Source organism: Nicotiana tabacum, chromosome 1, assembly GCF_000715075.1.
Source record: "Nicotiana tabacum cultivar K326 chromosome 1, ASM71507v2, whole genome shotgun sequence".
NCBI lineage: Eukaryota > Viridiplantae > Streptophyta > Magnoliopsida > Solanales > Solanaceae > Nicotiana > Nicotiana tabacum.
The window spans coordinates 42,057,668-42,129,756 of NC_134080.1; the positions used below are offsets into that span (position 1 = coordinate 42,057,668).

The window sequence follows — 72,089 nt, forward strand, 5'->3', positions numbered from 1 at the left end:
TTTTGTTAAAACAAAACGCCCAATTTAACGGTACACTATTAGAAATTGCTCAATTTTAATTTACATTATATTACACTTTTTATAAATTCATAACTTAACAATTATATTTAGCAAATCGTCTGTAATTGTCCTCGTCAGTAACAGATCCTCTAGTGTGAAATGGCTCCATGTGTCCAAGTTTTTCAAGAAAAAATATTCAAATTTACCCCTCTACTTCTGACTAGGTTACTCGATCTTCAAGTTAGAGCTGCGTTAGGATCACACACAAAAAAGGAGTTTTTTTTTTGTTCTAAATATAGGAGTAATATTACACTATAAGTTCGATACGATCCATTTAGGATAGCATAGGTCAATTTTTATCCTTTTCCCTTTTTGCCAAGATACTTGCTTCAAATGAGTAATTTTACTAATATTGTTTTCTCTCCCCCCCCCCCCTTTTTTTTTTTGAATATAAATTGTAATAATACAGTGATTCTGAGGAAGAAAATCAAGTAGTTGGGTGGCCACCAATAAACATTTGGAGAAAAAAGCAATTTCACGGGAATTATAATCATGGTTGGTGGATTACAAATGAAAGAAAACCCATGTACGTGAAGGTGAAGATGGAAGGAGTGGCCATTGGAAGGAAGGTTAATCTAATGCTCTATGATTCTTATCAAGTTCTTAACCACAATTTAATTCAAATGTTTGCAAAATGTAAGTTCACTCCCATAATTAATTATATTAAAATAAAAATCATGTAACTAATGAAAGTTGAATTGATAATAAGTTTCATATTGTTATTATTATTCTTTACAGACCTAAATCTTGACAATCATACTACATGCTTTACGATCTTGTACCAAGATAAGGATGGAGACTGGATGCTTGCTGGAGATGTACCTTGGCAGTATGAACTTTCACTCTATGCTATGTTATCAATACATTGACACTATTGCTAATATGTATTAATTTTTGCACTACCAATGGTTTTTGCAGAACATTCATGGAGAGTGTTCAAAGAATAGAGATACAAAGGAATGAGAAATGAGGGAAGATGCTCAAGAATATCGTATGTCTTCTGTAGTAGCAAAAATCTCTTCAATTTAGCCTTGATTAATTAGCCTGCAATTTTTTTATGAGAAAAATGAAAAAGAAAAATATTTGTATTTTACAGTCATATTGTAATTTGTTACTTAATTTTAATAGTATGGGACTTTCAAGAATATTGTATTTGTTATAAAACAATAAAAATAGAAGAGTATTGCAGAAAAAAGTAGGGAGAGAGAATTCTTATTGATTTTGGATCAACTACAATGAAATAGAGCTCATCTATTTTTAAGGGAAAGTGACTTAGCCACCAAATAACAAACCCTAAAACCTCTCTAAAATATAGACATTCACCTTAAATAGAATTCTATTTATAACACTCCCCCTTGAATGTCTATTCAACCGATAATGTGTCTCATTAAAACCTTAACTAAAATAAAACTGTAACGACCCGACCGATTATTTTGAACTCTAGCATGCCGTTCAGCGGTTTGAGGCCATGAGTAGCTTCACTTCAGGTATTATGTCTTGCACGCATAGTCGGAATTGAAATTCGGGGAGTTCGAAGTTGATTTGGAAAGAGAATTCTCATTTTAGAAGCTTAAAGTTGGAAGAAACTGAGTAAGGGTTGATTTTTAGTGAACGACCTCGGAATCCAGATTTGAGCTTCCAACAGGTTCGTATGATGATTTTGGACCTGGGTGTATGTCCGGATCGGATTTTGGATGACCCGGGAGCATTCGACGCCTATTGTGGAAGTTAGTATTTTGGAAGAATTTCATAAATTTGGGTTGAAGTGCATTTCAATGTTTTCGATGTCCGTTTGAGATTTCGAGTCTGGAAATAACTCTGTATGGTGATTTTGGTATTGGGAGCGCAACCGGAAGTGGATTCGGAGGTCTGTAGGTCATTTTGGAGTCATTTGGCTATAGTTAGTAATTTGAAAGTTTTTGAGAAGTTCGACCGGAAGTGAACTTTTTGATATCGGGGTCGGATTCCGATTCCGATTCCGGAGGTTGGAGTAGGTCTGTAATGTCGAATATGACTTGTGTGCAATATTTGAGGTCAATTGGACGAGATTTGATAGGTTTCGACATCGAATGTTGAAGTTTGAAGTTCTAAAGTTCATTAAGCTTGAATTAGGTTGTGATTCGAGATTTCGATGTTGTTTGATGGGATTTGGAGGCTCAACTAAGTTCATAATGTGTTTTAGGACGTGTTGGTATAATTCGATGAGGTCCCGGGGTGCCTCAGGTGGATTCTAGATAATTAACTGATAGAATTTGGAGTTAGAAGAAGAATTGAGCAGCTGCCTTCTTGTGTAACTGCACCTGCGAGACTTGGGCCGCAGGTGCGGGGCCGCAGAAGTGATCCTATGGGTCGCAAAAGCTATTTTGGCTGGGAGTGCTGGGAAAACAGATGCAGTCATCTCGTCGCAGAAGCGAAACTGCAGATACGGAAGGGAAGGCACAGAAGCGGAAATGGGTTGGAAGCCCTAGACTGCAGAAGCAGTATTTTGTCCGCACTTGTGAAACCGCAGAAGCGGTCAGGTGACCGCATGTGCGAAGAATCGCCGGGCAATGTGTTTATTTAAAAGACGGGTTTGGCTCATTTCATCTCAAATCTTTCGTGGGAGCCGATTTTTGGAGCAACTTGGGAGTGCCATTTTCATCACCAAGCATGAGGTAAGTGGTTTATACTAGTTTTGAGTTAAATACATAATTATATAGGGATTTGAATATGAAAATTAGTGAAAATTGTGGGATTTTTGATAGAAAACCTAAAATTTGATATTTTTGGATTTGACCACGAATTTGGGAATGGAATTGGAAACAAATTATATATTTAAGTTCGTGAGGTTATGGGTAAAGTTTATCTTCGAGAAATTTCGAAATCGGGGCACGTTGGGCCCGAGGGTGATTTTATCGATTTTCCGAGTTGAGTTAGGAATTTATTGTACATTGAATTATTATGAGTGTTCGAGCGTACATTAATGGGTTTGCATAATTATTGGCTAGTTTCAGAGCGTTGTGTATTGATTTGAGTTGATTGAAGGGCCTGAAAGCCGGTTATGGAACTTCGGAGTGAGTAAGTCTCCTTTCTAACCTTGTAAGAGGAAATTATCCCCATAGGTAAAATAATTGAATATGGGCTTCTATTTGTGGGAGCTACATAAGCACGAGGTGACGAGAGTCCATGTGTAGCTACTATTATGCTTAAGTCCGGGTAGTCTAGGACCTAAAAGCATGCTTTACTTGTCGTACTTGTAAATTTATTGACAATTTAAAAGGGCTTAAATCGTATCAAACTCGGTAAATAAATTTCTAAAGGGTTAAACATCACTTTCTTGACTGTTAAAAGAGAAGTTGTCATTTCCTTGGGTAATTGTTTCGCTGATGAAGTGTTGATTGACTGTTTGAATATGTGTATCTATGTGTACCTGCGTCGCATGTATGATTCGCGAGGGGGTAATTCTTTTATTTATATTTGACCGTGTCGCATATATGATTTGTGAGCTGGATAATAGATGCATCTATGATTCGCGCCATTCGACCCTCTAGCAGTGCACAATTTAAATATTATGTTGGATCGGGTCATACGATCTCGGCATGAGCATGCTTGCATTGCTTGCCAGGAAATTTACAAATAATGATATTCCCGCCTTGGCCTGAGATAAATTGGTAAATGATGAAATATAAATTTGGAAATCTCTTATTATTAAAAGAATTGTTTACCCGCTCCAAGATTTATGAGTTTGCAATCGCCTTATAAAATCCATGATTTTTTACACTACTGATATTTTATTATTGGACCACTAGTACATGTCGAAGTCGATCTCTCGTCACTACTTCTTCGAGGTTAGACTTGATACTTACTAGGTACGCGTTGTTTTCGTACTCATACTACACTTGTTGTGCATTTTTGTTGCATAGGCACATGTATGTCTAATGGCCTCATTGGGCGCAGTAGCCTGGTTGATACGGAGACTTAGGTGAGCTGCATCTCTCGAGGTGATCCGCAGCCAGCAGAGTCTCCTTTAGAGTATTGTATTTTCTTTGCTGTCCAATTTGTATTTCGGATAGTTGAGGTATTATATTTTATTTCCTAAAAATTGCTCATGCACTTGTGACACCAAGTTCTGGGAGGACTATGTGATTATTCAATATGTAAACCTATTAAAGACATCATTATTTATTCAGTGAAGTTCATTATTTATTGTTTAATGTAAGGAAAAGAAGTGGTTTCAAAAAAAATATAAAAGATGAGAATTTAATTAACTTTTTGGTGTTGGCTTGTCTGACAGTGGTGTCTGGCGCCATCACGACCTTTATTAGATTTTGGGTCGTGACAACATGGTATCTGAGCCAGGTTCCCTTAAGTCTCACGAGTCATGAGCAAGTCTAATAGAGTCTTGCGGATCGGTACAGAGACGTCTGTACTTATCGTCGAGAGGCTACAGGGCTGTTAAGAGCACTTCCCTTCTTGATTCCTCATCGGTAAGGAATTGTAATGGCACTACAGATGTGGTGTAGGATGTTTCTCCTTGCGCGGTTGATTGGACTATTATCATCGCTTATGAAAAGATATTCTGTCATTTCAACTCAGTAGCTGTACTTCTGAGAGCTTTGAGGCTTTACACAGGTTTCTATGATTCTCATGAATGGTTATCACATAGTATTGACGTGATGGTCGAATGAATGCCCATGTATCGAGACAGTAAATGACTTGAAATGAGGTCTATCAGAGCATGATTCAGAGAATCGGTATTTTATTTCTAGCAGAGGAAAGTCAATCAGACTATAAATATTCAAGTTTGGGTTGATGGAGTAACGAGACTTGATATTTTCAAACATGATGGAATTTCATCTGTAATGTGGGGTCGTCGCCCTTGATTGAATGCATTAATTTTGCCGGTGTTATGATCTTCTTCAATTCGCCTTTGGGCGGGTATTGTGAAATGGTGTCGAGGAAGCGTTTGTTAGAGATCGCGGTGTGCGGTGGTTCAGGATCGAATCAGTGCTTCTAATGTTGACGGCTCGAGAAAGATGATCTTCAGAAAGGTTTAAAGTAGCAGCGATCTGTTGGTTCAAGTGCTACAGAGATAGATATTGATTTTAGACAACAACTGAGCAGCAAAGGATGAGGAAGGGCATATGAAAAGTGTCAAGCAGTGGTTAAATTTCTAGAATGCCAGGTGTAAGAAGCTAAAGTCGAGTAGTGCTTAAAGGAGTGAGTTTGACCAAAGTGGGAGAGTGACAAAGTAGCATATGGGTTCAGTGGCAGGGTACCTACACACATTGAGGAAAGTTTAGAGTGATTTGGGAATTTAGCGGATGGTGATTGGGTCTACAGGCTTAATTTGAATTATTGGCTATTATATAGCGGGAGATTGGATGCAACCGAAATAAGTTGCTTGATATGAAGAAGGATGCAACATAACTTTGAGCTTATACATATTGTCGTACATTTAGTTGATATCCATAAGGAGTGAACGAACTGTTATAGCTGGTGAATGAGAACGAGCTCAGGATGGGTTATTGATGTCGTAGTGATTGTACCTCGTGCAGCGACGTTGGAAGATATCTGCATGCAATATCCACAGGTGGATTATCTCCTGTGAGCAGGTCAGCGATCGCGTAATTGGCAAAGCTTCTACGAACAATTATACTGACTATCCAGTATAAGGTCGAATATGTGAATGTTGCTAGAGATATAGAGTGTTCATGAAATGCTAACTGAAGGATTTTGAGGAATTTAGCAGTTTGATTGCGCAAGGTTATGTCAATAAGAGATAAAGAATCTTGGTGGGTTCCAGAGTATGCAATAGGCGGCTCCAAGCTAAGTGGGATAGTCCCACCACCTACGATTGGGTTGCATGGTTATCTACTTGTGAGGTTTCCGGTTATCGGCATATTGGTGAGTTATTTCAGCTAAGGAAAAAGAATATACGTGGTGATTTGAGCAAATGATTGAGAAATGTGTGCCATAAATGGCCTTATCGATTCTTGTCTGGGCTTTGGGAAGACTCAGAATTTGTGTTTCGTACAGAGGTGATTTACAAGGGAAGTGATTCATTCGGGTGCTTCATAGAGATCAGTGTTCATGTGCCAACGGAGCCTTGGAGTTGATTATATTCGGGACCAAGCCAGAGTGGGTGACTCTCAACAGCGGACCTAGTGAATTCAAAGGTTAAAAATGCAGTGCCTAAGGATTTCAAGCCTACGGTATGGTTAAGAATCGAGCTTTTGCAGTGGATTATGATAAGAGTCTCGAATATTCTATGATATCTTCGGCTTGCATCGTAGCATTTGGAGGAATAAGAGAAAGAGACTTCGGATTCATAGAGTAATTATCGGAACGGGCATATCAGTTGAGGATGTGAGCATGCGCACAAGGAGGGTATGAGATGATTTGTAGGATTTGAGACAGCATGGCCTCGTGATACAAGGCCACTCAAGATGATTGTGGATTGAGTTTGTTATGTGTTTAATGGAGTTATTATTATTTCTAAGACAATCAAGGATAAATTGGAAGAAGTTAGATTGGTTAGCCATGGTTGAATTGGCATATTGGTGGCAGTGATCGGTTCCTTCTGCGTGATTAAGTTATGCATGTGATTTGTGACGGCACATGGGAGGTTTAATGGCCGTCGTAATTGATTTTATTTGGGATTATTCAAGTATTATGGCCTGTTATGTGTAGGCTGATCCCAGAAGGGTTATGGTGGTTTAGACCACTATTTGAGGATTTGCATGTTCTACGATTATGAGAATGCACTCGTGTGTTGCTATGGTTCTCTTGGAATGAGCTAAGTAAAATGTTCTGTATGAGTAAGTGTATACCCTATAAGTGGTTCAGGGAGTATGGTATGATTCTTATGCTACCGCATATTAGCATGTTAGGTGCAGTGAGTGGTATGAAACTTGCAAGTAAGGATCAAGGTTGCGGTTCGGTATTGACAAGGATGTCACGAGCTCAGATGAGCAGGAACAAAATTTGGATGTCTAGAGTAAGCTGGTATTGTCTTCAACACCTGAGATCAGCGTCTTGTGCAAGAGTCTTTGTGTATTGATCTGCAGATTCTTGATTTGCTTTACAACATTAATGCAGCCGGTGGTAAGGATGTGCAGACTTGTTACCTGGTACGGAAGGCAGTGGGAGCATATCTCACAAGAAGATTGTATAAGTGTGACATGTAGTTACTTGATAGATCGAAGATTTAAACCAAGTATGAAGATTGTGGTAATATCGCTAATTTAAGAATTTATTCTTAGAGGGCATTCGGTTCATCGGGTTCTAGACTGTGGAGGTTTACTCCGGTTATGATGGTTGTTCTTGCGAGTTATAGGAAAAAAGGGTTATTATGGGCCCTTGAAAGGTTATTAGCCTAGTATAGTGCAATCAGAATCGGCTTGTGCTCTGTGGATAGATTTAAATATGAATATGAGCTCTATGTTGGACCATATGTGTTCATTTCAGCATAGCGCTCCTCATGGAGGAGTATTCAGACGTTGGATGTTATTTCGTCGTCTATTTCATGTAATACTATATTGTGTCGTGTGAGTTGTGAAATGGCTTGATAATTTTCTTATGTATTGAGGTTCTGGGTAACGATGGTATTACATGAGCAAGATAGCTCTTGAGATTTAGATCATACATCGCATCTAAGTTGTGCTGGAGTTTTGTAGCGTATGACGATATCTGTCTCCCCAGGGATGGTATTATGAACTTAGCGTGCTTGTGGCTGATATTCGGTATTTTGTAGTAATGAGCACTCTAGCTCAGTATGTATCTCCTTATATAAATTTTATGTGTGGATCGGGTGGCACGCCGCCACGGGTATGTTGTTTGGACCAGGTTGCACGCCGCAATAGTGTGATGTTGAGTACAGTCCCCTATATTCTATTTTGTGTGCTTTGTTTTCCATTTTTCTGAGAAAGGTTTGTGACACCTTTTTGGTGGTCTAATTAGTTGCGTGAGTTGAGTAGTCCATTCCAGAGTTCGATTTCCTTATGTATCACTTTCAAGTTTGTATCCTATCGACATATTTTGGCATCATATGAGACTTTTGGTCATGTCTGGGGTGGCTTATTACCTAAGCATCTTGTACTGGGTGAGACGAGATTATTGGATCTAGGATCAGTGCGAACAGATTATATGAAGCATATTGAAGGGCAAACGCCATTATTTGGTTTAGAATGAGATACTGATTCTAGTCAGGAGTATAGACTCAATGATTTGTTGACTCGACAATTGGTTATGAATTTCTACATATCCCTTCCATCGTGGCGGTATTGTAAAAGTTGGAAAAATACTTATATATTGGGAGCATCAGATTCATGGAATTTCGGCTATTGTTATCAGAGGATGTTATTATGGTCACATGAGATATGCAGTGCAAAGTGTGAATTCAGCAAAGGTATGCAATCATGTATTGGTGCATCGTGTAGTGATTGATACGGTGTTCGTAGGTTGAAAACATGCCTGGTAGAGAATTTCAGGTGTTGGAATTGAGTTCTAGGTTTATTTGCTTGAATAAAAGAGGATATCTTCAGATTTGCTCGAGCTAATGTGCTCAACTGAGTTGTGGTAGCACGGGTAGGTGCCCGAGGTGTTTAACAGTGATTTTAGACAACTCCAACGAAGTTCTTAGCACGTTCAAGGATGAACATATGTTTAAGTGGGAGAGAATGTAATGACCCGATCGGTTGTTTTGAGTTCTATCATGTCGTTCAGCGGTTTGAGGCCGTGAGCAGCTTCACTTCAAGTATTATGACTTGTGCGCATAGTCGGAATTGAAATTCGGGGAGTTCAAAGTTGATTTGGAAAGAGAATTCTCATTTTAGAAGCTTAAAAATGGAAGAAACTGACTAAGGGTTGATTTTGAGTGAACGACTTCGGAATTGGGATTTGAAGGTTCCAATAGGTTCGTATGATAATTTTGGACTTGGGCGTATGTCCGGATTGTATTTGGATGATCTGGGAGCGTTTTGGCGCATATTGTGGAAATTAGCATTTTGGAAGAATTTCATAAATTTGGTTGAAAAGCATTTCAATGTTATCGGTGTCCGTTTGGGATTCTGAGTTTGGGAATAGCTCCGTATGGTGATTCTGGTATTGGAAGCTCTTTCGGAAGTGGATTCGGAGGTCCGTAGGTCATTTTGGAGTCATTTAACTAAGGTTAGTAATTTGAAGGTTTTTGAGAAGTTTGACCAGAAGTGGACTTTTTAATATCGGGGTCGGATTCCAATTCCGAAGGTTGGAGTAGGTCTGTAATGCCGACTATGACTTGTGTGCAAAATTTGAGGTCAATCGGACGAGATATGATAGGTTTCGGAATCGAATGCTGAAGTTTGAAGTTCTAAAGTTCATTAAGCTTGAATTGGGTTGTGATTCGTGATTTTGATGTTGTGTGATGTGATTTGGAGGCTCGACTAAGTTTATAATGTGTTTTGGGATGTATTGGTACAATTGGATGAGGTCCTGGGGGGCCTCGGGTGGATTTTGGGTGATTAACGGATCGAATTTGGAGTTAGAAGAAGAATTGAGCAGCTGCCTTCTAGTGTAACCGCACCTGCGAGACTTGGGCCGCAGGTGCGGGGCCGCAAAAGCAACTCTATAGGTCGCAAAGCTGTTTTGGCTGGGAGTGATGGGACCGCAGATGCATTCATCTCGCTGCAGAAGCATGACCGCACCTGCGGAAGGGAAGGCGCAGAAGTGGAAATGGGCTGGAAGCCCTGGACCACAGAAGCGGTAATTTGTTCGCACCTGCGGAACCGCAGAAGCGATCAAGTGACCACAGGTGCGAAGAATCGCTGGGTAGTGTGTTTATTTAAATGACGGGTTTTGGCTCATTTCATCTCAAATCTTTCGTGAGAGCCGATTTTTGGAGCAACTTGGGAGTGTCATTTTCATCACCAAGTATGAGGTAAGTAGTTTCTAGTAGTTTTGAGTTATATACATTATTATATAGGGATTTGAACATGGAAGTTAGTGGAAATTGTGGGGTTTTTGGTAGAAAATCTAAATTTGATATTTTTTTTGATTTTGACCATGAATTTGGGCATGAAATTGGAAATAAATTATATATTTAAGTTCACGGGGTTATAGGTAAAGTTTATCTTCGAGAAATTTCGAAATCCGGGCACGTGGGCTCGAGGGTGATTTTATCGATTTTTCGAGCGGAGTTAGGAATTTGTTGTAAATTGAATTATTATGAGTGTTCGAGCGTATATTAATGGGTTTGCATAATTATTGGCTAGTTTCGGAGTGTTGTGCATTGATTTGAGTTGATTGAAGGGCCTGGAAGCCGGTTATGGAACTGCAGAATAAGATAAGTCTCCTTTCTAACCTTATAAGAGGGAATTATTCTCATAGGTAAAATAATTGAATATGTGGGGGCTACGTACGCACGAGGTGACGAGAGTCCGTGCGTAACTACTATTATGCTTAAGTCCAGGTAGTCTAGGACCTAAAAGCATGCTTTACTTGTCGTACTTGTAACTTTATTGATAATTTAAAAGGGATTAAATCGTATCGAACTCGGTAAACAAATTTCTAAAGGGCTAAATATCACTTTCTGGACTGTTAAAAGAGAAGTTGTCATTTCCTTTGGTAATTGTTTCCCTGATGAAGTCTTGATTGACTGTTTGAATGTGTGTATCTATGTGTACCTGTGTCGCAGGTATAATTCGCAAGCGGGGTAATTTTTTATTTATATTTGACCGCATCGCATGTATCATTCGCGAGCGGGGTAATTGATGCATATATGGTTCGCGCCATTCGACCCTCTGGCAGTGCACAATTTAAATATTATGTTGGATCGGATCGTACGACCTCAGCATTATTTGCATATGCTTGCATTGCTTGCCTGGAAATTTACAAATAATGATATTGCCGCCTTGGCCTGAGATTAATTGGTAAATGATGAAATATAAATTTGAAAATCTCTTATTATTAAAAGAATTGTTTACCCGCTCCAGATTTATGAGTTTGGAGTCGCCTTATAAAATCCATGATTTTTCACACTACTGATATTTTATTATTGGACCACTAGTAAGTGTCGAAGTCGACTTCTCGTCACTGCTTCTTCGAGGTTAGCCTGGATACTTTTTGAGTACGAGTTGTTTTCGTACTCATACTACACTTGCTGTGCATTTTTGTTGCACAGGCACATGTATGTCTAGTGGATTCATTGCGCGCAGTAGCATGGTTGATACAGAGACTTAGGTGAGCTGCATCTCTCGAGGCGACCCGCATCAACCAGAGTCTCCTTCAGAGTATTGTATTTTCTTTTCTGTCAATTTGTATTTCGGACTGTTGTGGTATTGCATTTTATTTCCTAAAAATTACTCATGCACTTGTGACATCGGGTTCTGGGAGGACTATGTGATTATTCAGTATGTAAACCTGTTAAACACATCATTATTTTTTCAGTGAAATTTATTATTTATTGTTTAATGTAAGGAAAATAAATGGTTTTAAAAAATACTAAAAGATGAGAATTTAGTTAACTTCTTGGTGTTGGCTTGTCTGACAGTGGTGTCCTGCGCCATCACGATCTTTATTGGATTTTGGGTCGTGACAAAAATCCAGTGGGAAAAAACTCTAGTGAAGGAAAAAGAGTACACATATTTAGAAATACGCCTTTTGGTTGCCTCATTAAAAACCTTGCAAGAAAAACCTAGTGGGACAAAACCTTATAAGGGAAAAAGAGTACAACGCGTATTAACTCCCCCTGGTGAGAGAATCAATTCACATCCTTGAGCCTTCACATTCCAATATTGTGCACCATCTTCAAGAGATCATTGGTAGAGATTTGATAAATAAATCAACCATATTAACTTAAATGAATATGTTGCACCTTGAAATCATCATTCTTGAGAGATATGTAATGTCTTCATAAAATGCTGTAGAATGGCCTTTTCAATATCTCTATAGAGATTCTTGCTATCATATTATCATGCTTATAGTTATAGCAAGATACATATGTGCATAAATTGCACTTAGGATTAATACTTCATGACCATGAATTCTATATGCTTTAAGCAATTTAAATCCTTCAGGGATTGTTAAGTCATATAAGCCAAATAAATAGATTTTAGATGCATATCAAGTTTTCATGTCAAGCTAGACATATAAGATAGATAAAGGTGATAACACACACCATTGACTTTATACTTTCAAGTGTTTGAACTGCAGGTCCAAAACTACATGTCTTTCATATGGAATCAATTCTACTTGAATTGTTTCTCCAAGCTTAAGATCCTCATATATATTTAGCGCTATCATAGATGTTGTCGACGAACATTTTATATCAGTTTCAACATTTTTAATACAAACATAACATAAAGATCTCTTCATTCATTTCAGGTACCTGAATCTCTCTTGAGATTTTATGAAGTGTTATGTCATGTGATCTTCTAGATCACTTGCATCCTTTATTATTGTCATTTGCTCATCTTCTTTTTCAAGAAGTTTATTTGAAACCGATTTGTCTATACGCTTTATGCGTACCATAGACTTTGTCCTTCTAGGACTTATTCTAATAAGAATATTTTCAGTAAGAATATAGTTACTTTCTTTAGGTCAGCAAATACGTCTGGCATACTTTGCAATATATTATAAATGAATTATCCTTTTATAAACTTCATGTTCATATTATCTTATTCGAGGATCTATATATAGAAATGATAATTCATTCCACGTAACTTTTTCTCAACCATTTATCTTGTCTCCCCCTCATGTTATAAAAACTAACTTTCTTCCTCAATTTTGGGAACCCATCTTTGTGCATTATGGTGTTAATAAAAATATACACCGCACATCAATAATATAAGATGGAATTATTTGGTTCCTGACCCTGAACCATTTTTGAGGAGAGAATGCAATATACTTTCGTATATAACGTATATCAAACTGATATAGATAATTTTGTTCTCATTAAAAATAATTTAGCTATTAAGTGGAGGTACTCAATAAATTATTTTGCTAAAGCAACTGTGATGTAAACAAACTAATCAAGATGAATTGCCTTGAATAGAAATCTGGAAATTATGCTCTAAATTAAATTATTGAGCAAGTTACCTAGCAAATACCAGGTTGGGGGTTAATAATAATCGTACATATAATCATCTTATAGATGCAACTTATGTGGTATACATGGTAAGTGAATGTGCCCATATTCACCTTTGATATTTTCAGTATTTATGGGATTCAATCCCAATTTTAATTGGTCTATTAATTTATAAGAACAAGCAACATAAGAGAATTCGTAAAGAACTTTCTAGTTCTTTAATAATTACCCATGTGAATTCTCTTTTATCTTTGCACATCATACTTAAATTAACATGGCTAAACTAGTCATGCCAACTGGATAAATTATCAATAATGATAAACTTTAGATTTACACCATGACGTGTGTAATTATCAATAAACTTCAAGTTTATTATGATAATGAGTTTTTATATCAATAAACTTCTACTTTATTGTGGCATTCTTTTATTTGTATAGTACAAATCAGAGAATAAAGCTAGTAACTTTTTACATACATATTACCCTGCTACAAGTTGTAGTAACGGAAGATATTAAATCTTTTCTTTATTTATAGTCTCAATATAACCAACCGCTTTCGCGAATATTTTAGAAACTCAATAAGTTTCTTTGAGACTTACTACGCCACAATAAATTGACATGATAATCAATTCCTCCAAAATAGTAATAATTGGCTCTTCTAAAGCTCACAATTAATTTTGTACTACTAAATACTCATCAACATCCATATGGTGAATATCTCTTTTAAAGAGAAAGTAATACCATTATGGTTACGGTCAAAATTATATGCAAGATCTGTTTCTCGCATTACCGCTGTCTTTAAATAATCACATCCAAAATATTTTGGCGTACAATAAGTATGTGACCAATGACCATTTATGCCGTAATAATGATATTATTTTCTTATTTCCTCTCAAACCTTCTTCTAGAGGTGAGTGTGGTATATACCACTAGCACACTCATATTCTTCCAAGAATGAATATGTATTCATAAAGCACATGTTGTCACATTCACATCATAAATGGACCATAATTATCTATATGTGCTTTACAAAATCTCATGTCAAATCGATGACAAATATTATTTTCACAAAGTGAAGGATTATTTTGAGAATTCTTATTGTTCTCATTACCACATTGATGACGATTATAATTTCGTCTATTGCCACATCCACATCCATTGATATATTCATGGTAATAATTTTGTCTTCTTTCAGACGTATCACATATTGCTATCACATTCTCTTAAGGAAACGAAAATGAAGCAAATTCAATGGGACGGGTTTCCACTTTTTTTGCTCACAATCATACATGAATTTGATCATGGCAAGACAGAAATTTTACCACTTCGGGTGGTTATAATTTCTTACAAACTACATTAGAGTTATAATCAAGCATTGTTGTCTTTGCTTGTATATAAAATTAAATTATAGAATTTCAAAAATTTAAAAGAGAAAAATAAAGTAAAATACTTACCTTAAATCTAGAATTTAATCATGAAGGAAGTTCATGGAACAATTGACAATCATTATGCTCAACCCCAAAGCTTCTATTCAATTGGTTAGAGTCTCGTGCTGATAACGTGTTATAAAACAACGGGAAAGGGCTAAAAATATCCCTGTAGTATCACAAATGGTTTAGTATCGAACTTCGTCCACCTATTTATCCGAAAATACACTCAACGTTATCTTCGGGCTTGATATTACCCTCGCGACTAACGGAACCATATGTGGTCCCCCATTTAATGCGTTGTCAAGATTTTATTGCGCCATGTGGCTATATGGCTCCAATCACTTACAACCCGTCCAAATATCCACCCGCCCCATTTTTCGGACCAACCCATGGTAAAACAAATATATTTCACCTATTAAATTCATTTTAACCCCATTTATTCAATTACCATGTCTTTTTTACCAAATTAGCCCTAATATATTTCACCTGCATTTTCAATATGTAAGCTGCAGGCTTCTCTCTCTTGAGCTTAATCATATGACTTAAAACTTTGGTATAAAGACTCACCATTTACTTGAATTTCAATCCATTCATCAAACTTCCTTCTGGCTATTTCACCACCAACTGAAGTTGCTTTTCTTCTTTTGTAAAATGGTGTCTCAAAGAAGTTCCTCTACCTTCAATCAGCTGCTTCAAACTCTTCTTCTGATCTTCTTCTTCCTCTTCATTACTAATTACCCTTTTTGTTCTACATTCACATCTTCTCTGTTTTCACTGAATTGATCAATTGTTGAGGATGCTGGGGACTTTTGATAGCTTCTTCTTTGATATTCACCGGTGATTTTCTTGTTCTTTTTGACATACTAATATCATAACGAGTTTTCTTGGAAAACATTCACTTTCCATATTTTTTTTCTTCTTGGTTGTTTTACTATTTGTTTGAGGTGCTTTTTCACAATCGGGTAATTAAATAATTCCAAAAGCTTACTATTGAAATGGTTGCTTAAGGGTAAGTTTTGGAGTAATTTTTAAAGATAATTAATTTGGTGAAGAATATGGGGTAATTGAAGAAATGGGGTTAAAATGAATTGGGTAGGTGAAATATATTTGTTTTACCATGAGTTGGTGCAAAAAATGGGGTGGGTTGTAAGTGATTGGGGTCATACAGCCACGTGACGCAATGAAATCATGACAACGCATTAATGGGGGGACCACAGATGGCTCCGTTAGTCGCGGGGATAATATCAGGCACGAAGATAACGTTGAGTGTATTTTCGGACAAATAGGTGGACGGAACTCGATACTAAACCATTTGTGATACTACAAGGTTATTTTTAGCCCTTTTCCGATAAAACAATAAAAGAAAAAGAACGGTATTGCAAAGAAAAGTAAGGAGAGAGAATTCTTATTGATTTTGGATCAACTACAATGGAATATAACCCCTCTATTTATAAGGGAAAAGTGACTTAGCCACCAACTAACAAACCCTAAAATCTCTCTAAAACCTTAAATAGAATTCTATTTATAACAGTATTAGTATTTTCAGTATTTTTCTTTTCATTTTCTCCAATATTAACCTCCGACTATTTTTTATATTTAAGCAGTTGGATAAATGGGAAAAAAGCACAAATATCTAGATTTACAACTGGTAATTAAAAAATAACTACAGTTTGAAAAGTAATCAAAATTTAGCCACTTTTTCATGTAGAGATAAAAATCTAAACAAAAGAACTCTTAAGAATTCAAAATATTCCAGCATAATAGGCTGGAATTCGATTTGTTTACATATGAGCTTCCATCATAATGTGTGTCACGGCCCGAATTCCCCACCGACAGGACCGTGATGGCGCCTAACATTGTATCCGCTAGGCAAGCCAACGTTACAGAATATTTCACCTTTCTCCTTTATCTTTTAATAATTAAAACTTAACAAAAGTAATTCAGCGGAAATAAATACGGAAGAACACAGTTTAAAAGATTATCTTTATGCTAATGATGAAAATTGAAATGAATTCCACCCTGAACTGGTGTCACAACTCACGAACTTTCTACGAATACTACAAATAATGGTCTGAACAAAAAGTTTACATCTGTCTTCAAAGTAGATAAAACAGAAATGAAATAGGATAGAAGGGGACGCCAAGGCCTGCGGATGCCTGCAAGAATACCTTGGGTCTCCATAATGCAGCAACAACAACCAACCTCTCGATCAGCCACTAGCTCCGAAATCTGCACAAGAAGTGCAGAGTGATGTATCAGTACAATCGACCCCGTGTACTGGTAAGTGTCGAGTATAACCTCGACGAAGTAGTAACGAGGCTACGGCGGGGCATCATAACATATACAACCTGCAACAGTTTATACTAAAACAGAAAAGAAATACGAAAAGAAATATAACAGAAACTTGCATAAATGAATAGAACACAAATCGTTCTACCAGTACTCAGCTGTAATCAATCCTTAGGGAGTTTCATCATCTTGGTAATGAACTTCAACAAAAATGAATACTAAAACAATAACTGATGCAGCGCGCATTTTGATCCCACCATATAAACAATAACAGTATCAATATTCACCCTTATTACTCCTTGTTGCGGCGTGCAACCCAATCCCGTCCACCCTTATTACTCCTCATCATATATCACCCTTGTTCCTCCTGGTTGCGGCGTGCAACCCGATCCCACCTGTCCACCCTTATTACTCCTTGTTGCGGCGTGCAACCCGATCCCACCAGACAATCACATTCACTCTTATTCCTCTTGTTGTGGCGTGCAACCTGATCCCTATATATATATATATATATATATACCAAATCACAAAATTAAAGACAAGTGTTTCACAAGTTAATCTAAATCCTCCACAACACTTATACCTCAATCCACACAATGGAATACCACTATGATTATGAAACTTCACCAGTGTAAACTACTCAACGAGACCAACCAAGGTGTACCATAAGGCACTAATAAACCAATATAAGCCAACAGAGTAGTAAAAATGAAACTATGAAACAATTAAATACTTCAATAAGGAGAACAACAGTTAATATGAAGCACTTAGTCATGGAAGCATTTATGATCAAGAAGCTATTAAGACATGGAAACAATTATGAGCAAGTAACAATTAAGACAAGAAATAGTATAATAGGGAACGGGGAAGGGAACAAGCTAAAAATGGTAATTTGGTGGCGCATAGGTACTCGTCACCGCACCTATACGCCACACACATGGAATTTCACATACCAAATAAGTCGGAGATTCCTATTCCCTCATGTCAAAGTTAGACCAAACATTTACCTCAAGCCAACGGGTATTTCAAAGCTCAATCACCGCTTTACCTCTCGATTCCACCACCAATTCACTCGTATCTAGTCATAATTAACTCAATAAAATCAATAAATGCTAAATAACTCAACTCCTATGCATAATTATAGATTTTCTAACATTTTCCCCAAAAAGTCAAAAACCCGACCCCGGGCCCGCTTGGTTCAAACTCGAAATTTGGACCAAAACCCGATTACCCATTTACCCCGAGCGCGGATATATAATTGGTTTTGGAATCCGACCCCAAATCGAGGTCTAAATCCCCAATTTATAAAAATCCCTAATTCTACCCAAACCCCAATTTTTACCATAAGAATCTTAGAGTTTTGGTTGGAAAATCATGAAATGTGATGGGAAAGTGAAAGAAAGTGGGTTAGGATCACTTACCAAAGTTTTGAGGAAGATTTGTTCTTGGGAGAATCGTCTCTAAGGTTTTAGGATTTGAGAGATGTGAAAAATAGGTGAAAATCCCGTCTAAGTCCCAACTTAACAATTGCAGATGTCGCAATTGCGAAGCTCACAATTGCGAGATGGACATCGCAAATGCGAACCTTCGCAATTTTTTTGTTGCCTTCGCATTTGCGACCATTATGTCACATTTGCGACCAATCCCCTCCCAACTTTACTTCGCAAATGCGAAGGGTTCTTCGCAATTGTGAAGACTGTTGGCCCAGCTACTCTTCACATTTGCGATGAGTGACTCGCAATTGCAACACTGTCAGGCCTCGCAATTACGAACTCTGGTCTCGCAATTGCGAGATTAGAGGCCAACACCAGAACTGTAGCACCTGCAATTTTTTTTCAAGTCCAAAACACCTCGTAGCCTATCCAAAACTCACCCGAGCCCTCGGGGCTCTACACCAAACATGCACGCAAGTCTTAAAACATCATATGAACTTGCTCGCGCGATCAAATCGCCAAAATAAAATCTAGAACTATGAATTCAACACCAAAACTCATGAAATTTTCAAGATAGTTTAAAATTTCTAACTTTTCAACCAAAGATCCGAATTACATCAAATCACCTCCGTTTTTTTACCAAATTCCACGGATACAACTTAAATACTATATCAAACTTGTACCGGACTCCGGAACTAAAATACGAGCCCGATACCAACGAGATCACACACTATTCCATTTCTAAAATTTCTTATATTTTCCAGCAATAATTTTTTCAAAAATTCATTTATCGAGCTAGGGACCTCGGAATTCAATTTCGGGCATACGCCCAAGTCCCATATTTTACTACGGACCTTGGAACCTTTAAATGACAGGTCCGAGTCCGTTTACCCAAAATGTTGACCAAAGTCAACTAAAATCATCTTTTTAAGCCAAAAAATCGTTATATCTTAAAATTTTCACACAAAATCTTTCTAGTATCGCCCCCGGACTGCGCACGCAAATCGAGGATGTATAAAGGGAGATTTTTAAGGCTTCGGGACACAAAAATAGATTCTAAAACAAAAGATGACCTTTTGGGTCATCACATTCTCTACCTCTAAAACAACCGTTTGTCCTCTAATAGGCATAGAAAAGTACCTGAGTTGGTGAAAAGATGAGGATATCGGCTTCGCATATTGGAATCGGACTCCTAGGTAGCTGCCTCAACCGACTAACCTCTCTACTGCACACGAACGGATGGATAACTCTACGATCTCAACTATCGAACCTACCGGTCTAGGATAGCCACCGACTCCTCCTCAAAGGTCAAATCCTTGTCCAATTGGACAGTGCTGAAGTCTAACATGTAGAATGGATCACCGTGATACTTTTAAAGCATGGACACATGAAACACGGGATGCACAGTTGATAAACCTGGAGGCAACGCAAATCTGTAAGCCACCTCTCCCACTCGATCAAGGATCTCAAAAGACCCGATGAACCTAGGGCTTAGCTTGCACTTCTTCCCAAATCTCATCACGCCCTTCATGGGCGACACCCGAAGTAACACTCGCTCCCCGTCCATGAATGCCACATCACGAACCTTACGGTCGGCATAACTCTTTTGCCTAGACTGATCTGTACGAAGTCTATCCTGAATGATCTTAACCTTATACTATACCCAACAACCGAGCCTTCCCCGACTCAAACCATCCAACTGGAAATCGACATCTTCTATCATATAATGCCTCATAGGGAGCCATTTGGATGCTCAACTGATAACTCTTATTGTAGGCAAACTCCGCTAATGGAAAGAACTGATCCCAAGAACCTCCAAAGTTAATAACGCATGATTGGAGCATATCCTCCAAAATCTAAATAATACACTCAGACTGCCCGTCCGTCTCAGAATGAAATGCGGTGCTCAACTCAACCCGCATACCCAACTCACGCTGTATTGCCCTGCAAAAATGCGAGGTAAACTGCATACCTCGGTCAGAATGGATAGACACGGGCACACCATGAAGACGAACGATCTCACGGATATAGATCTCTGCCAACCGCTCTGAAGAAAAGAAAACTGCCACAAGAATGAAATACGCTGACTTAGTCTGCCTATCCACAATAACCCATATTGTGTCAAACTTCCTCTGAGTCCGTGGGAGTCAAACAACGAAGTCCATAGTGATACGCTCCCATTTTCACTCAGGAATCTCAATCTTCTGAAGCAAACCACCAGGTCTCTGATGCTTACTTTACCTGCTGACAATTCAAACACCAAGCTACATATGCAACAATATCCTTCTTCATCCTCCACCAATAATGTTGCCGCAAATCCTGATAAATCATAGCGGTGCCCGAATGGATAGAATACCGGGAACTATGGACCTCCTCTAGAATCAACTCACGATGTACATCCATATTAGGCACACAAACACGACCATGCATCCTTAAAACTCCATCATCTCCAACTGTAAAATTCTTGGCATCTCCGTGCCGCACTGTGTCTCTAAGGACAAACAAATAAGGATCATCATACTGCCGATCTCTGATGCGCTCAAATAATGAAGACCGAGCGACGGTGCAAGCTAGAACATGGCTGGGCTCAGAAACATCCAACCTCACGAACTGATTGGCTAAGGCCTGAACATCCAAAGCAAGCGGTCTCTCACCGACTGGAATAAACGCAAAGCTGCCCATACTGGCTGACTTCCTACTCAAAGTATCGGCCACTACATTGGCCTTCCCAAAATGATACAAGATAGTGATATCATAGTCTTTCAATAGCGTCAACCACCTCCTCTACCTCAAATTTAGCTCCTTCTGCTTGACCAAGTATTGCAAACTCTTGTGATCCGTAACACCTCACATAAGACGCCATATAAATAATGTCTCCAAATCTTCAGCGCCTGAACAATGGCTGCTAGCTCCAAATCATGAACTGGATAATTCTTCTCGTGAATCTTCAACTATTGTGAAGCATATACAATAACCTTGGCATTCTGCATCAACACCGCACCAGGTCCAATACGAGATGCGTTACAATAAATTGTATATGGCCCTGAACCTGTGGGCAACATCAATACCGCCACCGTAGTCAGAGCTGTCTTGAGCTTCTGAAAGCTTGCCTCACACTTGTCCGACCACCTGAATTGGGCACCCTTCTGGGTCAACCTGGTCATTGGGGCTGCTATAGATGGAAACCCCTCCACAAATCGATGGTAATAACCCACAAAACCCAAGAAACTCCGGATCTCTGTAGCTGATGTGGGTCTAGGCCAGTCCTTGACTGCCTCAATCTTCTTAGGATCCATCTGAATACCCTCTGCTGATACAATATGACCCAAGAAGGCAACTGAACTAAACCAAAACTCATATTTCAAAAACTTAGCATACAACTGCTTGTCTTTTAGAGTCTGAAGAACGACTCGAAGATGCTACTCATGCTCATCTCGACTGCGGGAGTAGATCAAGATTTCATCAATGAAGACAATCAGAAAGGAATCCAGATAAGGCTTGAACACCCGGTTCATCAAATCCATAAACGCTACTGGGGCATTGTTCAACCCAAATGACATCACTAAGAACTCATAATGCCTATATCGAGTCCGATTAGGGATATCGGATGCCCTAATCCACAATTTATGGTAGCCAAATCTCAAATTGAACTTCGAAAACACTTTGGCACCCTGAAGTTGATCAAACAAATCATCAATCCTCGGCAATGGATACTTGTTCTTGATGGTGACTTTCTTCAACTACTGATAATCTATACACATCCTCATCGATCCGTCCTTTTTCTTAACAAACAACACCGACGCACCCAGGGCGAGACACTAGGTCTAATAAAGCCATTATCAAGCAAATCCTGCAACTGCTCCTTCAATTCCTTCAACTCTGGCAGGGCCATGCGATACGACGGGATAGAAATGGGTTGAGTGCCTGGAGCCAAATCAATGCAAAAGTCAATATCCCTATCAGGTGGCATCCCTGGCAGGTCTGCAGGAAACACCTCTGGAAACTCCCGAACAACTGGTACAAAATCTATAGAAGGAATCCCAGCACTAGAATCACAAACATAATCCAAATAAGCCAAACACCCCTTCTCGACCATACGTCGAGCCTTCATATAAGAGATAACCCTGCTGGTAGAATGATCAGGAGTCCCTCTCCACTCTAATCAAGGCAACCACGGCAAAACTAATGTCACAATATTGGTGTGACAATCCAATATAGCATGATAAGGTGATAGCCAATCCATTCCCAAAATGACATCGAAATCCACCATATAGAGAAGTAGGAGATCTACACTAGTCTCAATACCCCCAAATAACAACCACACATGAACGATACACACGATCTGCAATAATAGAATCACCCACCGGCGTAGACACATATACGGGAGCACTCAGAGAATCACGAGGCATAACCAAATATGAAGCAAAATAAGAAGACATATAGGAGTATGTAGACCCTGGATCAAACAAAACTGAAGCATCTCTACTACAAACCGAAACAGTACATGTGATAACAACATCGGAGGACTCAGCTTTAGTCCTAGTTGGGAAAGCATAACATCGGGGCTGGGCCCCACCACTCTGAACTATATCTCTGGGATAGCCTTCTACTGGTTGGCCTCCACCTCTAACAGCTTGGCCTCCACCTCTAACGGCCTGACCTCTACCTTTAGCGGGTTGACCCTTACCTCTAGCTAGCTGGGCAAGCAGTGCTAGAATCATGGCACGAGAACTCTGCTGCTGTGACTGAACACCTACTAATCTCGGACAAGCCCTCCGAATATGACCACACTCCCCACACTCAAAACATTCATCTAAATATTGCGGCTGAGGAAACTGAGATTGACCTTGACGGGCCAGCTGACCACGGTAATAACTCTAAAGAGGAGGTGCTTTAATAGGAGCTGGCGGTGTACTATGAGCTAGCTGTCCTGAATGAGTTATATAAGGACCACGACCCCTTAAAGCTCCATGGGATGTCTGAAGTGCTGAATGAAATGGCTTGGGATAATGGCCTCTACCAAAAGAATCTCTGCCTCCAAATGAGGCACCACTGAACCTAACTGAATAACGAGGCCTCTTGTCAGACCCCTAACTACTCTCCTAAGATAAACCTAGCTCAACTCGCCGGGCCACATTAGCCGCATCCTGGAAGGAAATCTCGCTCCCTGTCTCCTTAGCCATCTGCAATCTAATAGGCGGAGCGAGTCCTTAATAAGCCTCCTCACCCCCTCTCTCTCTCTCAGTGAGAAGTATAAGAAGATCATGACGGACCAAATCCACAAATCCGGTCTCGTACTAAGTGACGGTCATAGAACCCTGTTGAAGGAGCTCAAACTGCCTCTTGTAGTCCTCTCTCTAAGTGATAGGAAGATACTTCTCCAAGAATAGCTGCGAGAACTGGTCCCAAGTGAGAGCTGGTGACCCAGTTGGTCAGGCTAAGCAGTAATCTCTCCACCATTTCTAGGCGGAACCTGATAAGTGAAAAGCAGCAAAGTCGACCCCATTGGTCTCCACTATCCCCATGTTTTGTAGAACCTCGTAGCAACTGTCCAAATAGTCCCCGGGATACTCTGAAGATATACCTCCATAGGTAGTAATGAAAAGCTTGGTAAACCTATCCAACCTCTACAAAGCCTCCAAACACATAGCTGATCCATCACCGGTCTGTGCTATAATATCTGGCAGAACTACCCCAACTGGCTGAGCTGCTGGAGTCTGAAACTAGGGAGCCATCTACTCCGTAGTGTGAGTAGCGGGAGTCTGTGCTCCTCCCCCAGCCCGAGAGACGGCTGGTGCTATAGGGAGTATGCCTGCCTGAGTAACACTCTCTATAAGGCCCACTAGACGGACCAAAGCATCCTGAAGTACTGGGGTAGCTATGAACCCCTCTGGAACCTAAGATGGACCTGCTGGAACAGTCTGGGCTGAAACCTCCTCATCAAACTCTACCTAACGCTCTGTCGCTGGTGTTGCTGCTCGAGCTTTGGGCTGAGCTCTACCCCTACCTCGGCCTCTTTCTCTTCCCCTCGTAGGAGCAGCCACTAGGAGCTCGAGCTGGTGATCAGCTGATGAAGCGGTACGTGTTCTCACCATCTGCGAAAGAACAGAGTAGAGTGTTCAATTAGCATTGAGAGATCAAATCACACGACAAAGCTAAATAGAAGTGAAATTATTCCTAACTTTGTAGCCTCTGGGGGATAAGCACAAACGTCTCCGTATCGATCCCTCAGAATCTACCAAGCTTGTCCGGAATTGTGAGACCTAAGCAACCTAGAGCTTTGATACCAACTTGTCACGATCCGAATTTCCCACCATCGGAACCGTGATGGCACCTAACATTGTACCCGCTAGGCAAGCCAACGTTACAGAATATTTCACCTTGTCCCTTTATCTTTTAATAATTAAAACTTAACAAAAGTAATTCAGCGGAAATAAATGCAGAAGAACATAGTTTAAAAGAGTATCTTTATACTAATGACGAAAACCAAAATGAATTCCACCCAAAACTTGTGTCTCAACTCAATAATAGTCTAAAAATAGTACAAATAATGGTCAGAACGAAAAGTTTACATCTGTCTTGAAAGTAGATAAAACAGAAATGAAATAGGATAGAAGGGGACGCAAAGGCCTGCGGATGCCTGCAGGACTACCTTGCGTCTCTGTAATGCAACAACAACAACCAACCTCTCAATCAGCCACTAGCTCCGAAATATGCACAAGAAGTGCAGAGTGCAGTATCAGTACAACCGACCTCATGTACTGGTAAGTGCCGAGCCTAACCTCGATGAAGTAGTGACGAGGTTACGGCGGGGCATCACAACATATACAACCTGCAATAGTTTATACTAAAACGAAAAAGAACTACAGAAAGAAATATAACAGAAACTTGCATTAATGAATACGAACACCAACTGTTCTACCAGTACTCAGCTATAATGTTACACCCCATGTTTTTGTACGTAAGAGTACGTCGTAAGTCAATTGATGTAAACTCAGAAAAGAAATCATCTTTGAAAAATTTACAAAGTTAGTTAATCATGTTAATGTGGAGGTTACAAATATTGAAGATTATGAACAACAAGTACAAAGAGGTTGGAAGGTTCAGAAGCTAAAGGAATTGAAGAAAACAATGTTTCGTAGAAAGTCGACAAGTTGGGAATGTTATAACATGTACTTTTGGGGTGATACTAGGGTGCTTAACATGATAAGGAGGTTATGTTATGAATTATGTTAGTCATATGATGGTCATGTGCTATGTTTTGAAGTCAAGCGAGTTGTGGAACAAAAGTTGATGAAAGTCATCACAAGTCACATTCATAAGTTTTACTGAAACTTTGGGTCAAATGTAACTACAATTTTCTCTCAATATACTTAGAGTTATGGAGTGTTCCACCCATAAAATTGAATCTCTATGATTTTACTTTCTAACTCATTAAACTGTTTATCAATACGACATTATAGTAGAGAGATATAGGTGACAAGTAGGTGTGTCACTTACTTGCTTAAATGAGAGCCCAAAAATGGGCCATTTCGGGTCGTCCAAAGAGTCCTTTTAAAGGACTATTTTCTTCATATATTAAACTGAAAATAGTTCATATAAACCAGACATAAGCTCCACAAAAATCCTCCTAGAAATTTTCCACAAATCCTAATTGATTTTCTCTCCCTTTCAAGTTCTAATTGGAGGTAAAATCTAGAGTTTGAAGAACCAAGATAGGAGCTGAGTAATCCAAAAAATAAGGTAAGTTTACTACTCTCTTTAATCTATTTTTTCTACTGTAAATTCATGGTAAGTCGTTCTATAGTTGTAAGAACTCACGGGACGGTGATCGGAAGCCGTGAGTTCGAGTTATTCACTTGTAGCGGACTGTTTTATGGTCTGTTTTGTGTTGTTGTTGGGCTTCTGTTTTACTACTATTTTCTGGAGTTTCTGAGGAGGAAGGATGTGGAGAAACACCACATAAATTCAGGGTGGAGGGTTGGTCGTTCGTCGTAGCATTTTCGGGCTATTTGACACTACTACGGTGGTCGTTTTGTGTATGAAGAGATTGGGGTGTGTTGGGCAGTTTTGTAGTATTTTGTGGTGTTTATAAGGTTGGAAAATAATGTATATATGTTTATATTATTATGTTCTTGTGTCATTGGTGTTATCTTCAATTTGGAGGAAGTAAGGATTATAAGGGAGATGCTGCCCGTTTTTATACAAAATAAGCTTATCATTCGTTGTGCGATAGTTGTACCTTTCGTAACTTAAGGATAGTATTATTGTCGTTGTTGTATTATGGTGGGAAGAGGTGAGTTCAACTTGGTGATTTGAAAGATTGTGATAAGGTATGTTAAGGCTAAGCCCTTCCTTCATTTTGGCATGATCTCGTAATTACATGTGTTTGATAACGAGGCATAAAGAGAAGTTCATACTCTCAAATTTATATACACTATCCTACACTCATAAGTTATAGTATTCTCCCTTATCGGGACTTCATATTCATATTAGTTTTGTCTTCTTTCATCCAAGTCTTCTTCCAGTCAAGAGAGCAGCAAGCCTATATATACAGTATTACAGTATTTTCATTACCATCGAGCTATAATCGATGGGCAGCCCCTATTGGGCAACCTCTGATCAGATGGTGAGTTATATACCGAGCCTACTATGGCCGAGCGCCTATGAGCGAGCCCAGCATGACCGAGATATAGAGCCTAGTATGGCCGAGCGCCTATGAGCGAGCCTACTATGGCAGATCAGTTACACATACCGAGCCTTATAAGGCCGGACAACTATTTTACTTACTATATTGGGAGAGTTGAGCCAGTATCAACAGGTAAGCATAACTTCAGATTATCTTTGACTCATAGTTACTTTCAGTTATTATATTATCAGTTCAGTTTCATCTTTCAGTTATCCTGTTGCCTTACATACTCGGTAAATTATTTTGTACTAACGTCCCTTTTGCTGGGGATGCTGCATTTCATGCCTCCAGGTCCTCATTGACAATTGGACAGACCCTCCCAACAGACAGAGTCAAACATCAGGGAGCCCAAATGGGTTCTAGCTTGCGTGGTTTCTCGGTCTTCCTTATTCGATCGTATCAGGGAGCGGTAGTATGATGACCCTCATTTGCTTGTCCTCAAGGATAAGGTTCAGCACGGTGATGCTAGGGATGTGACTATTGGTGATGATGGGGTATTAAGGATGTAGGGTCGGATTTGTGTACCCAATGTTGATGGGCTTCGAGAGTTGATTCTAGAGGAGGCCCATACCTCGCAGTATTCCATTCATCCGGGTGCCGTGAAGATGTATCAGGATTTAAGACAACACTATTGGTGGATGCGGATTAAGAAAGATATAGTTGGATTCGTAGCTCGGTGTCTCAACTGTCAGCAGGTGAAGTGTGAGCACCAGAGGCCGAGTGGGTTGCTTCAGCAGATAGAGATTCCAGAGTGGAAGTGGGAGCGGATCACCATGGACTTTGTAGTTGTGCTCCCACGGACGTTGAGGAAGTTTGATGCTATTTGGGTGATTGTGGATCGGCTGACCAAGTCCGCTCACTTTATTCCTGTGTGTACTACTTATTCCTCGGAGTGGCTGGCAGAGATCTATATTCGAGAGATTGTTCGCCTGCATGGCATTTCGGTTTCCATCATTTCAGATAGAGGTACCCAATTCACATCACAGTTCTGGAGAGCCGTTCAGCATGAGTTAGGTACTAGGGTAGAGTTGAGTACAACATTTCACCCTTAGACCGACGGACAGTGCGCACTATTCAGAATCTTAACGATATGCTCTGTGCGTGTGTGATTGAGTTTGGAGGGTCTTAGGATCAGTTCTTACCATTGGCGGAGTTTGCTTATAGCAATAGCTATCAGTCCAGTATTCAGATGGCACCGTATGAGGCTTTATATGGGAGACGGTGTAGATCCCCGGTGGGTTGGTTTGAGCCGAGTGAGGTCAAATTGTTGGGAACAGACCTGGTTCAGGATGCTTTGGAGAAGTTTAAGGTGATTTAGGATAGACTCCGCATAGCCCAGTCCAGATAGAAGAGTTACGCAGACCGGAAGGTTCGTGATGTTTCCTGTATGGTTGGAGAGCGGGTTCTACTTCGGGTTTCGCCTATGAAGGGCGTTATGAGATTCGGGAAGTTGAGTCCGAGGTTTATTGGCCTTTTTGAGATATTGAGGCATGTTGGGGAGGTTGCTTATGAGCTTGCCTTACCTCCCAGCTTGGTAGGAGTTCATCCGGTATTTCATGTTTTGATGCTCCGGAGGTATCACGGCGATCCGTCGCACGTGTTGGATTTCAGTTCAGTCCAGTTAGACAAGGATCTATCTTATATTGAGGAGCCAGTGGCAATATTGGACAGGTAGGTTAGAAAGCTAAAGTCAAAGAACATTGCATCAGTGAAGGTTCAATGGCGGGGTCAACCGATCGAGGAGGCGACCTGGGAGACCGAGCAAGATATGTGCAGCCGTTACCCGTATCTTTTCAGTACTACAGGTATGTCTCTATGCTCGTTCGAGGACGAACAAATGTTTAAGTGTCGGAGGATGTGACGACTCGGCCGATCGTCTTAAGAATTAATGCCCTGATCCCCCATTAACTGCTTTCCCCGAGTTTATTTCTGCTATTTTGATTTGTCGGGATGTTCGGTTTTGAGTTTCGGAGAGTTTTGGGACACTTAGTCCCTAAATGAGAGTTTAAGTGTTGGAAAATTGACCATATTCGGAACAGTATGAAGACGGCCTCGGAATAGAAGTCTGATGGTTCTGTTAGCTCTGTTGGGTGATTCCGGGGTTAGAAGCATGTTCGGATTGTGTTTTGGAGGTCCGTAGCTAATTTAGGCTTGAAATGCCGAAAGTTGAATTTTGGAAGTTACCGGTTCGATAATGAGATTTTGATCTGAGGGTCAGAATGGAATTCCAAGAGTTGCAGTAGTTCCGTTATATCATTTGGGATGTGTGTGTAAAATTTTAGGTCATTCGGACGAGGTTTGGTATACTTTTTGATCGAAAGTGTGTTTTTAGAGTTTTTGGAAATTTTAAGCTTGAATCCGATGAAAAGTAGGTGTTTTGATGTTGTTTTGAGCGTTTCGAAGGTTGGAACAAGTTTGAATGATGTTTTAGGATTGGTTGGAAGGTTTGGTTGAGGTCCCGGGAGCCTCGGGTGTGTTTCGGATGCTCAACGGGTCATTTTTGGAACTTAGGAAATTGCAGAAAATGTTGCAGCAGTCAGTTATGGTTTCCTTCATCGCGTTCGCGAGTGGGTTCTCGCATTTACGAAGAAAAGTAGGGATTTGTTCGCATTTGCGAGAGCGCCTCCGCGTTCACGAAGAGGCTGGATGGTTGTGTTATGCGTTCACGATTGGGCTTCGCGTTCGCGGAAGAGGAATTGGCCTAGTGGAGTTTTGTGCATCGCGTTCGCGTGGTTCCCGTCGCATTCACAAAGGTTCGTCTGTGCAAAGCATCGCATTCGTGGAGTAAGGGATGCATTCACCAAGAAGGAAAAATGGTCGAAGTTATTTTGTGCTTTGCGAACACGAGGCTTTGACTGCGTTCGCGAAGAAGGAATTTTCTGGGCAGATATAAGTTTTCAAAATCGAGGGTTTTAGCCATTTTTATCAAAACTTAAGCTTGGGAGCTCGGATTTGAGCAAGGTTTTGAGGGATTTTCGGAGATATAGATTGGGTAACGATTCTTAACTCATTTTTGCTCGTAACCCATTAATCTAAACATGAATTACTCCTTTAATTTCGGAATTTGTATGAAAATTGGGGAAAAGTTCTTAGATTAAGAAATTGAGTTTTGATTGGGGATTTGACATCGGATTTGGATAATTTTTGTATGGTTAGAATCGTGAGAGTATGAGGATTCTGAAACTATAAATTTTACCCAATTTCGAGACGTGAGTCCGAGGGATGTTTTGGTCATTTTACCTAATTACGCGTATTAGCTTAGAATTTCTTTGTAGAATCAGTTACTTGAAGTGTTATTTACGTTATGAAATTGAATTGAATAGATTTGGGCTATTTGGAATCGAGTACTCGTGGCAAGAGCGTGGTTTCAGATTGATTATTGAGCCCGTTCGAGGTAAGTGGCTTGTCTAACCTTGTGTGGGGGACCTTCCCCTTAGGATATGATATATTTGATAATTGAAATGCCTTGTACGTGAGGCGACGAGCTCGTACTTGAGTTAATTGTTGAAAATTCGGCTTTTCCTTAAGTATTTCAATTGAGTTCTTTTTCCTGTTTTATTCTACTTGTGAATTTAGCATATTGCTAGTTTAGAAAAGCATGTTTAGTTGACTTAATTGCCTATTTGCGTAAACTGCCTTAATTGTATTATGTGAAATATGTTAGGCTAGAATTAACTGTTTACTTGTTACGAAATTTAGCTTAATCGGGTATTCTTGTGTTGCTGCTCTGTGTTTTTACTTTGGGACTATGGGATGGCATCCCGGGAGACCCCTGTATGTATTTATGATCTGAACTGAGGTGCGGGATACCAAGAGATCCATGGCCCGTATATTGAGGATACCAAGAGATCCTCGGTATATCGAGAGATCTCTATCATATATTGAGGATACCAAGAGACCCCTAGCCTATATTGAGGATACCAAGAGATCCTCGGGATACCAAGAGATCTCTAGCATATATTGAGGATACCAAGAGATCCTCGGGATACCAAGAGATCCCTAGCATATATTGAGGATGCCAAGAGATCCTCGGGATACCAAGAGATCCTCGGTACTAAGAGATCCCCGGTTACTTTCCTTATGGTTGCCTTCATCGCTGTTTCCGTTATTGTACTCTTATTATCCTGTGTAGATTCTTACTGTAGATTCTCAATTGTACTGCTTATCTTATCCTGTCATCTTTATATTTATTTAATCTCAGTAGGGCCCTGACCTTCCTCGTCACTACCCAACCGAGGTTAGGCTTGACACTTACTGAGTACCATTTGTAGACATGTGATTTTTGACCCTCCCCAAGATTTTTTATATTTTAGCATATAAATATTTAGTTTAGGTCTAATATAGTTATTTCAACTAATTTTTATTCTTTTACTTTATTTTATTACGAGAAAACAAAAATTACAAAAAAATAATTTCATTAATGTTTTGTAATCATTTTAATCTTGAAAAATACCAAAAATAGTTTTGTTTTAATGGCCAGTCTTATTTTAATGGTTATTTTACTTAAGTAGGATTAATTAATAAATGAGATCGTATTTTTAGGGTCGCTCGAGGAGAAAGAATAAAACTTGGGTTCGAGCAACCCATTTTTAGGTCTAATTTTGGACCTTGCCCATAATTCCCAAGCCCATAATTCCTAGGCCCATATCTCTAACCTAATCTCTACCTCGATATAATAGTATCTAACACCTAAAATAAAGAGAGAGACCTAAAAATTTGAGCTGCACAATCATCAAAAAACGGAGAAGCAGTCGTAGACCATAATCACCTCCTCTGCTTTTCTACATTAAAAATCCTCTCGTGTCAGCCATGAAAGATCGATAAAACACCTTCTTCTACCCCCCACCCAAAAAAAAATAGCACCATAATAGGCCCCCAAAAGCGCACAAAACGAACTGAAAAGGGACTAATTTTCAGCCCCGAACCAATGTGAAATAGCTCCAAAAACCAGCTGATAAACATCCCTGAACCCAGCAACAATAAGCTAAAAAATAAACTCAATTACCCAGCGAAAATCAGCCAAAAATGACCTCAAAATAGCTCCAAAAACGAGCTGAAGGAACCCCCAAAATCCAGCCATAAACCATCGACCAAACTGCCTTATTTTAACCCCAAAATTTAGCTTTCCTACCTTCAAAAACACCACCATAATAATAGCTAAGGTTGCTTGAGTCGAGTGGAGGTATTCAGTTCAAAGTCGAGATTTTTGGTTTGAGGTTTTGTTCGCATTTTTTATTGTCGCTGGATCTCATAGCTGGGTGGCCATCGTTTCTATACAAAACTATGCTTGAATTATCCTGCTAAATAAAGTTTGACCGAGGCGCGTCCAAAGGTTCATTTCTCTATTTACTATTTCAATAGTATTAAGTTTGCTTTAGCTCGTAACTGTTTAATTAAATGCTTGAATTGTTTCTCTGTTTGATTTTTTGTAGATTTTCCTGTTTGGCTTTGCTTATTTCATCTATGTTTAGTGTAACTATTTTGTGTGTCCTATTTGTACTTCAAGGCTCGGTAGGCATGTTCATTTACTATGTCTTCTACCTTACTCATGAAAATTGCAAGGTTTAATTGAATCATGAAAATTAATGATGATTGAGTCACATGGATGAAAAATCAAGTGAACCATCTCAGTGACTGGATTGGTTAATAGTATTGAAGATAATTTATTAGAATTTCTTTAAAGGTTGAAATGTATATATTTGTTTTACATGTTCAGGTGGCTAATATCTTTTTGTTTGAATTATTGTATCAATGTTTGTGGCAATGAGTTTGCCCGTCAACTATCGATTCTCCCAAAATAATCCCAATTATTGAATATTTGTAATATATTAAGTTGAAACATTTTAATAAGATCAAAGTATAGATTATGCTTTAATGATAATGATAGCCAAATTAACCCCTTTTCCCACAAATAATTTCATAATTATAGATCTCTCAATACATGATGTCATACTTAGAAAGAAACAATCCCGAGTGTCGTAGTTGCTTTAGGCGCGTAATTTAAATTAACTTCCTTAAACTCGGGTGTGCATTCATGTGACCCAAATCCAATTCTCAACAACGTTAAGTAAGATATGTCGCGGACTGCGGGTGCATTTTATGTGGCATGGTTCAAGATGTATTTTACATAACGTTGAATCTTCCTTAAAATAATTAAAAGCGGTTTAATAAGTTAAAATGTACCATAGGCTAAAACATGTATTAAAATCAAATAATAGGCCGATTATAATAGTTTAAGAGATCGTGCTAGAACCACAGAATCCGGGAATGCCTAATACCTTCTCCCGGGTTAACAGAATTCCTTATTCAGAATATCTGGTTCGCAGACTTCAAAAGGAAAGTCGAAATTTCCTCGATTTGTGATTTAAAATAAACCGGTGACTTGGGACACCAAATAATCTATCCCAAGTGGCGACTCTGAAATGAATAATTAATCCCATTTCGAATAATGTCACTTAAATTGAAAAAACTCCCTTATATCCCCTCTCGGGTGTGAAAAAAGGAGGTGTGATAGCTCCGACGACTCTGCTGGGGACCCAAACCCAGAACTTCGGTTCAGGGTTTAAGAATTCGAGCTTAGAATAACTGTTATAGTTTGTTTGTTTTATTTGATTTTTACATGTTGAGCCTAATATGCTAAATGCCGCTTTTACCGCTTTGATATTGTTTGGACTTTATATAAATTGCTACGAAACCCTCCTCTCTCTGAGTCTTCTAAATCATCTGGGAAGTGTGCACTTCATGTGACTTCTTTTTTGTTAGAGTCTTATCTCAATTTTAGAACGAGGTTCGGACAAGTTGCAAAGCCGGTGAAGCTTTTGTATTCCCGGTACGCTGCCCCCCCCCCCAGCTCGAGCTGTCCGCTCGGGTAAGCCAGGTCTAGAACAATACACCCAGGTTTTTAAACCTAGTATAACACAGCCTTATGCTGGATCCCTAGTAGGAACGCTTGCTTGCATCACGTGCATTTGACTTTGGCGACCCAACACAGGGGTTGGGTCCGTCTAGGACAAGTGTACCGAATTTAAAAAGACCATCCTAATGCATCTTACGTGCTACTTGCGCATCTGTTTGTTTTTGCTTGCATGTTGACCAGCTTCTAGAATAGGGAAAGAAAATGAAAAGAAAATCGAAAAAAAAATCAAGAGTGAGAGGTAGGTATTTGAAATTTCTGAAACTCTCCCAAAATTCAAAAAAAAGAGAAAAATAATCCAATGTTTTCAAAAAGTCATGTTTCCCTATTTCGTCAAAAAGGGCGAACTACGCGGGTCTGATTCTCACCGGATGTGAGATACGTAGGCAAACCTCATCGGTTCCGGCCCACAATTTTCAAAAAAAAATCCAAAAATATTTTCCTTTAGTTCGTTCTTTAGAAAGTCTTTCTTTTTTACCCCAGTTTTAAATAAAAAAAATACAAAAATATTTTTCTTTTAACCTCTCTGAAAATCCAAAAATATTTTCATTCTTCTTTAAAAATTGAAAAGGAAATTTAAGATTCAAAAATATTTTCTTTTTTTTTCTTTAGAAGTATTTCTTTCATAAATTCAAAATAAAAGTCCAAAAATTCAAAATATTTCCATTCTTCTGTAGAAGTTTTTCTTTCGAAATTCCAGAAAAAAAAAAGAGTCGAAATTAAAAAAAAAAATCATTATTATTTAGAAGTCTTTCTTTTCAAAAATTTAAAACAGAAAAAAAAAATTGAAATCCAAAAATATTTTGTTTCTTCTTTTTAATTCTTTCTTTCGAAAGAGTCAAAAAGCCAAAAAAAGGAGTTAGCTTATTTACTTTATTCCTAATCATCCCTAACTACGCAATATCTGATTCATGTTCCCACATGATACGTAGGCAACCCATATCAGGTTCGATCACCATTAAAAAGAAATGAAAAAATATTGATAATAATAAGGACCGACTGAGTCCATTCTAACATGTTTTGTTTTGAATTGTGAAGAAAGTTGAGGTGGTCGGTTTGTGGTAAGCTGGAAGCACAAGATCCAAGGAAAAATGATAACTGACATCGAAGCTGTTACAAGTGCTCAAGAGACTCAGGGTCAGAGGGTTCAACAAGAGGCTATTGTGTTTGAGAAAAATAGAATACTGAAACAGCAAATGACCGAAATGTGTCAAGCATGGGCTAGTGGTCAAGGACAGCCTCGTCATGAGTCACAATTTGCTACACAGCAAGAGCAGTACCACTCTCCTGAGTACCACTCGTACTCGTTTGATCTTTCTGCAAACATTGAGAAGCCTGCCCGAAAGATGGTACCAGAAGAAATGACCCAAAAAGTGAAAAGCTTAGAACAACAGTTGAAAAACATGCAAGGGTAGGCAGGTCAAAAGAGTGTTGCCTTCAAAGATCTATGTATGTTCCCCGATGTCCACTTGCCGCCTAGTTTCAAGACTCCCAAATTTGAAAAGTATGATGGACATGGAGATCCCATAGCCCACCAGAAAAGGTATTGCAATCAACTGAGAGGTACGGGAAGAAATGAAGAATTTTTGATGGCTTATTTTGGGGAATGCCTTATGGGAGTAGCCTCTAAATGGTTTATGGATCAAGACACGTTTCGCTGGTATGTCTGGGATGACATGACACAGGCCTTTGTCAAATAGTTCTAATGCAACATTGACATTGCCCCAGACCGCAATTCCCTTTCAAACTTGAAGAAGAAACCAACTGAAAGTTTCAAGGAATATGCCATTAAATGGAGATAGCAAGCAGCTAGAGTTAAGCCACCCATGGACGACCACGAGCTAATCACTGTCTTCTGTCATGCTCAAGAGACAGATTATTTTCAAAACATGATGTCCGCAGTGGGAAAATCCTTCTCGGAAGCAATCAAAATAGGAGAAATGGTAGAGAATGGTCTTAAGATAGGAAAAATTATAAGTCAAGCAGTTTTTAAAGACACAACTCAGGATGTCCGGGTTGAGTCTGATAATTTTAGCGACACAAATGAGAAGGTTGAAGAAATCATGATGACATCAGGGTCGAGAAGAGGTCCCAGGAGAACATCTCGAAGGCATGAGCAGCCTCCTCAAGTTTTCCATGACTCCCCTGAGCAGTATTATCCACCTCAGAACCCTCAATACTCTGTCTCTCCACCTCAGTATGTTGTCCAGCCACCAAAACACCCCAGAAGGCGAGCACGAGCATCACGAAATCTCCAACAACCTCCACAAAATTTTCAGGCGACCTATAACCCACATCCAAGCCAGAGGTATAAAGGGGAACAAAGGTTGAAAGATAATTTTACACCAATAGGAGAGTCCTATGCAAGCTTATTTGAGAAGTTAAAGCATTATGACATGATTGCACCTATTCCTCCAAATCATGTGGACCCACGTGCAAGAAGCTTTGACCCTTCTAAAAGGTGTTAATACCATTCCAATGCCCAGGGGCACAATGTTGAAAACTGTCGGGATTTGAAAAGAGAAATAGAAAGGATGATCTAGGAAACCTGATTGTGATCCAAGACAGTGACACCCAGAATATCACGCAGAATCCTTTACCTGTACATGATGATGCACACTTTGCGGGGATGATGCATGGTGGTAGGGAGTATGAGAATCCTCTCGAGAATTTGCTAACTGAAGTTAATGATTTTGAAATTGGAGAAGGCTCTGCTGATTCTCATGAGCAAATTTGTGGCTAAATATCAAGCCTAGCAATTGAAAAGTCATTCCCTCCTCACTAGGAAGAAATCTTGGTAGCTTGTTTTGATGTTTTTTCTATTATCTGGGTTATTTCAAGGTTGTGATCCAGATTTTATTTGTTTTATTGAGTCAAATCCTTCTATCCCTCCATTCTGTTTGTGTGAGTTTTGTCTTTCTGTTCTGTTGCTATTTTCATTAGTTGGGTTATTTAGGGTTGTTACTCGGATTCTAGATTGTTTGTCTTGTTGTTTACTCAATGAAATACAGTTTGTCATTTTGTGTCATTCCATGCTTAGTTCTTTTCCCGCTAGTTTTAATGACATGAAATGCATGCAGAATTTTGGCCAGATCTTAGGAACTAATTTAATCTGAAATCCGATAACTAAAAAAAAAATACTTTTAAGGATGAATAAAGAGTTGGAATACTTTGGAACTAAGGTCGAGTAAAATTCACCTTCAAATCATTGTGAAGATTGGGCTTGAGGATGTTTAATCAATCGATGTTTGTTGGAAAGTTTGTCACTAAGGGATGAAAAAATGTCTTGTGACCACGACACACCAAGAAGACAGACATGTTCGTCAATGTTGTGATCGTGAAAAGATACCATGTTTGACGTTCTTGAGGTTGGGAGGCCCTTTTTCTGCTACCCAAACATTTTATATCCCTTGTTACCCCTTTTGAGCCTGCGTTATTTTTCTTTGACTATCCTCTTTTGGAATCAAGTTTAGAGTCAAAAAAATAAATCTATGTCCCAAGAGTACAAACTGGGGCAATTCTTAGAAAGTTCAGAAAAAAAAGGTATTATCAAAGGTCCATGCCTCAAAAATAGAAGCTGGGGCAAACAAAAAAAAGAAAAAAAGAAAAGAAAAAAAGAAGAAAACAGAAAAAAGAAAACATAAAGAAAGATGGAAAAACAGTTAGGACAGATGTTTGAACTACGTTCGACCTGATTCCTTAAAAAAAGGATACGTAGGCAGCCTCACGGTTCGGTCCAACCAAATAAGAATTTAGAAGAAAAAGAAAAAGAAAAAAAATAGAAAAATCCAAAAATCCCCAGTATCTGAAACTGGGGAAGAGATTTTATTTCACTTTTGAAAGAGTCTATTCCAAGAGTTGTAAGTCCACAACACCTCGTTTTGAGTCTACTTTGAGCCTTCATGTCATCCTTTCTTCCTACCCATATCCAAAAGCCTTCCAAATAAAGACCTCCTGATCAACCTTCAAGAATGCCAAGAGATGCATGCAATGAGCAACAGTTGCCATGCGACATAGAACATTGTCAAGTTGCTCACACAAGAAAACAAAGAAAAAGAAAAATAAAAGAAATGAGAGAGTCTTACTAGTGAAAACCTTCACGGGCACTGTAAGACGACGGTAAGTAGAGATGAATAAATGAGAGAGACTTGTTGGTAAGAACCCCTTGGGGAACCACTAGTCGAAAGTGAGTCGCGAAGCTGATGCAAAGAATTGGCACGAACAAGCCCGACTTCAAAGCTCATAAGAATGGCAAAAGGGAAGATTGGATTAGTTTGAAAGATCAGGCCATTGAGTCCAAAATGCATGTCATTACCATTAAGGCTAGTTATTGGAGAAAAAAAATTTCTTCCTTCTGTCCTTCCGACAGGGGGCATTTCTTGTTAATATTGTTTCTTTATAGTATTGTGTCCTTCCCTCTGAGTCAGTCCTTATCAAAATAAGTAAGAAAAGATTTCAAAATCTGCTACCAGCTTTTCAGTTGCACAAAGTAATTTTGGCCAGTACACTCGGTTGTTACTGTCAATTACCTTGAGGATTCATACAAAGTCTTCCCCAAAAAGACCATTCTCAGCCTACTTGGCGCAAGAAACATAACTGGTGATTCTCTTTGACAGACAAATTGCTCAAAAAGTAGAAAGTCATTCAAGATATCGGAAAGGGTCACCTAGGCAAAGATCTCCAGTTGATATAAGGATGATTGAGCCACAAGTATAAACGATACTAGGTGTGAAACAATTAGGGTTGATGCAGAGCAAAAGTCTCTTGAAGCCGACTCAAGCTGATTGAGCAGAAGTCAAGCTGCCAAAAACTCAAGGCCACAAACTGACCACCATTTTCAAAACTGACAATTTTTTCTTTGTATGAAACAGGAACAAAGCGGTGCAAGGAAAGTGATTCAAAAAGAGAAAAAAAAAGAAAAAAAACAAAAAAAGAGAAGAAAAAGAAAAGACGAGAAGAGCCGACAAAGGGAAGTTTCTCAAATCTTTGGCTTTATTTATCTTACTATTGTGCATGAAATCTTGCCATTGATCTTCACATTTTTTTTCTCCTAGGATAAAAGGTCCTAGTCTGATGAATTTTCCTCCCAATATAAACCTAGTCTGATGAATCTTTCTCCTAAGATAGAAGACCTAGTCTGATGAACTTTCTCCTAGGATCAAAATCTTAGTCTGATGAATGTTTCTCCTAAGATAGAAAACCTAGTCTGATGAATTTTCTCCTAGGATAGAAATCTTAGTCTGATGAATCTTTTTTCCTAAGATAATAGAATAGACCTAGTCTGATGAATCTTCTCCTAGGATCAAAATCTTAGTCTGATGAATTTTTCTCCTAAGATAGAAAACCTAGTCTAACGAATTTTCTCCTAGGATCGAAATCTTAGTCTGATGAATTTTTCTCCTAAGATAGAAAACCTAGTCTGATGAACTTTCTCCTAGGATCACAGTCTTAGTCTGATGAAGTTTTCTTCTAAGATAGAAGACCTAGTCTGATGAACTTTCTCCTAGGATAGAAATCTTAGTCTGATGAATCTTTCTCCTAAGATACCAAAAAAAATGATCTAGTCTGATGAATTTTCTCCTAGGATAAACGTCTTAGTCGGATGAATCTTTCTCCTAAGATACAAAAAAAAGAAGAAGAAAAGGGACCTAGTCTGATGAACTTTCTCCTAGGATCAAAATCTTAGTCTGATGAATCCTTCTCCTAAGATAGAAAACCTAGTCCGATGAATTTTCTCCTAGGATAATAATTTTTTTTTAAAAAGGGCGAAGTCTGAATTTGAAAAATAAAAAGAAAAAAAAGGAAAAAAGAAGGAAGTCTAGATTTGAAAGAAAAGGGTCAATTTTTAGTTTTCTTGAAATCAGGGGTCTCGCCTGGAGAATAGGGCCAGTCTTTACTTTAGTCAAGCTTAGTTTATAGTTTTTCCAGTCAAGTCTTTAGTTTTACTCTCATCATTGCATCAATAGCATAGGTGATTTACAGTTTTGTTAACACTCACAGATGTTTCCAATATCAAACTGGGGCAAGAAAATTTCTTTTGTTTTTCCTATTTTGTTGTAATTAGGCGCCCACCTGGAGAACAAGGGAAGACAACTCAAGTTTCAAGGGAAAGCAGTTTCGAAGGAAGACAAATCAAGTTTCAAGGGAAAGCAGTTTCGAAGGAAGACAACTCAAGTTTCAAGGGAAAGCAGTTTCGAAGGAAGACAGTTCAAGTTTTAAGGGAAAATGGTTCAAGGTGCAAGGGAAAACAGTGTCAAGTAACAAAAGAAGACGGTTCAAGTTCAACAATCAGGCGCCACCTGAAAAAAAAGAGGAATTCAATTCAGAATGCAATTCATGTCAGCAACAAAAGAAGCTCGCGTCAAGAATGCGAGTCAGCAGTCCAAGATGATCAACAGAAGTTAGTCACAATCTAGAATAAAAAAACAAAAAAAAAAAAAAAAGACAAGATGTTAATCCAAATACAGAAGTTAATGAAAGATGTGAGCTGCTCAAGACATGGCTGAGGTCACAAGCTCTGCATGTCCCGTCTTGGTTTGAAAAGCTGAAGAAGATTGAACCAACACCTGCGGCTAACAAGCATCAAGATTCAGATCAGGGTCCGCATGAAGAACCAACCAAGACTCAAGATCAAGCTTCAGAAGACTCATAGATATGAATCTTGTAACTCGTAGATGATAGGCTTAGTTAGTCTTTTTTATTTTTAATTTTGATGTAATAACGGGACCGCGGACCGGAACCTCAGTGGAACGACACCTCGACCGGCTCTCCACCTCGGCATACTTCATCACCTGATTCACCTCTGAACTACACGTGGTCTGATTCCTTTATAGCCAAGGATATGTAGGCAGCTCAGATACCAGGTCTCGGTCACATTCTCCTTTCTCTTAGTTTTTGGTCTCCTTAAATGAGGGTCGGGTCAAAAAACCTGTCTAGTCATTCTTTGTCTGAAAACTCTTCGCGTTTCCAGTCAAAGAGGGGCAGCTGTAGACATGTGATTTTTGACCCTCCCCAAGATTTTTTATATTTTAGCATATAAATATTTAGTTTAGGTCTACTATATTTATTTCAATTAATTTTTACTCTTTTACTTTATTTTATTACGAGAAAAAGAAAATTACAAAAAAAAAATAGTTTCATTAATGTTTTGTAATCATTTTAATCTTGAAAAATACCAAAAATAGTTTTGTTTTAACGACCAGTCTTATTTTAATGGTTATTTTACTTAAGTAGGATTAATTAATAAATGAGATCGTATTTTTAGGCTCGTTCGAGGAGAAAGAATAAAACTTGGGTTCGAGCAACCCATTTTTAGGCCTAATTTTGGACCTTGCCCATAATTCCCAAGCCCATAATTCCTAGGCCCATACCTCTAACCTAATCTCTACCTCTATATAATAGTATCTAACACCTAAAATAAAGAGAGAGACCTAAAAATTTGAGCTGCACAATCATCAGAAAACGGAGAAGCAGTCGTAGACCATAATCACCTCCTCTGCTTTTCTACATTAAAAATCCTTTCGTGTCAGCCATGAAAGATCGATAAAACACCTTCTTCTACCCCCCCCCCAAAAAAAGAAATAGCACCATAATAGGCCCCCAAAAGCGCATAAAAATGAACTGAAAAGGGACTAATTTTCAGCCCCGAACCAATGTGAAATAGCTCCAAAAACCAGCTGATAAACATCCCTGAACCCAGCAACAATAAGCTAAAAAATAAACTCACCCAGCCATAAATCAGCCAAAAATGACCTCAAAATAGCTCCACTCGGGTGTGCATTTCATGTGACCTAAATCCAATTCTCAACAACGTTAAGTAACATATGTCGTGGACCGCGGGTGCATTTCATGTGGCGTGGTTCAAGATGTGTTTTACATAACGTTGAATCTTCCTTAAAATAATTAAAAGCGATTTAATAAGTTAAAATGTACCATAGGCTAAAACATGTATTAAAATCAGATAATAGGCCGATTATAATAGTTTAAGAGATCGTGCTAGAACCACATAATCCGGGAATGCCTACACCTTCTCCCGGGTTAACAGAATTCCTTATTCAGAATTTCTGGTTCGCAGACTTCAAAAGGAAAGTCGAAATTTCCTCGATTTGGGATTTAAAATAAACCGGTGACTTGGGACACCAAATAATCTATCTCAAGTGGCGACTCTGAAATGAATAATTAATCCCATTTCGAATAATGTCACTTAAATTGGAAAAACTCCCTTATATCCCCTCTCGGGTGTGAAAAAAGGAGGTGTGACAGCTCTGGAGACTCTGCTGGGGACCCAAACCCAGAATTTCGGTTCAGGGTTTAAGAATTCGAGCTTAGAATAACTGTTATAGTTTGTTTGTTTTATCTGATTTTTACATGTTGAGCCTAATGTGCTAAATCCCGCTTTTACCGCTTTGATATTGTTTGGACTGTATATAAATTGCTACGAAACCCTCCTCTTTCTGAGTCTTCTAAATCATCTGGGAAGTGTGCACTTCATGTGACTTCTTTTCTGTTAGAGTCTTATCTCAATTTTAGAACGAGGTTCGGACAAGTTGCAAAACCGGTGAAGCTTCTGTATTCCCGGTACGCTCCCCCCCAGCTTGAGCTATTCGCTCGGGTAAGCCAGTTCTAGAACAATACACCCAGGTTTTTAAACCTAGTATAACACAGCCTTATACCGGATCCCTAGTAGGAACGCTTGCTTCCATCACATGCATTTGACTTTGGCGACCCAACAAGGGGGTTGGGTCCGTCTAGGACAGGTGTACCGAATTTAAAAAGACCATCCTAATGCATCTTACGTGCTACTTGCGCATCTGTTTGTTTCGGCTTGCATGTTGACCAGCTTCTAGAATAGGGTTCGAGCAACCCATTTTTAGGCCTAATTTTGGACCTTGCCCATAATTTCCAAGCCCATAATTCCTGGGCTCATACCTCTAACCAAATCCCTACCTCTATATAATAGTATCTAACACCTAAAATAAAGGGAGATACCTAAAAATCTGAGCTTTACAATCATCAGAAAACGGAGAAGCAGCCGTAGACCATAATCACCTCCTCTTCTTTTCTACATTAAAAATCCTCTCGTATCAGCCATGAAAGATCGATAAAACACCTTCTTCTACCCCCCAAAAAATAGCACCATAATTGGCCCCCAAAAGCGCACAAAATGAACTGAAATGGGACTAATTTCCAGCCTCGAACCAATGTGAAACAGCTCTAAAAACCAGCTGATAAACATCCCTGAACCCAGCAACAATAAGCTAAAAAATAAACCCAATTACCCAACGAAAATCAACCAAAAATGACCTCAAAATAGCTCCAAAAATGAGCTGAAGGAACCCCCAAAATCCAGCCATAAACCATTGACCAAACTGCCTTATTTTAACCCAAAAATTTAGCTTTCCTACCTTTAAAAACACCACCATAATAATAGCTAAGATTGCTTGAGTCGAGTGGAGGTATTCGGTTCAAAGTCGAGATTTTTGGTTTGAGGTTTTGTTCGCATTTTTTATTTTGTCATTGGATCTCATAGCTGGGTGGCCATTGTTTCTATACAAAACTATGCATGAATTATCCTGCTAAATAAATTTTGACTGAGGCGCGTCCAAAGGTTCATTTCTCTATTTACTATTTCAATAGTATTAAGTTTGCTTTAGCTCGTAACTGTTTAATTAAATGCTTGAATTGTTTCTCAGATTTCTTGTAGATTTTCCTGTTTGGCTTTGCTTATTTCATCTATGTTTAGTGTAATTATTTTGTGTGTCATATTTGTGCTTCAAGGCTCGGTAGGCATGTTCATTTACTTGTCTTCTACCTTACTCACGAAAATTGCAAGGTTTAATTGAATCATGAAAATTAATGATGATTGAGTCACATGGATGAAAAATCAAGTGAACCATCTCAGTGATTGGATTGGTTAATAGTGTTGAAGATAATTTATTAAGACTTCTTTAAAGGTTGAAATGCATATATTTGTTTTACATGTTCAGGTGGCTAATATCTTTTTGTTTGAATTATTGGATCAACGTTTGTGGCAGTGAGTTTGCCCGTCAACTATCGATTCTCCCAAAATAATCCCAAGTATTGAATAATTGTAATATATTAAGTTGAAACCTTTTAGTAAGATCAAAGTATAGATTATGCTTTAATGATAATGATAGCCAAATTAACCCCTTTTTCAACAAATAATTTCATAATTATAGATCTCTCAATACATGATGTCATATTTAGAAAGAAACAATCCTGAGTGTCGTAGTTGCTTTAGGCACGTAATTTAAATTAACTTCCTTAAACTCGGGTGTGCATTTTATGTGACCCAAATTCAATTCTCAACAACGTTAAGTAAGATGTGTCTCGGACTGCGAGTGCATTTCATGTGGCGTGGTTCAAGATGTGTTTTACATAACGTCGAATCTTCCTTAAAATAATTAAAAGCGGTTTAATAAGTTAAAATGTACCATAGGCTAAAACATGTATTAAAATCAGATAATAGGCAGATTATAATAGTTTAAGCGACCGTGCTAGAACCACGGAATCCAGGAATGCCTAACACCTTCTCCCCAGTTAACAGAATTTCTTATTCAGAATTTCTGGTTCGCAGACTTCAAAAAGAAAGTCGAAATTTCCTCGATTTGGGATTTAAAATAAACCGGTGACTTGGGACACCAAATAAACTATCCCAAGTGGCGACTCTAAAATGAATAATTAATCTCATTTCGAATAATGTCACTTAAATTGGAAAAACTCCCTTATATCCCCTCTCGGGTGTGAAAAGAGGAGGTGTGACACCGTTGTGGTGTACTCATGCCTCTTCTGTGCATGTTTTTTCATGTGCAGATCCAGGTACTTCTACTCAGTCCTACCATCCTTGAGGGAGGCGACTACTTAGAGACTTCGAGGTACATCTGCCGCGTCCGCAGACTGAAGAGTCCCTTTCTATTCCTGCTTTAGTATTTAGCCCTTCTGTATTATTCTGTTCTTATTAGACATTCCGGAGTTAGAGCTATGTAGTATTGATCTTAGCTTGTGATTCATGGGTTTTCGGGTCTTGGATTTAGATATTGGTTTGTGAGACTTATATATGGTGTATGCCGAGCGGCACATTTAAACACTATTATTGTTTTATTTCTATTTTTAAATTGTTTTACTTCCGCAAGTTTGGTTATCTTTCACAATTTAGGCTTACCTAGTCGTAGAGACTAGGTGCCGTCACGATGGTTCACAGAGGGTGAACCGGGGTCGTGACACTATATCTGAATACAAACAAAACAAAATTTTGTTGGATAAGTATTATACAAATAGTAAAATTCTTTTTATAGATTGCACTATCAATTACGACTATGAATAGGTATAAGAGGACAAAATATGCGTGATAAGATGTATTTTATATTCATCATGTACTACTCCCTCTGTTCCAGTTTATGTGAACCTATTTCCTTTTTGGTCCGTTCCAAAAAGAATGAACCTTTTCTAAATTTGGTAATAATTTAGCTTAAAGTTACACTCTACCCTTAATGAGAAGCTTTTATAACCACACAAATACTCTGGGCCCCATTTGGACTTGTTTAGGACCACAAATTCCAAAAGTCTTCATTTTTTTCTTAAACTCCGTACCCAGTCAAACAGGTTCACCTAAATTGGAACGGAGGGAGTAAAAAGAAAGAGAAACGTTTCTCCACAAAGGCACAACCAAATTGATCAGAATTCATAACAATGGAAATGTTCAAATAAAAATTTTCCTAAACACCGCCTTACTTTAAAATTTATTTTATAGAGGTAAATACTTCACCCACTATTTGAAAATCAAAGGAGAAAGAGAAGGAAAAAGTGGGTAAAAGTAGGATATAGTTGAACAATTTTTTTTGTACTTAAAACCTTATATATAGTTTAGGTGTAAATAAGAGAATTAATAAAAACAAAACATAAAACCATAAAATTAATTGACCTTCATTTCTTTTTCACATAAAATTAAATTTATAGGCGAAGACTTTATTTTGATCAACCAACACTTCAGGCAAAAGATAATGATACATCAATTACAATTCTCATAATAGACTTAAACTCCTCTAAAATCACAATTATTCCAGAAAATGCACATTAAACAACGATTTAACAATATCCTTAGAAATTATGAAATAAACTAAATACAGCAACTAAGCACGCTATTAATTGCCAACTTGCAAAAAAACAAAATTAAAATCAATGAAATTAAAAAGGAGAAAGAAAATATTACAGGCAAAAGGTAATACAACATCAATTACCACTCCTCATGATAGACTTAAACGGTCTTCTGAATTGCAAGTGCAATTGCTCCAGAAAATACAATTTAGAAAACGACTTAACATTATTATTCTTGAAACAAATTAATCCAAATGCATCAACTACACACAACAATAATCAACGTGCAAAAAACACAAAAACAAAATCAATGAAAAAAAGAGGAGAAAGAAAACATCAGAATTTTATAATACATTAAGCACAATAATATTCTAATTTTCTGCAACTAAAGCAGGAAAAGGCTTCAAACATTTTTCAAAATGACAATTATTTTCGACTAAGAATTAAGAAAAGTAAAAGAAATAAAAAATCAAAGATGATTAGTAACAATTAACGTTACAAATTTCAACCTTTTCGACTAAAAAGGTCTAAAAGATACACACACAAAAAAAAGAAAGAAAGAAAAAAGAACAACTCATAATTCATCTGCAATGGAGAACATAGGAAAGATGAAGGAAAAAGGGTAAGAAATCAGGAAGGAAAGGGTGGAATTTTAGGAGAAGAAATAAATAGTAGTAGTAATGAGGAAAGATATAAATGAGTTCATTATGTTGGTAATGGTTGAAACATGGGAGAAAGAAAAGTGAAAGGACGTGATGTTTGGATTTTTTAATTGACTGTTGGAATTTGTCAAAGAAGAATACTTCTTTTTTAAATAGCACATAAATAGGGAAAAAGGGGAGAAAGAAAAGTGAAAGGACGTGATGTTTGGATTTTTTAATTGACTGTTGGAATTTGTCAAAGAAGAATACTTCTTTTTTAAATAGCACATAAATAGGGAAAAAGGGGAGAAAGAAAAGTGAAAGGACGTGATGAGATCCTTGGACAAAGAGAGATGTCAAGTCATCTTCTATGCCCAATTTTATATATATATATATATATATATATATATATATATATAGACAGAAGTTTAGTGACTAAACCAATAGTTACGTTTGCAGTCTTTCATCTTCTACTAAATATATTAACTTTTAGCTATACTAAATAATAGTAACGCCCAGACTCTTTCAATCATCCATCAATTATATAAATTTAACTCAATATGTATCCGTATGTATCCGTTTGCTTTTTATATTTTTCAACAATAACAACATTTATTTATATATGTCTTTTGACTTCCTTTGTTTCAAATTATAAATGTTTACAATAATGTGTAGCATCACTTGTCCTTTTCTCTTTTTTTCTGACAAAATTAGAATTATTTTTTTTTCTATATAAGAACATAGGTTATTTTATTTGATATATCTCATTTCATTTGCAATATATAATCAATTTGTAGGTGTCAAAGTAGGTATGTCTATTTCTTTTTCTATTGCTCTTTGTGACTATTGTGGTAATAAGTTGCTCTTTGTCACATATAACTTTCGGGAGTTGTTATCATGAAACTGTACATCAAATTAATAAAATTATTTTTCACATTTGGAATTTAAAAGTTGAACTGTCTAACATTTTTTATGATTTGCAACTTTCGCAACAATGTTGCACAAATATTCGATTCCACAATTATTTTTTGATTCTTTCTTTTACTGTTGTTGGTATTGAGCTTGGCTTCAATTTAGTATAATAAATTTTAATTTTTTATTTTATTTCGCCAAATTATGCATACTAGCAACTCTTAAAATTGAAAAACTACTTGGAACAAACAATAAATTGCGGATTTTATTGTCTTCATTTTATGATGCTTTGAGAGATTATTTCTTAACCTGTATCAAACTCTGGCAGATTTTAAAATATGCAAATTAAATTTAAATCTGAATAATTATCTTGTTTTCCACTTTACTATTTGGAGATAATATATTTGTTTCATTTCACAACCAGAATGCAAATAGTTAGTGGTTCAGCGTAACATTTATTTATACCTATAACTGAACTTTCACTTGCCCATAACGGAAAATATACTTTCATCAAATTCATTTGAAAGTAATAATAATAAATAAAGCAGAAGGTCAAAATATTTCTCATTGTTGGCTTGTATTTTTTGCAATATGTTTTTTCACATGGACAATTGTGTTTCATTTTCAAGAGCTATATCAGTGGCCACAACAAAAGTTCTGATTATCACAAATATCAGAATGGTAATGCACCAATACAGAGGCGGATCTGGGATTTAGAGGTTGCGGGTGTCATACTATTTTAGGAACATAGATATATTGCTATTTATATGATCAAAGTAAGATTTTCATTTGATCGGTTTGATCCATGTTGAGTTTCGATTAAGGCTATTCATCTTTTCGAGTTATATAGACAAACCGAACACGCGAAAAGAATTGGTATTAATAGTTATGATAATCTAGAGCAAAGTACAAACTTTCAAGATATTATTACATCACAAAATTAGACCAATACATTAGGCACATTTGCACCAATACATTTGACTGATTCTTTTCCTTTTCTTTTTCTTCAATTAACTGAGCAACCACAAAAAGTTAGGGAAAATTAAAATAGAAATAATTAACACAACGCAAATATGTACATAGTACATATAGAGGACTCGAAAAAGCAGATGTGGAGAAAAAGTTTTTGTCTATGAGCGTTAATTTTTAAATTTTGGTTGTTATTTTATTAAAGAAGTTGCTTTCTTTAGTTTAAAAATGAAAAGGATATTGTTATATTTAAAAAGGTAAAGAAAAATAAGGAAATTCAGAAGATGAAAATATAGAGGCTGAAAGCCTAAAATTGAAGCTCAAAAAATTTAAGTATCTAAGGCTACAAAGCCTAAAACTGAAGCGATGTAACTTTTAAGAGTAAATGTTGAATTGAATTCGAACACGAGCATCTATATATCAGATTTCTTCTATATATACACAGAATTATATAAGTTTCGACCGAGGGTTGCGGGTGGCATGGCACCCCGTACTCTCTTAATAGATCCGCCCCTGCACCAATAGCATCGTTCATAAAATGGTATTAGCTAGGTGAAACACAATCATATCACATATCTGTACCAAATAATATCATAATTAATTTCACTACATGTTGTACCTAAGTAACAAAAAATTTCAACTTCATATGTTCAAACGATGCCTAATCATTTTACGTTCAAAAATCAAGTCGGTCGAATTGGTTCACCGTTCATCAATTTGAACTTGCATTTTTTCCTTCAGATTTAATGTAACTTTCGCACACATATTCTATTATTATTTATATTAATTGAAAATGTCAGTATTAATTATCCCTTGAATTAAGGTCAAATTTTCAGTTTCAAAATTTCTTTTCTAAAACTCCGTGCTTAATCAAACACTTCAAATAAAATAAAATAAGCTAATGTCACGACCCCGAATTCCCACCATCAGGACCGTGATGGCCCCGAACATTTCACTTGCAAGGCAAACCAATGTTAGAGATTATTAAGCCAAATTCTTAAACCTTTCAGTTATTAATAACAATTATACCATAACAAGTTAAAATGAGTGCGGAAATCCATAACAATCTTAATATTTATACACAACTACCTAGAATCTGGAGTCACAACTCACGAACTTCTAAGATTAACTACAAGTAATTTGTCTGAAGGAAATACAAATGTTTTCTATACAAATGAAACAGTAAAGAGAAAGTATAGAAGGGGACGCCAGGGCCTGCGGACACCATCAGGACTACCTTGGTCTCCGATCAGATGAAGCCATCAGCTAAGTCAGGATCAACTCGGTCCAGTACCAAAATCTGTACAGAAAGTGCAGAGTGTAGTTTCAGTACAACCAACACCATGTACTGGTAAGTATCGAGCCTAACCTTGACGAAGTAGTGACGAGGCTAAGACAAGACACCCACAAAACCAACTTGTGTTGTATAGAAATATATATACACCAATAACAGTAATAAAAAACTGGACAAGTAATATTAGGAGGGGGACATGCTGAGGGGATCACAAGATAAAGAATCAAAACAATGTTAAGAACTTGATTAACCAATATGCCTTAAACAGGTAAAAGCAAATAAACACAGTAAAGGAAACGGCACGGCATCACCCTTCATGCTTTTACTCTCAACCTCACCATATAAAACAATAGAAACGGCACGGCATCACCCTTCGTGCATTAACACTCATAGTATGGTACGGCATCACCCTTCTTGCATTTATCACTCACAAAATATGGCACGACATCACCCTTCGTGCATTAACACTCTCCCTCACCAAAATAAGGAACAATAATAATAGGCAGATAGAAATGACAACAACAAGTCTTATTTCAACATTTGATTCCACAATATCAACGTCAACTTTGAGTCAATAATCAATCAATACCAAGGTCCGTAAACATGATAAAAATTCTCAACATAACGAGTAGCTATTCTAAGCATGGGTATGATCAAAGAAAGCAATAATTACAAGAATAAGACCCACTCGCATGCTATAACTCGACAATAACTCATAGGTACTTGTCACCTCACCTATACATTGTACCTAACATTCAAACACGTAGCAAATACGCAAATAAGGCCTAATCCCTCAAGCCAAGGTTAACCACGATACTTACCTCGCCCCAACGACAAAACTCGAAGCTCAACCACCATTTTTTCCTTCACACAAGCCTCCGGACCAATAAAATCTAGCAAATCACCAACCAAACGATTCAATTTAAGCCTTAGGAACTATCCATGATATCAAAGGATTCAATTTAGGCTATTTTGATAAAGTCAACAAAAAGTCAACACCTCGCCGCTTGGTCCAAATTCGAAATTCGGACCAAAACCCGATTACCCATTTATCCCCGAGCCCGGATATATAATTAGTTTTGGAATCCGACCCCAATTTGAGGTCTAAATTCCCAATTTTTGAAATCCCTAGTTTCTACCCAAAAATCCCAAATTCCACTGTGAAAGCATTATATTTTAAGTTGAAATCTTGTAAAATGAAGTGAAAGATTGAAAGAAACTAGTTTAGAATTACTTACCTATGATTTGGAGAAGAAATGGTCTTTGTAAAATCGCCTAGAGGGTTTCTTGTTTTGAAAGTTTTGAAAAATGAGGAAAAATCTCGTCTAAGTTAAGTTTTACATAGCTGCAGATGTCGCAAATGCAACCAGGGGTTCGCAATTGCGAACCCCGCAATTGCGAGAAATCCTTCGCAAATGTGAAGCTTCCCCAACCCTGCTGTCTTTGCAAATGCTAACAATTATTCGCAAATGCGGCCTGTGATGATCGCAATTGCGATCCTGAACTTCGCAAATGCAAAGGTCCCCTTCCAGCCCCACTGCTCGCAAATGTGATACTTCTTCGCAAATGCGAAGTCTGCAGACCTGAACTACACCAGCTATGATTCCTAAGTTCAATTCAATCCGTAGCCTATCTGAAACTCACCCGAGCCCTCGGGGCTCCAAACGAAACATGTATACAAGTCTTAAAACATCATACGAACTTGCTCGCGTGATCAAATCGCCAAAATAACAACTAGAACTACGAATTTAGCACCAAATCGAATGAAATTTTCAAGAAAACTTTGAAACTTCTAATTTCTCAACCGGACATCCGAATCACTTCAAACCAATTCCGCTTCTCATCAAATTTCACAGAAAAGTCATAAATATTACATTGGACATGTACCGGACTCCAGAACCAAAATACGGACCCAATATCAACAAGGCCAAACATCAATCAATTCTTAAAAACCATTAAATTTTCAGACTTTTAATTTTTAATAAAAATTCATTTCCCGAGCTAGGGTCATCAGAATTCGATTCCAGGAATACGCCTAGATCCTATATTTTAATACGGACCCACCGGGACTATCAAAATACGGGTTTGGGTCCATTTTCTTCAATCGTTGACCGGAGTCAACCAAAATTAACTTTTAAGGAAAAAAATCTTGTTTTTATCAGTTTTTAGCATATAAACCTTTCCGGGTCAATATCCGGGATGTGCACACAAATTGAGAAAGGCTAGAATGAGGTTTTAAAGGGTTCGAAACATAGAATTTGGTTCTATATCAAAAGATGACCTATCGGGTCATCATATTCTCCACCTCTAAAACAACTGTTCGTCCTCGAACGGACATAGAAAAGTACCTAAGATGGTGAAAAGTTGGGGATATCTACTCCGCATATCGGACTCGGACTCTCGGGTAGCTACCTTAACAAGCTGACCTTTCCACTGCACTCGAACTGAAGGATAACTCTTTGATCTCAACTGACGAACCTGCCGATCTAGAATAGCTACCGGCTCCTCCTCGTAGGTCAAATCCTTGTCCAGTTGGACAATGCTGAAGTCTAACATGTGGGATGGATCACTGTGATACTTCCGGAGCATGGACATATGGAACACCGGATGAACTGCTGATAAACTAGGTGGCAACTCAAGTCTATAGGCCACCTCTCCCACTCTCTCAAGGATCTCAAAAGACCCAATATACCTAGGGCTCAACTTGTCCTTCTTGCCAAACCTCATTACACCCTTCATGGGTGATACTCGGAGCAACACTCTCTCTCCGACCATGAATGCAACACCACGAACTCTACGGTTGGCATAACTCTTCTGCCTGGACTGAGCTGTACGAAGTCGATCCTGAATAATCTTGACCATATCCAAGGAATCCTATACTAACTCTGTACCCAACAATCGAGCCTTCCCGGCTCAAACCATCCAATTGGAGATCGGCACTGTTCGACTGATAATTGTTGTTATAGGCAAACTCTGCTAGCGGCAAGAACTGATCCCATGAACCTCCGAAGTCTATAACACAAGCGCGGAGCATATCCTATAATATCTGAAAAATGCGCTCGGACTGCTCGTTCGTTTGAGGATGAAATGTTATGTTCATCTCAACCCACATGTCCAAGTCACGCTGCATTGCCCTCCAGAAATGTGAGTTGAATTACGTACCTCGATCAGAAATGATAGACAAGGGCACATCGTGAAGACGAATGATCTCGTAGATATAAATCTCTGCCAACCGCTCTGAAGAATAGGTAACTGCCACTAGAATAAAATGCGCTGACTTGGTGAGCCTATCCACAATGACCCAAACTGCATTGAAATTCTTTTGAGTCCGTAGGAGTCCAACAACGAAAGCTATAGTGATATTCTCCCACTTCCACTCATGAATCTCCAACTTCTGAAGCAAACCACCAGGTTTCTGTTGCTCACACTTTACTTGTTGATAATTTAGACACCGAGACACATATGTAACTATATCTTTCTTCATTCTCCTCCACTAATAATGTTACCGCAAGTCCTGATACATCATGACGGTGCCCGGATGAATAGAATACCGGGAACTGTAGGCCTCCTCAAGAATCAACTCACGAAGTCCATCCACATAAGGCACACGAACACGACCTTGCATCCTCAAAACTCCATCATCTCCAACAGTAACTTTCTTGGCACTACCGTGCCACATTGTATCCCTAAGGACAAGCAAATTAGGGCCACCATACTACCGATCTCTGATATGCTCAAACAAAGAAGACCGAGCGACTGTGTAAGCTAGAACATGGCATGACTCAGAAACATCCAACGTCACGAACTGATTGGCCAAAGCTTGAACATCTAATGCAAGCGGTCTCTCACCGACTAGAATATATGCAAGGCTGCCCATACTGGTTGACTTCCTACTCAAAGCATCGACCACCACATTGGCCTTTCTGGGATGATACAAGATGGTGATATCATAGTCTTTCAATAGCTCCAACCACCTCATCTGCCTCAAATTGAGCTCCTTCTGCTTGAACAAATACTGCAAACTCCAATGATCCGTGAATACCTCACACGGCATGCTGTAAAGATAGTGCCTCCAAATCTTCAGCGCATGAACAATGGCTGCCAGCTCTAGATTATGAATGAGGTAATTCTTCTCATGAACCTTCAGATTCCATGAAGCATATGCAATAACCTTGCCCCCTGCATCAATACCGTACCCAGACTAATACGAGATGCATCACAATATACTGTATAAGATCCTGAATCTGTGGGCAACACCAACACCGATGCCGTAGTCAAAGCTATCTTGAGCTTCTGAAAGCTCCCCTCACACTCGTTTGACCATCTGAATGGGGTACCCTTCTGGGTCAACCTAGTCAATAGGGATGCTATAGATGAAAATCCCTCCACAAACTGATGGTAATAACCCGCTAATCCAAAGAAACTACAGATCTCTATGGCCGAAGTAGGCCTAGGCCAGTTCTGAAAGGCCTCAATCTTCTTAGGATCATCAATAAACACAATCACAAAGGAATCCAAGTAAGGCTTGAATACCCGGTTCATCAAATCAATAAATGTTGTTAGGGCATTTGTCAAGCCAAATAACATTACTAGAAACTCGTAATGCCCATATCGAGTTCGAAAAGCTATCTTAGGGATATCGGATGCCCTAATCCTCAACTAGTGGTAGATAGACCTCAAATCGATCTTTGAAAACACCTCGGCACCCTGAAGCTGATCAAATAAGTCATCAATCCTCGGTAATGGATACTTGTTCTTTATAGTGACCTTGTTCAACTGCTGATAGTCTATGCACATCCTCATCGACCCATCTTTCTTCTTCACAAATAACATGGGCGCACCCCAGGGCGAGACACTAGGCCTAATGAAGCCCTTATCAAGCAAGTCTTGCAACTGTTCTTTCAATTCTTTCAACTCTGGCGGGGCCATACGGTATGGTAGAATAAAAATGGGCTGAGTGCCCGAAACCAAGTCAATATAGAAGCCAATATCCCTATTGAGTGGCATCCCCGATAGGTCCGCAGGAAATACCTCTGGAAACTCTCGGACAACCGGTACTGAATCCATGGAAGGAACCTCCGCACTAGAATCGCAGACATAATCCAAATAAGCTAGACACCCCTCATCGACCATACGCCGAGCCTCCATATAAGAGATAACTCTACTGGTAGAATGACCTGGAGTCCCTCTCTAATCTAGTCGAGGAAACCACGACAAGGCTAAGGTCACTGCCTTGGCATGACAATCCAATATAGCATGATAAGGTGACAGCTAATCCATACCCAATATAACATCAAAGTCTACCATATCAAGAAGTAAAAGGTCCACACTAGTCTCAAGACTCACAATGGTAACCACACACGAACGATAGATGCGGTCTACTAATATAGCATCTCCCACCAGTGTGGACACATACACGGGGGCACAACCAAATATGAAGCAAAATAGGATGACACATATGAATAAGTAGAACTTGGATCAAATAGGACTGAAGCATCTCTACTACAAACTGAAATCATACCTGTGATGACGACATCAGAAGACTTAGCCTCAGGCCTTGTTGGAAAAGCATAACATAGGGGCTGGGCCCCACCACTCTAGACTGCATCTCTAGGACGGGCCCTAGCTGGCTAGCCTCCACCTCTAGGAACCTAACCTCTACTTTTAATGGCCTGACCACACCTCTGGCTGCCTGACCCCTACCTCTAGCTGGCTGAGCGGGCGGTGAAGCACCCGGTGCCGTGACCATGGCACGAGAACCCTGATGCAGAGAACTGCTCAAGGCACGAGGGAAAAATCTAGCAATGTGCGTCGGATCACCACAAGTATAACAGGACCTCGACTGCTATGACTGTGACCCTGGAACTGAACCTATCAGCCAGAGTAACCACCCTGAAAACTTTGGAGCGGAGGTGTAGTAATAGGAGCTGGTGGTGCACTGTAGACTAGCTGATCGGAATAATGCATATGAGGACCATGACCACCTGAAGCACCATGAGAAGCCTGGAGTGCTGAATGAAATGGCATGGTAGGATGGCCTCTACCAAAAGTACCTCGACCTCCAGATGAGGCCCCACTGAATCCACCGGAGTGATGTAGTCTCTTGTCAGACCCTTGACCACTCCCCTGAGCTAACACCATCTCGACTCGTCTGGCAATATTGGCAGCCGTCTGAAAAGAAATCTCACTCCTAGTCTCCTCCATCTGCAATCTGATAGGTTGAGCAAGTCCCTCAATAAACCTCCTCACCCCCTCTTTCTCTCTCTCTCTCAGTAGGAAGCATAAGAATAGTATGACGGGCCAAATCCACAAAATGGGTCTTGTACTGAGTAACGGTCATACTGCCCTGCTGGAGATGCTCAAACTACCTACGATAGTCATCTCTCAGTGTGATAGGAAGGAACATCTCGAGAAATATCTGACAGAATTGGTCTGAAGTAAAAACAGCCGACCCAACTGGTCTTGTCAATACTGTAAGCACGTGATTTTTGCTTCGCGGACAATCACTCCAAAAAAGAAATCAAAATAATGGCAAATGGCCTCACTGTACAATTTTCATTTTTACGTGACATGTGTTGGTAGTCATTTGTGGTTCTGTCCATTTTTCATTTAATCCCATCAAACAAAATACAAAATATGTATGTCATGTGTAATTAAACTATAATTCGGTCGTTAAAAGAAAATTCACGAAAATATGCATCTTTTATTCTAGGATGTGATTTAACCTATTTAAATATTTTAATATGGGTGAGATAAATGTATTAAGTGTTAATTAATGGGTGTTTTTATCTCGTTTTTATTTTTAATCGTGTTTAAAATTAGAAAACAAAAGAAAAAGTGCAATTGTTTAGGAAATCGTACTTGGGACTATTTTCATTTTTAAAATTGAGGCCCAAAATCAACTTACATCAGCCAGCCCAAGCAACCCGTCCCCAGGCCATCAAAACGACGTAGTGCAACACTAAAACTACGTCGTTTCAGGGACGGTTAATCTGAGCCATTCATCTCCATTGATCCAATGGCCTTTATTGGCCCTCATGACCCGACCCATTCCCATTTTAAACCGACCCCTTACTTAACCAAAACGGTACCGTATTTTTAAACTTTCCCAATCCTGGCCATCAATTGTAATCAATCCAACGGCCAGGATTGAACCACCCTCCCCATATATAAACCTAACCTCTTACCCCACGCCCCAAACCATCCCTCTTCAGCTACTATTCACCATCGTCCCAGACCCCCTCCTCTCAAACCCTAAGCAGCCTTAGGTTTCCCCTCCGTAAACCCGGCCACCCGGATTCCGATGACCACCAAAATAACACCCCCGATGCACCCAACCACCCTGAACATGAATCCCTTAACCGTTCACCCGAATCACCCCTAGCTTCTCAAATCTTCAATCGAATATTCGAGCAAAAAACCCGATCTACACCCCTTGACCCCAAACTCACACCACAGCATCTCCTGACCTCCCTCACCCCCTGAATGACTTTTGTTCCGTTCGAATCTGACTGGAACTGAACGGATCCTGAATCAGACCACCAAGAACCCTAGAACTTAGAGTTATGGAGGTCTGTCCGAATCAGCAATAGGATCAGGGTCTAATAGACTTTTGCCGAGGTGTTCTTAGTTGAGAACACTCCGATTAAAGTCCATTCGACCCCAAAATGATCTGGTCCGAGTCCGAGCTTTTCAGTGTTAATTTCATTTCCCTGAGGTAACTCTCCTTTTCTTTTGTCCTCCTAAAATCAATCTATCGCTCATGTTCTGGTTTGGGTTGGTTTCTGATTTGTCTGTCCATGTGTGTGAATTTTGAGTTAAATGTTTAGTTTGTTTTATAGTTTTGATGATTGTTTGTTGTATATTATAGTTTGTGTAGTCATTTAAAAAAGTGTCGTCAACTAAATTCACTTGAAAGATTAGAAAATCAGGAGTTGAATTTCAGTATTGATTACTATGCCTGTTTCTTGTTGGTATTACTTGTATCAGCATGACCAACTCGTACCCTTTAATTGGCACCCCTGTTTGATTGGATTGGAATCATTGGCTGAATTTAGGATGAAAATTGATTGTTAGCTGTGGAAAGCTAACAGATCCACCTGAAGTCAGCATTGAGTTTAAGTTAAGTAATTAGTGGTTAGTAATTAGTTGAAATCAGAGAGGTTTATATACTGGCCATTAGGAGTTAGGGTAATACAGTAATGTGCAAAAGTCTAAGGGTAATTTTGGCATTTAACAGAGCTTGTTCAGGCATTAACTTAAGAGCATGTCAAGTGGTAATTAAAGTACTATTAACCTAATGACAATGGGGAACAAAACATAAGAGCATGGGAAGTAAATGAATACTTTAAACCCATAACTCTTGATTAGAACAATAGGACAAAGCATGGGGGCTGAGGAGTTTACCAAGAAAAATGCCTTTAGGCATGGGGAGTTAAGGGGTATGGGCAGATTACAACCTGCAGGCATCCGAGCAGCTTAACTGACCCGGATTAGCTTATAAATAAGCTGTTTCAGAACATTAAAGGGGGGACATTTTTTAGTCTTCAGAGAAAGAAAGAAAGAAAGATAAAGAAAATTTCAGAATATTGTAACCCAAACACTGTCTGAAAACTGCACAAGAGTTCAAGTTGGTCAAGCTGTCTTGGCCAATTGTTGTTCATTTGCCGAGCTGTTTGTGATTGTTGAACTGCTGGTGTTGTTACATTGAATACTCTGGTTTTTCTGCTGGTTCACTATCCTATTTCTGGGATTGTTTGTTTGTTGCTCGACCACCTGTGAGCTTCATCCTTGTGGCTGTTTGTTGTTGCTGTGTTGTTGCTGTTTATCTGTTGTTGCTGTGTTTGTTGCATACTACTCAGCTTATCATTCTCCTTCTTCTTTTGCTTTGCTATACCAGGTACACGATTAATACTGTCCATGTAACTTGAAAGTTGAGCATGAATACAAAAGAGAAGAGTTGAAGATTGTTTATTTTTAGACATAGCTTGTATACTGAATATCACGGAATGTATAGTAGTTTTACATTTCTGTTTGGATACTTGAGTTAGCTCCCATACATAGCAAATGTCAATGGTAGGGTAACTTGATATTTTATTATGTGTGTAGGTTGATAGATAAAAGGTTTGACAGTATAATAGGCTATAACTCAGAAATGAGCTATGTCTGTGATTAGCATGTCCATTAATGCATGAAAATTATCCATCATTAGTTAAATCTCCTTCCCTTTTGATAAACTGCCTTATTATAATTGATAAACCACACCTTTAGAACAAAGAACACAAGTTTACGGTCTCAACCTCATGAAGGTCGAGCCCAAGTTGAAACGGACCAAGCAGGCCCTCGTCAGAAAGCCAGTGGCCCGGGCTTGGCCAACCCCGCACAAGTTGGGTTTGGGCCCATGAGATTCGATCGCTTGCCCGTAGGCGTGGCCCTGTTTCTAAATTTTGTAAAAGTATTCGGAATCCTGCTTTAAATAACCGGCAAAAATGTAATTAACTAGGGTTATTTCTGCTTTCAATTAGTAGAGACAAATGCGACAAGAAACGTAGCTGCTATAGGATATCCTTTTAAAATAAAGACGGGATGAGCCTTGACAAATAAAAACGCACAAGATGCGGGGCCCTCGTTCAATGTATATATCAAAGCGTTCAGTTTTCCAGGGCGGGTCGTTAGCAAATTTCACGGCCCCACCCAAAGTAATGACACGGTAGTCGCTTTAGGCGCGTATTTAATAATGCTATCTCCTTAAACTCGGGTGCACATTTATGTGACCCAAATCCAAATCTCAACAGAATCGAAATGTGTCTCTAATCACGGGTATATTGATTATGGCGTGGCCCGAGATGCATTTCCATGACGTTGCAAATTCTTTAATAATAAATGAGACGAGCCTCGACAAATAAATGTACAAGTCGCGGGGCCCTCTAAATGTATATATTAAAATACTTAGAATTCGGGACAGGCCGTTTAGCGAATTTTACGGCCTTCCCCAAAATAACAATACGCTAGTTGCTTTAGGCACGTCTTAATAATTTATTTTCCTTAATTCGGGTGCACATTTATGTGACCCAAATCCAAATCTCAACCGAGTCGAGATATGTCAATAACTACGGGTGCATTGATGTGATGTGGTTCGAGATATATTTTCACGACGTTGCAATTCTCTTAAAAAATAATAATAAAAGTGGTCAAGAGTTAAAATTTGCACATAAGTTCATATTTGTATAAAATCAGATAATCAAGCTGAATATAACAGTTGAGCGACCGTGCTAGAACCACGGAACTCGGGAATGCCTAACACCTTCTCCCGGGTTAACAGAATTCCTTATCCGGATTTCTGGTACGCAGACTGTAATATGGAGTCATCCTTTTCCTCGATTCGGGATTAAAATTGGTGACTTGGGACACCTTAAATCTCCCAAGTGGCGACTATGAAATAAATAAACCAATCCCGTTTCGATTGTCCTTTAATTGGAAAAAACTCCCTTGTACCCCCTTGGGTACGGAAAAAGGAGGTGTGACAGCTCTGGCGACTCTGATGGGGATATATAGGCCCAGAACCACTGTTTCAGGGTTAGAAATTCGAGCTTATATAAATTGTTATATTTGATTTTATCTGATTTTTACATGTTTGAGCCTAATGTGCTAAATGCTGCTTTTACCGCTTTGATATTATCTGAACTGTATATAAACTGTGCCGAAACCCTTCTCTTCTTACCTCTGGGGATGTGCTTACTGGTTGAGACTCCCTATTCTGTTAGTGTCATACCCTAAATAAAAGAGGCTCGGAAAGTTTCTAAGCCGGCTGGCCTTTTGGTTCCCGGAAAGGAGCTCCTTCCTCAGCTCGAGTTGTCCGCTCGGTACACTGTCTAGAACAAAGACCCAGGTTTTGAACATAGAATGACGTTACTTCATGTCGGATCCCTAGTAGGAACGCTTATCTGCATCATGTGCATTTTGACTTAGGGGACTCAACACAGGGGTTGGGTCCGTCTAGGAATAGCAACCTGAAACAGAAAAGACCATCCTGATGCATCTTACTTGCTATGTACATATATTTGTTTCGAACCTGCATGTTGACCGGTTTCTGAATCTCGGGAATGTTGAAAAAAAGGAGAAAAGAGAAAACAAAAAGAGAAGTAACAGTTAAGGCGTTAATTGATTATTTTAGAAAATGAAAAATAGAAGAAAAAGTCTTTTATTTTTGGAAAGTCGTTTGTTGAAAAGAAAATAAAAAAGAGTCTTTATTTTAGTTTGGAAAAATAGGATGTTTTATTGAAAATGAAAAAAGAGAGTTATTTTGTCTTGTTTTCAAAAATAGGAAAGGAAAATGGTTTGTTTTGCAATGAAAAATGAAAATAAAAAAGAGACTTGTTTTAAAATGGTTCGGTTAATTTGCCCGAACTACGCGGGTTTGATTCTCATAGGGTGTGAGATACGTAGGCAACCTCCGTCGGGTCCAACCTCCCATTTTTGAAAATTGATAAAAGTAGCAAAAACGCCAAAGTATATTTTTCTGTCACAGGGTCGGGTGACGCCGCTTATATCAAAAATAGCCAAATGTTCCCAAAAGGAACTCCGGAAGGCTGCCTTTGTACAGACGGCCACCTCTTGTTTTTTTTATCACACAACCTTAAAAATCTTCGTTCATGAAGTGCTGAGAGGTCGTGTTCAAAAATCCTTTTGAGAAAAGTAGCATATGTTTTTGTTTTTATCAAAATAAGTTTCGTTTGTTAAAATCTTATTAATAAATGTGCAGAATGAGCACGACTCCAAATGAACCCTTTTCAATCATGAATAAAATTCCCCTCCAATTGCGGCTCTGGTGGAATGATTTAGGCAAAGAAGGGCATGACGAAATCAAGAAATATCTGAAAGGCCTCACAAGTTTGTTGGATATCAGGCCTCGGGGAGATATCATAAGGGCACTGGTCCCCCACTGGGATCCTGCGCACAATGTCTTCCACTTCTCGGACTTTGAACTTACCCCAACTTTAGAAGAAATAGCAGGGTATATCGGCAGTGCTGAGGCTCCATTGAGGCACAAATACCTGGTTGCTCCAAGAGCTGTGGCAATACACCGGTTTCTAGACTCATTAAAGATAGTCAGAACAATTCATAACCCTGACTTGGCAAAAGTTTTTTGCACTATGAGTTTCATATACCAAAGATATGGTCACATAGGAGGATTCGACAAGCCAGAAAACCAGTTGTGCAGCAAAAGTAATCGTCAAAAGTGGGATGAACATAGACGGATTGCTTTCATGATAACTTTCTTAGGACTCTTAGTATTCCCAAGAAAATACGGGAATATCAACATAAAGATAGCAGGGGTCGTCAGTACTTTGCTCACACAGAAAGACAGTACGCTGGCGCCCATGATAGTATCTGATATGTTCCGGGCTCTCACGTCTTGCAAGGCCGGAGGAAACTTTTTCGAGGGTTGCAACTTGTTATTGCAAATGTGGATGACCGAACACCTATGTCACCGAGCCCAGTTTCTGAGCCATGGATCCGCTGAAAAGACCTGCATAGAGGAGTTCTATACCAGAGTTAATAAGGCCTACCTACCTGAAGGAGTCTCGGCATGGACCTCATATTTCCGTGCCCTCAACGCCAGTCAAATACAGTGGACGTTGGGATGGTTACCGATCGACAAAGTCATATACATGCCAGCAGCCATGCCCCATTTTCTTTTAATGGGACTCAAGAGCATTCAACCATATGCGCCGCATCGGGTTTTAAGGCAACTTGGGAGGTGTCAAATAGTGCCGAAAGATGAGGATCTAAGCACCCAGGTGATTGAGATCAGTCCCGATGGCCAGTTTCCTGAAGCAAGGGTTCACCAAATTTGGAGCCAATGTCAATACTTAGAAGCAAATACTTGTGTAGTGAATCGGGCAAAAGGGGAAGTTTCGCCCGGGTATCAGGCTTGGTACAAAGGGGAAACATCATCTGGAAGGCCGACTAAAAGACCTCACCTGTAAGAATTTGCCAAGTCTTCACAAGAGCAATGGGGTTGGTTGGCCAAAGCGCGGGAATATCTTGCCGAAACAGGAAGACTAAAACAACAACTCCAGGATATGAAGTTTGAAAGCCAACTACAGTTCGCCGCCCAAAAGGGAGAAAAGAACAGATTAATTAGAGAAGGCGAGATCCTCAAAACCCAGATCCAGAAGATGAAAAGAGAGGCCGATAACCAACTGAGAAGCCGGGCGGATAAAAGGTTGATAGCAGGGTTAAGAAATCAGGTTGCAGAATGCCAGGAAGAATTGGAAAGATCCAAGGCTAGCACAGCGAGATTACGGACCAAGTGGGCAAAAGGTACAATGGCCCGGAGGCATCGCCTGCAACAAGTCATAAGGGATTACGAACTGAGCATCGGGACATTAAGGGAAACGAACTCCACTCTTCAAGAGCAGATCTTCAAACAAACACGAGATGCCCAAGCCGACAGAAGGCACTATTACGATGCAATGACCAGAATGGAAAGACAAATGGAGATGTTCCAGGATCAACTTGCCAACAATGCGCAAACACTAGGATTGAAGAACCGACAAATAAGGCAGTTGTTCGTTGAAAGGGACAACATTCGAGGAAGGATCGACGAGATTGGGCACTACATCTACATGAGATGCCTAGCATACGAGAAAATGCCTCGGAAAACCCTCCTTGTTTCCATCATGGGCTGCGTCCACCGGATCATGAATGAATTGAAAAGCTTGCAGAGAGACCTCACACCTAGAACCACGAAAAGGCCGAATGATGCCTCGTGGGCCCTTAAGTTGGAAATTTGATCTTCGGTCGAGTCCTGTTCATTTGGCTTTTTGCTTTCCCATATGTTATTTTATTTTCTTTTAGCCAAGTCAAGTTAAAAACTGTGGAGTCTGTACTGTTGCTATTCTTCAGTTGAAGTAATTTGTAATAGCAAATTTTGATGATGAATTCGATGATTCCAAAAAATAATTTTGTGTGTCTTTACCTTATGGCAGAACTACACCTGGTCTGATTCGCGCGGGGACGTGATACGTAGGCAATCCCCATAAGATTCGACCACTTTTAGTAAAGAAAGAAAGAAACACAAAAATAAAATAAAATACAGGGTTTCCCAAAGTACTTTAAAAAGGGACAAATGAGCAAGCCGGGATGACGCATGTTGTTTGAAGCAAAGCATGTAGAAACAGTTAACTGCCTAGGAGCATTGCATCCTCTATGTGTTGTGATCAAATCTGTTAAACTCTAACGCTAACAAAGTTTGTTGTTTCCTAATACCAGACAGTTAGTTGTTAAAGAATTCTAGCAACACACCCTTACCAAACCAGATCCAAAGGACCGGTAGCAACAAGCATGACTACTTCAGAGAATAGTAACGAGGAAGAAAGGCCGATGAGCCAATTGTTAAAAGAAGCGATAGAAAAGATTGAAAGGATATGACTAGAGATGAATGCAATGCAGCTAGCTTTAGCCAAAGCGCAAAAGAGCCCTGATCCACTGGGGCACATGCCGGAATACCCTCACTCCGGCCCTTCAACAAGCCTCCCGAATCCCCGTTATCATCAGGAAAGAAGCCCCCATGATTCCCAAGCTCCACCACCCCATCAACCTCTCCCAACACCAAATATTCCCAATCTTGTGGGACCCACATCAACCACCCAGCAAAGAGTGACCAGCGAGCCATTGTTTCATGCTCACAATACGCAATACTATCCCCCTGAGCCCACATTCCATGCCCCCGAACCACAGGCCTACAATCCGCACTTGGAAGTACCGGCAGAAATTGAAAAGCCGGTTAAAGCCCAGAACAAGATGAGGTATTGAGGAAGTTCAAAAGCCTGGAGCAGTCCTTCAGGAACCTGCACGGATTGGGCAACCAGGTCAGCGTGGCCTACAAAGATCTATGCCCTTTCCCGGACGTCCAACTCCCGACTGGGTTCAAGATGCCTAAGTTTGATTTATATGAAGGGCACGGTGATCCCATGGCGCATTTGCGAGGATTCTGTAGCAAAATGAGAGGGGCAGGCGGTAAAGATGAGTTGCTGATAGCTTATTTCGGCCAAAGTCTAAGCGGATCAGTACTAGAATGGTATACCAGGCAGGATTCCAGCAGATGGTACACCTGGGATGATCTGGCGCAGGCTTTCGCAGGTCATTTTCAATATAATCTCGAGATAGTCCCTGACCGTCTCACGCTATTGAGGACCGGGAAGAAGCCCGGGGAAATTTTTCGCGAGTACGGGTTCCACTGGAGAGAGCAAGCGGCCAGAGTCGATCCTCCCATAAGAGAGGGAGAGATGGTAGACTACTTCTTGCAAACATTGGATCCAACCTACTTTGGTCACTTGGTGACGACAGTTGGAAAATCCTTCAACGAGGTAGTAAAGATAGGGGTCATGATAGAAGAAGGTCTGAGGTCTGACAAAATCTTGAATTATTCGGCACTCAAGGCTACGACCCAGGCTATTCAGAGCGGCACAGGAGGTGCGCTGGGAAGAATAAAGAAAGAAGAAATTACCACGATCGAGGCAGGCAGTTGGTCCAGGGTTGGCAAGCCACACTACAACCAACCCAGACCTCACAGGTCAAACTACCCATACGACCCACCACAGCACTGCTATCCACCTCGAGAACCACATTTCTCCATACACCAAGCCCAGACATACACTCAGCCTCCGGTTCGCCCGCAATGGCGCGCGCCGGTTCCCCAGAACACATATGCACCACCCCAAAACACCTATCCTCCACCGAGGTCATATAGAAACCCTCCAGGGGCAGGCTTTCGGGGAAATCCAGATGCTAGGAATGACAGGCTGCGGAAGCACAGAACTTTCACGGAGTTGGGAGAAACCTACACCGTTTTGTTCCACAAATTGAGGCAGTTGGGTTTGGTTAGTCCTGTCTAGACTCGTGAACCAAATCCCCTACCCCAGAATTTGGACCGATCAATAAGTTGTGAGTACTGCTCAGGGATGCTGGGGCATGATACCAAAAAGTGTTGGAAATTGAGGCATGCCATACAGGATCTTATTGACACCAATAAGATCGAGGTCCAGACACCGGAAGCTCCTAACATCAACTAGAACCCACTGCCAGCGCACCACGAGACTCACATGATTGAGTTGGTGTATGAGGGAGGAGAGTTAAGAAAACCCTCACAAACAGTGATGATGATCCAGGCCGCTCCGAAAGAAGGACCGACCAGTGGAGGAACGGGGGTACAGTCCCAGGGAGAAGGCGTCAAGCCGGTAGTGATATTGGGAAAGAGCCTGTCCGCCATAACAAGCAAACTCGAGCCAAACAAGTTGGTAATATCAGGGACTCCGCCCACACCTGCAGTTGTGTTAAAAGGGGTATACAGGGAAATGGTCACCATAAAGCCTGTAGTTCAGTTGCCGATGATTGATAGTAAGGTTGTGCCTTGGAAATACGAGAAGGCAGTGGTGATGTACAAAAGAAAACAAGTGGAGGAAGTTAGTTGTGAAGCGCAAGGGCTAACTCGATCAGGTCGGTGTTATGCTCCGGTGGAGCTAAGAAGAACCAACCCCGCTACAACCAAGAAACCTATGTCCGAAGAAGAGGCTGAGGAGTTCTTGAGGAAGATGAAAGTGCAGGACTACTCCGTAGTCGAACAGCTGAGGAAAACACCAGCACAGATCTCGCTGCTATCATTACTGATCCATTCTGAGGAACATCGCCGGTCCCTGATGAAAATATTGAACGAAGCTCATGTACCCAACAAGATTTCTGTAAACCACCTGGAAACCATTGCCAATAAGATTTTCGAAGCGAACAGGGTACGTTCTCAGATGATGATCTGCCAGTGGAAGGTACGGATCATAATAAAGCTCTCTATCTGACTGTCAAATGTGAAAACGCGGTAGTTACTCGGGTATTGGTGGATAACGGGTCAAGTGCCAATATTTGTCCATTATCCACCCTAAACCAGTTAAAGATTGACCACGGAAGAATCCACAAGAATAGCATCTGCGTCTGAGGGTTTGACGGAAATGGAACAGCCACTGTGGGGGATATCGTACTTGAATTGGCCATCGGTCCAATCCTGTTTACCATGGAGTTCCAGGTGTTAGATGCCACAGTATCTTATAACCTTCTGTTGGGACGACCGTGGATTCATGCAGCCATAGCAGTGTCTTCCACCCTACATCAGATGGTTAAGTTCGAGTGGGATAGACAAGAGGTCGTACGGCACGGCGAAGACACGGCGTGCACCATGGGTGGCTCCATTGTGCCATTCATAGAGACCGATGATGACAAAGGTCCTTGGGTCTACCAAATTTTCGATACAATGTCGGCAAATAAGATTTCTGAGGGTGAGATCCTTCAGTACCCTAGGGTAGCTTTCGCAACAATCATGATGGTCTCGGAGATGCTGGGCAATGGGTTTGTGCCGGGAAAAGGCTTGGGGGTTGAGCTTCAGGGGATTGTCCAACCTGTCTCCCTGCCGAAGAACCTGGCAAACTTCGGTTTGGGGTTCAAACTAACCGCGGCAGATAGGAAACAAGCGCGAAAAATGAAGAAGAGGGTTTGTTTTCTGCCCAAGCCGGTGCCACGTCTCTCAAGGTCTTTTGTCAGAGCAAGTGCCAAGGGGCCGCCAGTCCCAAAGATTCTAGGACCATTGATTGGTATGGATGGGGACCTGAATCAGAGTTTCGAGAGGCTATTCGCTGATGTCAGTATGGTAGAAGTTGGAGAGAGTTCCAGCAGAGCGGAGATACAATTTGTGGGGCCTGAGGCCAAGACCAACAATTGGACGGTTACTCCTCTTCCTGTCAGAGGGGAGTCTTGGTAGTAGGCTTTGATTTATGTTTTTGTTTGTTTTGTTTTGTTCAGATTATTCCAGGGTGTAATCCAAATTTTTGTTTTGTAAAAGTGTGAACCCTTCTATCCCGCAAGTTTAATAAAGTTCTCTTCTTTTGTCTCATTTTAATTTTGTTTTGTTCTTTTTCTTTCTGAACAGTTCTCTTTTTACTGGTTCTGATGACATGGCATGCACAGCAGATCTTCGACCTAGTCTAATAAATCAATCTGAATCCGACTTAATGATACAAGAGGTCGTTTGTGACGATGACTTTGAATATGACGAAGATAAAGCCTTCGAAGAGATAAACCGAGAACTATGCCAATTTGAAGAAAAACCCAATCCTAACCTAAATGACACTGAGACTGTGAATCTAGGAGACACTGATAATGTCCGAGAAACCAAAATCAGCATCCATATTGAGCCGAATGTCAGGGAAGAATTGATCAAAACCCTCGTGGAATTCAAAGATGTTTTTGCATGGTCATATGATGATATGCCGGGATTAAGCACCAATTTAGTGGTTCACAAATTACCCACTGATCCGGCATACCCTCCGGTCAAGCAAAAGCTAAGGAAATTCAAAACGGAAATGAGTGTAAAGATCAAATAAGAGGTGATTAAGCAGCTACAGGCGAAGGTCATTCGGGTCACTCGATATCCCGAGTGGTTGGCCAATGTGGTACCGGTTCTAAAGAAGGATGAAAAAATCAGGGTGTGCGTCGACTACCGCAACCTCAACAAGGCAAGTCCCAAGGACAATTTTCCATTGCCCAACATCCATATCCTGATCGATAATTGCGCTAGGCGCGAGATCGGATCCTTTGTGGATTGTTATGATGGTTATCATCAGATCCTAATGGGCGAGGAAGATGCGGAAAAGACAGTTTTTATTACGCCATGGGGAACTTACTGCTATCGGGTAATGCCGTTCGGATTGAAGAACGCTGGGGCAACGTACATGCGAGCAATGACTACTGTGTTTCACGACTTTATACACAAAGAAATTGAGGTGTACGTAGATGATGTGATCATAAAATCTTGGCGTCGAGAAGACCATGTAGCAGACCTAAGGAGATTTTTCCAAAGACTCCGAAGGTATGATATCAAGCTCAACCCGGCCAAATGCGCATTCGGGGTCCCATCAGGAAAGCTATTAGGATTCATCATCAGTCGACGGTGGATTGAGATAGACCCATCCAAGATCGAATCCATCCGAGATTTACAACCGCCAAAGAACAAAACAGAGGTAATGAGTTTGCTGGGTAGACTCAATTACATCAGCAGGTTCATCGCTCAACTCACAGCAACTTGTGAGCCCATATTTCGGCTGCTGAAAAAGGATGCTGCGGTAAGTTGGACGGCAGAGTGTCAAAAGGCTTTCGACCAAATCAAAGGGTATCTGTCTAATCCACCCGTATTGGTCCCGCCTAAGCCCGGGAAGCCCCTAATCCTTTACCTGACGGTCTTGGAAAATTCATTTGGTTGTGTACTGGGGCAACATGATGACACAGGAAGGAAGGAGCAGGCCATCTACTATCTTAGCAAGAAATTCACAGTACATGAGGTCAAGTACACTCAACTCGAGAAAACGTGCTGCGCCCTAACTTGGGTAGCTCAGAAGTTGAAACACTACCTGTCTTCATATACTACTTATCTCATATCCCGTTTGGACCCATTGAAGTATATCTTTCAGAAACCTATGCCCACAGGGAGGTTGGCAAAATGGAAAATTCTGCTTACAGAGTTTGATATCGTCTATGTGACAAGGACAACCATGAAAGCCCAAGCGCTGACCGACCATCTGGCAGAAAATCCCGTTGATGAAAAATACGAGCCTTTAAGAACGTATTTTCCCGACGAAGAAGTGATGCATACAAGTGAGCGGGAATTACCCGAGGAACCGGGTTGAAAGCTTTTCTTCGATGGAGTTGCGAACACAAAAGGGGTTGGAATAGGAGCAGTACTCATTTCTGAAACAGGACGCCATTATCCTGTTACGGCTCAACTACGCTTCTATCGCACCAATAATATGGCCTAATATGAAGCTTGCATTTTGGGTTTGCGATTAGCTGTGGACATGGATGTCCAAGACGTTTTGGTCTTGGGAGACTCGGACCTCTTGGTACATCAGATTCAGGGCGAATAGGAAACACGGGACTTGAAACTCATACCTTATCGACAATGCTTGCACGATCTGAGCAAGCAATTTTGATCGGTGAAATTCAAACATATCCTGAGAGTTCATAACGAGGTTGCGGATGCATTGGCCACCTTAGCATCAATGTTGCACCACCCTGACAAAATGTATGTTGACCCTCTGCACATCCAGGTTCGTGATCAGCACGCTTATTGCAACACGGTGGAAGAGGAAGCGGATGGCGAGCCCTGGTGTCATGATATCCAGGAATACCTCAAAATGGGGATATATCCGGAACAGGCCACTGGAGACCAAAAAAGAGCCCTTCGGCATCTGTCGAATGATTTCTTCCTCAGCGGAGGAGTTTTGTACAAAAGAACCCCGGATTTGGGATTGTTAAGATGTATAGACGCCGGTCAAGCCACGACGGTCATGGCAGAGGTACATGCTGGAGTTTGCGAGCCACATATGAGCGGATATGTATTGGCAAGGAAGATCCTTCAAGCAGGGTATTATTGGCTTACCATGGAGCATGACTGTATCTCTTTCGTGAGAAAATGCCATCAGTGTCAGATACATGGAGATCTGATTCATTCTCCACCAACAGAGTTACATACGATATCAGCACCCTGGCCGTTTGCGGCATGGGGCATGGATGTCATTGGACCTATCGAGTCGGCAGCATCCAACGGTCATAGGTTCATTCTAGTAACCATTGACTACTTCACCAAATGGGTTGAGGCTAAAACCTTCAAGTCGGTAACTAAAAAGGCAGTGGTGGATTTTGTGCACTCTCATATCATCTGCAGATTTGGGATCCCAAAAGTGATCATTACGGACAACGGTGCAAACCTTAACAACAGTCTGATGAGAGAGGTATGCCAACAATTCAAGATTACACACCGCAATTCCACCCCATATCGCCCCAAGGCGAATGGAGCGGTCGAAGCAGCCAATAAAAACATCAAGAAGATACTGCGAAAGATGGTGGAAGGATCTAGACAATGGCACGAGAGATTACCCTTTGCTTTGTTGGGTTATCGCACTACCGTCCGGACTTCCATAGGTGCAACTCCTTATTTGTTGGTATACGGAACTGAGGCCGTAATACTAGCGGAGGTCAAAATTCCGTCCCTCCGAATTATCGCTGAAGCCGAGATTGATGATAATGAATGGGTCAAAGCTCGATTGGAACAGTTGAGCTTGATAGACGAGAAAAGATTGGCAGCAGTGTGCCATGGTCAGCTGTATCAGAAGAGAATGGCAAGGACATATAATAAGAAGGTACGCCCCAGGAAGTTTGAAGTAGGGCAGCAGGTATTGAAGAGGATCCTCCCGCATCAGGTCGAAGCAAAAGGCAAGTTCGCCCCAAATTGGCAAGGGCCTTATATCGTGACCAGAGTATTGTCCAACGGTGCTTTGTGTTTGACGGATATCGAGGGGAGATGTGTTGACATGGCTATCAATTCGGATGCAGTCAAAAGATATTATGCCTAATTTCTTTAATTATGGCAATTATTGGTTCGTTTGTTTGTACTTGGTACTTATTGGATAATGAAATGACGGAGGCAATTCTTTCTTCTATCCAAACACTGTTAACCCTTGTTTCCCCCTTTTTGAGCCTTAAGTTATTCTTTCATACCCCTCTATTGGAATCACTAATGGAAGGATATGAAAAGCAAAGAAAAGAAAAAAAAATCACAAGAAAAACAAAACCGTGGGAACTACGTTTGACCTGATTCCTCAAAGAGGATACGTAGGCGCCTCACGGCTCGGTCATAGGGTGCATAGTGTGCATAGTGTACATAAGTGTGCATAGTAGGCACAGTGTGTGTAACCCACGTAGCTCAACATAGTGTAAAAAATAAAATCCACCAAGCAAGAAAACTGGGGCAGAGGTTATGTTTTAAGGTTCCAGGAAAGGTTTGATTCTAAAAGTTGTAGTGACTCACCCGTCAAAGTTATTTCAAATTTTTGATAGCCTTTAGCCCCACACCAAAACCAACATCGATGTCCAAACAAGACCTCCCGATCAACCTCCAAGAGGTGCCAAGTCAGGAAAATAAAGCCAAGAATAATACACTGGTCCCCGGCAAAGAAGAGGATCATAAAACTGGAAATGAATCGATAGTCCAAAGGAATCTCCAAAAGAGAGGATCATATCGACAACACTCCAATTCTCCGGTGAAGAAATAAAATGAGAGAGTCTTGGCAGGTGAAAACCTTCGCAGGCACCACGAGGCGACGAAAGATGAGAGATATAAAACGAGAGAGTCTTATCGGTGAAAACCTTCACAGGCACCATAAGGCGCCGGGAGCTGAGAGAAAAGAGAGAGTCTCATT

The 72,089-nt window shown here is 39.7% G+C and overlaps 1 protein-coding gene and 1 long non-coding RNA gene across 3 annotated transcripts in view; both read left to right on the forward strand.

Annotated features, from left to right (window-relative positions):
- LOC107813390 (auxin-induced protein 22C) overlaps positions 1-1,205 on the forward strand; it is a 2,817-nt gene extending 1,612 nt beyond the window's left edge. The window contains exons 2-4 of the mRNA XM_016638660.2: positions 470-696; positions 799-889; positions 979-1,205. Of these exons, the coding sequence (XP_016494146.1) occupies positions 470-696; positions 799-889; positions 979-1,030 (370 nt within the window). The 3' untranslated portion in view covers positions 1,031-1,205. The remainder of the gene's footprint in view (positions 1-469; positions 697-798; positions 890-978) is intronic.
- A 30,429-nt stretch (positions 1,206-31,634) lies between these two features.
- LOC142179554 (uncharacterized) lies at positions 31,635-40,721 on the forward strand. Of its 2 annotated transcripts, none has more exons than XR_012708044.1 (2): positions 31,635-32,277; positions 34,897-40,721. It is a non-coding gene; the product is annotated as an uncharacterized LOC142179554 (long non-coding RNA). The 2 variants fall into 2 exon arrangements; XR_012708045.1 differs by having other exon boundaries at positions 38,730-40,721.
- Positions 40,722-72,089: the final 31,368 nt, after the last annotated feature.